The sequence below is a fragment of the Protopterus annectens genome, chromosome 6.part0, assembly GCF_019279795.1.
Source record: "Protopterus annectens isolate FY-2018-M chromosome 6.part0, PAN1.0, whole genome shotgun sequence".
In the NCBI taxonomy this organism is placed as follows: domain Eukaryota; kingdom Metazoa; phylum Chordata; order Ceratodontiformes; family Protopteridae; genus Protopterus; species Protopterus annectens.
In genome coordinates this window covers 1,690,869,748-1,690,941,836 of record NC_056737.1, presented here as the reverse complement: position 1 = coordinate 1,690,941,836, position 72,089 = coordinate 1,690,869,748, and positions in this window count along the sequence as shown.

Below are 72,089 nucleotides of genomic sequence, written 5' to 3'. Positions count from 1 at the left end.
ATATGCACTGCCCCTAATGACCATGTACATCACGCAAACATAAGTTATAACTGTGTGTTCAGCACTTTTCCTGATGTATTAAGTGCATCGAATGCCTGATTCTTTTGTTTATATATATATATATATATATATATATATATATATATATATATATATATACATATATGTTTTGCCATCAAAATTTCAAATGCTGTTATTAGAACTCTGTTTGCCGAAAGGCAGTTTTCAAAGTTATCATAACAGTGATTCGAAATATATCGAACTCGCAACAACGAATGCTAGTGTGCATTTGCTGTTGTGAGGTCGATATTCTGATTGGAGATCACACAACAGTGGGGAATGGGACCTTTTTCCTCTGGTTTTCCTCACTGTAGTACAGTCTCAGAGTTGTGATATATAATTAGCAGGGGGTATGAGGGGTGCAGGGGGGGGGGGTCAGCACATAACCAGAAATGTAGGTAATTTCGGTAAAGTCGACATTCTTGAGTTGTTGACTTTCCTTAAGTCCCACTTTCGGTTATGTGTCCATTCAGCCATTGAATTTTATGACATTTTGGGTTGTGTAAGTAATCAGTCAGGGAAACATTGTCGACACTTTGATAGTAAACATATAAATAGATAGTTATAGATAGCTAGATATAGATAGTTACAGATATAGAGATATAGATATGTACATACATAATTCCCACAACAAAAAGAGGATGGAAAGGTAGGTGGAGGTGTTTGCAACATAGAGTTGATGAAGTTCCAAAGATCAACACATTGCAGTTTCTTAATTGCAAGCAGGAAGCAACAGATTTGGATGTCACTGTTTGAAACAGAATAAGCTTAAAGGTTAATACCTACCAAGGAGTATTAACATGGTAATTACATTTTTACAGTAACAGCTTTTGAAAAGAAATAGCTTCCAGATGAGCCCCAATTTATGAAAAGATATTGCAAACATGTGCCCATGGAACTATGTTTTCAATTTCAAGGCTATGGCTGTAATCATGCTTTTTATTTCACAGGCAATTTCCTGCATGTAATTTGCAATTCCTTCATTAAGCTTAACAAGCAAGTGGGCAACCCTTGAGCTTGACAGCTGATGTTCACTGAAGCATTACAGAGACTGCCAGCCAGTTATGATTTTACTGAAAAAAGAAAGGTAATTAAATTTGAAAAACAAAAACAAATTAGAGGTATGCACTGAAAATATATGTAACAATGTCAAGGAACTGCTATGAAGATATAACAAGTTTGAGTTTTAAAATCACAGGCACTAACTAAAACTGATAAGACTGTCACTGTGTTGGTTATTACAACCACTGAAACCTTGCATTACCAGAAGTGTTAAAAAAATTATTTGCATGGAAGCTTCTGAAAATAAGCCCCATTTTTTTCTATAGAAATATACTGAAGCATTTTTTAGTCTGCTGAAGATTTTAAATATGCCCTTAGGTACTGCAGCTGAAAGTATTTACTCAGAACTGTGTGTTTTACCACAGACTTCACTTCATCTACTTCTTTCCTCACTACCTCTGATAATGTCACAAGTGTAGACTGCACGTCCTCTATGTGCTCATGTAAGTGTTCTCGGGTGCTCCAGTTTCCTCCCACATTCCAAAGTCATGCAAGAGGTGGACTGGACTCTCTAAGCTGGCCACAGATGGGAGTGTGTGTGTGAAGATGTGGTATGGCAGATCAACTGTGGCATGGCTAGGCACCTAACATTATGAACATTGGCTCTATATGTGTCATCTTTGCAGAGACACCCTGAACCAATGTGTAAAAATAGGAAAATGTGTAGTAGATGGGTGGACAAAACCTACCAAAGGCTGCAATATCTACCAATGAAGAAACTGCAAGAATCACTCAAGCCAAAGACTGTTTATCTGTGTGATGCTTAAGCGTAGGCATCATTTCTAAAAGGAAAACTCTTATTAACACACACAAAACAACCTGAATGTATTTTGAATGGTTACATTTTATATGTACACAGAGACCAACTCATTTCTCGTATCTAGCTTATCTCAGAAAATCTTACAGCCAAAGGATTTTAAATGTGCAATCTCTCCTTCTGTTAATGCTAGCATATGGAGTTCTAAAGCATCATTCCCAGAAGAAAAGCTCATACAGTTCATGATATCAGAACTTTTGCTAACATTTTTCATTGTTCCGTTTGTTTGGTTACATTTTTTCCTGCACTATCAGCAACAGCTGCATGTTTTTCATGAGTTCTATTTGGTAACATTTAATGGGCGCACTGATTAAAAAAAAGAGGATTGTAAATAACTGTGAATGCATGCCTCTGTTTCTCTACAGGGAAATTTCTGTCTTCAGCCTCGTGTGTTTTTTGCTTTCTTATTTTCGTCTTCAGTTGGAACTTACATTCTTGGAGTAATAGCAACATCTAGTTTTGAAGTTTAAATGTTTCATATCACAAGCCAGGATTCTTAAGGAATTCTGAAGCATTATAATAACTTCAAAACATGTAAGTCCATCATTCTTACCTGATTACCTGCTAAAAGATTTGTTACTATTCATTCATAAGGCACTGTACTTTTTATGCATTTCCCATGATGACATGAAAAGATGAGGAAGTAACACTGTTCAGGTTAGGCTCCATGGGATCTTAACCTAGTCTTTGACATGAACAGAACAAGCTGGACAGACAGATATATCTCCCAGAGATCGCCACTACACTGGAATAAACCTCCAATTCACAGGAAGCAGAGCTCCTCACTGACCCTATTCAAGTGCAACCTGAACAAATGGATGGGAGACAACACATTCTGCTTGGGGTTGGCACTCATGTCCTTCATGGACAGGGGTAGTCGTGTTTATCATAAACTCATTCTATGAATAACATCCATCTAACCAAGAACAACTGTGGCAACTCGTGATTAATATGACTATGCTCATAAGAGCTATAGGGCCGCTAGCCTAGTAACCTTCTATGAACCTGTGAGTGTGTGTGTGTGTGTGTGTGTGTGTGTGTGTGTGTGTGTGTGTGTGTGTGTGTGTGTGTGTGTGTGTGTGTGTGTGTGTGTGTGTGCATGCATTTGTGCAACTATCTGTGGCAAAACCTTCCTTTGCTGTGGAACGCAGATTCTTAGGTAGGTGGTGGTAAATAACTCCATTATCTAAAACAAAGTATCATTTAAATTGGTAAGGGATATATAGTCAGCCTAGTGCATTCAAAATAAGATGTGAAATATATTGACTTAGTTCACATATAAGAGAATTATAGCCAATAACACAAAACTCAACCCTGACGGCCTGGTAGAGGTTAACAAAAAAAAGAGAGAAATTAACTTACAAAGATTAAGTAATAGATTGCATAAGTCATTGTTTGCCTTGTCGTGGACTGATTTACTACCTGAACTCATTTCCATTTACATCATGAAATCCAGAGAATAAACCTTGTAAGCAGGTTTAAACCAAGGATCAACAAAACAAATCATATGTTATTGTATACATGTGGACAGCAAGCCAAGAGTATTTTGGCTAGAACATGGTTACTACTCTTGGTATGTGTTCTTATGTTTGGCTATTATAATGGACCCCATTGTAGAAGAAAACCATTATAAAAGTTAGGATCAAAACTTAGAGTTGTTCAGTATGTGGTAAACAAACAGTTTCCCTGTGGGTGTAAAACCTTTCATAAAATGTTGTCGCTTTGTTAACTGGGTAAGCCTACAGGGCATTTCCTCTTTTCAGGAATGATATGGGAGCACTAGGTGGTGAAGTAACTTATTCAGAGTGACAGAGTAGGCAAATGGAATACAATAGAACCATTAGCAGCTCAAAATCTTTAATCAACTGCACTACTTGTAAGACAAGTAGTTCCTCAGTGCTACAGCTGAATAATGCAAAAGCTCACTTCATATTCTAGGGGCGAAAGCTATAGCACCCATGTCTATACCATGTTGAAATCTTGAAGAACAAGAAAAGATGAGTGTTTCATATGACACTCCAGAATTACTCTGTATAAATCTATGGTTTGCATCCACTTTTGTTTTTTTTTTGTGGAATATTGTAAAATTGGTACAACTGCCTAAATTGTACAGTTCAAAAATCTCCATTATTTGATACTGTGGTTACAAAGAAAAGTTTCCGTCTCTCTTTTCAAGGGGAAACCCAAGGTGATTTTTATACTAATGTTGGAACATGCACTGAGGCCATCAGGGCAGTTTGCTGAAAAAAAAAGCAGGACAATTCACAGTCTGAGCAGCATGGAGAGTCCAACATTTCTTTGTTCACTTAAGGATCCAGTCTGAGAAGAACCCAGTAAGCAATACATTATGTTTACACATGAAAAAATTCAAGACCAATGAAAAATAGGAGGTTTTGGGGAAAAAATATAGTGTTTGTTGAAAGAAGCACACTTTTTGAAAAACTTCTGTGGTCAATACTTGCACAACAGAGATAATTTCTTCAAGGGAGTAATACTGCTCAGACAAGCTCCTCGTGGTCCTGCAGAGTGGTCTTAGCTACAGAGAACTCAGAAAAGCGACTACTTTCTGGATTTAAGTATCTTTGCTCTTTTTTCACTTGGAATAGCTTCTGTAGCTTACCCTGAACTAGCGTGAACTGTTTTTTAACTGTTTGCAGCATTATTTTTAAAATCTGCACTTAAAGTTACTTTTTAGTCGAATTTGATCGAAAGTTTGTTTGTTTGTTTGTTTGTTTAATTTAACTGTGGAGGCTGCCCACTAAAGTGTGCTAGCCTGTGTAACTGATTTATCACTTTTTCTGCATTTTCTGTGTGTTTCTATCAAAAAAACAAAAAAACAAAAAATAATCCTTGTTTTCCCGCCTCTCCTCGACTAGTTTAAACCAGCTTACAGACATTGCTGTATTCTGGGCTGTGGTGTAGTTCCTGTGTTGTCCATTACCTTACTTGGATAGAAGGAAGTTTGCTTGCTCACCAGTGGGAGTGAGAAGCCTTGAGCAGCCTACTTGTCCCTGTAGGAAGTGACCTCAGCACAAGAAGCTGTAGTAATTGGTTGTTTTGGACCATTTCTAGCTCTTTTGTAGCTCCCTGTTTAAAATCCGCCTCTGGGCATTTTTTTCTGGCTATACTGCTCAGACAAGCTCCTCGTGGTCCTGCAGAGTGGTCTTAGCTACAGAGAACTCAGAAAAGTGACTAATTTCTGGATTTAAGTATCTTTGCTCTTTTTTCACTTGGAATAGCTTCTGTAGCTTACCCTGAACTAGCTTGAACTGTTTTTTAACTGTTTGCTGCATTATTTTTAAAATCTGCACTTAAAGTTACTTTTTAGTCAAATTTGATCAAAAGTTTGTTTGTTTGTTTAATTTAACTGTGGAGGCAGACCACTAAAGTGTGCTAGCCTGTGTAACTGATTTGTCACTGTTTCTGCATTTTCTGTGTGTTTCTATCAAAAAAACAAAAAACAAAAAAATAATCCTTGTTTTCCCGCCTCTCCTCGACTAGTTTAAATGAGTTTACAGGCATTGCTGTATTCTGGGCTGTGGTGTAGTTCCTGTGTTGTCCATTACCTTACATGGATAGAAGGAAGTTTCTTTGCTCACCAGTGGGAGTGGAGAGCCTTGAGCAACCTACAAGTCCCTGTAGGAAGTGACCTCAGCACAAGAAGCTGTAGTAATTGGTTGTTTTGGACCATTTCTAGCTCTTTTGTAGTTCCCTGTTTAAAATCCGCCTCTGAGCATTTTTTTCTGGCTATACTGCTCAGACAAGCTCCTCGTGGTCCTGCAGAGTGGTCTTAGCTACAGAAAACTCAGAAAAGTGACTACTTTCTGGATTTAAGTATCTTTGCTCTTTTTTCACTTGGAATAGCTTCTGTAGCTTACCCTGAACTAGCTTGAACTGTTTTTTAACTGTTTGCTGCATTATTTTTAAAATCTGCACTTAAAGTTACTTTTTAGTCGAATTTGATCGAAAGTTTTTAGTTTGTTTGTTTAATTTAACTGTGGAGGCTGCCCACTAAAGTGTGCTAGCCTGTGTAACTGATTTATCACTGTTTCTGCATTTTCTGTGTGTTTCTATCAAAAAAAAAAACAAAAAAATAATCCTTGTTTTCCCGCCTCTCCTCGACTAGTTTAGACCAGTTTACAGTCATTACTGTATTCTGGGCTGTGGTGTAGTTCCTGTGTTGTCCATTACCTTACTTGGATAGAAGGAAGTTACTTTGCTCACCAGTGGGAGTGGGGAGCCTTGAGCAGCCTACCTGTCCCTGTAGGAAGTGACCTCAGCACAAGAAGCTGTAGTAATTGGTTGTTTTGGACCATTTCTAGCTTTTTTGTAGTTCCATGTTTAAAATCCGCCTCTGGGCATTTTTTTCTGGCTATACTGCTCAGACAAGCTCCTCGTGGTCCTGCAGAGTGGTCTTAGCAACAGAGAACTCAGAAAAGCAACTACTTTCTGGATTTAAGTATCTTTGCACTATTTTCACTTGGAATAGCTTCTGAAGCTTACCCTGAGCTAGCTTGAACTGTTTTTTAACTGTTTGCTGCATTATTTTTAAAATCTGCAATTAAAGTTACTTTTTAGTTGAATTTGATCGAAAGTTTGTTTGTTTGTTTAATTTAACTGTGGAGGCTGCCCACTAAAGTGTGCTAGCCTGTGTAACTGATTTATCACTGTTTCTGCATTTTCTGTGTGTTTCTATAAAAAAAAAAACAAAAAATAATCCTTGTTTTCCCGCCTCTCCTCGACTAGTTTAGACCAGTTTACAGGCATTGCTGTATTCTGGGCTGTGGTGTAGTTCCTGTGTTGTCCATTACCTTACTTGGATAGAAGGAAGTTTCTTTGCTCACCAGTGGGAGTGAGGAGCCTTGAGCAGCCTACCTGTCCCTGTAGGAAGTGACCTCAGCACAAGAAGCTGTAGTAATTGGTTGTTTTGGACCATTTCTAGCTCTTTTGTAGTTCCCTGTTTAAAATCTGCCTCTGGGCATTTTTTTCTGGCTATACTGCTCAGACAAGCTCCTCGTGGTCCTGCAGAGTGGTCTTAGCTACAGAGAACTCAGAAAAGCGACTACTTTCTGGATTTAAGTATCTTTGCTCTTTTTCCCTTGTAATAGCTTCTGTAGCTTACCCTGAACTAGCTTGAACTGTTTTTAACTGTTTGCTGCATTATTTTTAAAATCTGCACTTAAAGTTACTTTTTAGTCGAATTTGATCGAAAGTTTGTTTGTTTGTTTAATTTAACTGTGGAGGCTGCCCACTAAAGTGTGCTAGCCTGTGTAACTGATTTATCACTGTTTCTGCATTTTCTGTGTGTTTCTATCAAAAAAAAAAACAAAAAAATAATCCTTGTTTTCCCGCCTCTCCTCGACTAGTTTAGACCAGTTTACAGGCATTGCTGTATTCTGGGCTGTGGTGTAGTTCCTGTGTTGTCCATTACCTTACTTGGATAGAAGGAAGTTTCTTTGCTCACCAGTGGGAGTGAGGAGCCTTGAGCAGCCTACCTGTCCCTGTAGGAAGTGACCTCAGCACAAGAAGCTGTAGTAATTGGTTGTTTTGGACCATTTCTAGCTCTTTTGTAGTTCCATGTTTAAAATCCGCCTCTGGGCATTTTTTTTCTGGCTATACTGCTCAGACAAGCTCCTCGTGGTCCTGCAGAGTGGTCTTAGCTACAGAGAACTCAGAAAAGTGACTACTTTCTGGATTTAAGTATCTTTGCTCTTTTTTCACTTGGAATAGCTTCTGTAGCTTACCCTGAACTAGCTTGAACTGTTTTTAACTGTTTGCTGCATTATTTTTAAAATCTGCACTTAAAGTTACTTTTTAGTCGAATTTGATCGAAAGTTTGTTTGTTTGTTTGTTTAATTTAACTGTGGAGGCTGCCCACTAAAGTGTGCTAGCCTGTGTAACTGATTTATCACTGTTTCTGCATTTTCTGTGTGTTTCTATCAAAAAACAAAAAAACAAAAAATAATCCTTGTTTTCCCGCCTCTCCTCAACTAGTTTAGACCAGTTTACAGGCATTGCTGTATTCTGGGCTGTGGTGTAGTTCCTGTGTTGTCCATTACCTTACTTGGATAGAAGGAAGTTTCTTTGCTCACCAGTGGGAGTGAGGAGCCTTGAGCAGCCTACCTGTCCTTGTAGGAAGTGACCTCAGCACAAGAAGCTGTAGTAATTGGTTGTTTTGGACCATTTCTAGCTCTTTTGTAGTTCCCTGTTTAAAATCCGCCTCTGGGCATTTTTTTCTGGCTATACTGCTCAGATAAGCTCTTCGTGGTCCTGCAGAGTGGTCTTAGCTTAGAGAACTCAGAAAAGCGACTACTTTCTGGATTTAAGTATCTTTGCTCTTTTTCCCTTGTAAGAGCTTCTGTAGCTTACCCTGAACTAGCTTGATCATTTTTTTTAACTGTTTGCTGCATTATTTTTAAAATCTGCACTTAAAGTTACTTTTTAGTTGAATTTGATCGAAAGTTTGTTTGTTTGTTTCATTTAACTGTGGAGGCTGCCCACTAAAGTGTGCTAGCCTGTGTAACTGATTTATCACTGTTTCTGCATTTTCTGTGTGTTTCTATCAAAAAAAAAACAAAAAAAAAAGCCTTGTTTTCCCGCCTCTCCTCGACTAGTTTAGACCAGTTTACAGGCATTGCAGTATTCTGGGCTGTGGTGTAATTCCTGTGTTGTCCATTACCTTACTTGGATAGAAGGAAGTTTCTTTGCTCACCAGTGGGAGTGGGGAGCCTTGAGCAGCCTACCTGTCCCTGTAGGAAGTGACTTCAGCACAAGAAGCTGTAGTAATTGGTTGTTTTGGACCATTTCTAGCTCTTTTGTAGTTCCCTGTTTAAAATCCGCCTCTGGGCATTTTTTTCTGGCTATACTGCTCAGACAAGCTCCTCGTGGTCCTGCAGAGTGGTCTTAGCTACAGAGAACTCAGAAAAACGACTACTTTCTGGATGTAAGTATCTTTGCTCTTTTTTCACTTGGAATAGCTTCTGTAGCTTACCCTGAACTAGCTTGAACTGTTTTTAACTGTTTGCTGCATTATTTTTAAAATCTGCAATTAAAGTTACTTTTTAGTTGAATTTGATCGAAAGTTTGTTTGTTTGTTTAATTTAACTCTGGAGGCTGCCCACTAAAGTGTGCTAGCCTGTGTAACTGATTTATCACTGTTTCTGCAATTTTCTGTGTGTTTCTATCAAAAAAAACAAAAAACAAAAAAAAAAATCCTTGTTTTCCCGACTCTCCTCGACTAGATTAGACAAGTTTACAGGCATTACTGTATTCTGGGCTGTGGTGTAGTTCCTGTGTTGTCCATTACCTTACTTGGATAGAAGGAAGTTACTTTGCTCACAAGTGGGAGTGGGGAGCCTTGAGCAGCCTACCTGTCCCTGTAGGAAGTGACCTCAGCACAAGAAGCTATAGTAATTGGTTGTTTTGGACCATTTCTAGCTCTTTTGTAGTTCCCTGTTTAAAATCCGCCTCTGGGCATTTTTTTCTGGCTATACTGCTCAGACAAGCTCCTCGTGGTCCTGCAGAGTGGTCTTAGCTACAGAGAACTCAGAAAAGCGACTACTTTCTGGATTTAAGTATCTTTGCTCTTTTTTCCCTTCGAATAGCTTCTGTAGCTTACCCTGAACTAGCTTGAACTGTTTTTTAACTGTTTGCTGCATTATTTTTAAAATCAGCACTTAAAGTTACTTTTTACTCGAATTTGATCGAAAGTTTGTTTGTTTGTTTGTTGAATTTAACTGTGGAGGCTGCCCACTAAAGTGTGCTAGCATGTGTAACTGATTTATCACTGTTTCTGCATTTTCTGTGTGTTTCTATCAAAAAAACAAAAAACAAAAAAAATAATCCTTGTTTTCCCGCCTCTCCTCGACTAGTTTAGACCAGTTTACAGGCATTGCTGTATTCTGGGCTGTGGTGTAGTTCCTGTGTTGTCCATTACCTTACTTGGATAGAAAAAGTTTCTTTGCTCACCAGTGGGAGTGAGGAGCATTGAGCAGCCTACCTGTCCCTGTAGGAAGTGACCTCATCACAAGAAGCTGTAGTAATTGGTTGTTTTAGACAATTTCTAGATCTTTTGTAGTTCCCTGTTTAAAGTCCGCCTCTGGGTGTTTTTTTCTGGCTATACTGCTCAGACAAGCTCCTCGTGGTCCTGCAGAGTGGTCTTAGCTACAGAGAACTCAGAAAAGCAACTACTTTCTAGATTTAAGTATCTTTGCACTTTTTTCACTTGGAATAGCTTCTGTAGCTTACCCTGAACTAGCTTGAACTGTTTTTTAACTGTTTGCTGCATTATTTTTAAAATCTGCACTTAAAGTTACTTTTTAGTCGAATTTGATTGAAAGTGTGTTTGTTTGTTTGTTTAATTTAACTGTAGAGGCTGCCCACTAAAGTGTGCTATCCTGTGTAACTGATTTATCACTGTTTCTGCATTTTCTGTGTGTTTCTATCAAAAACACAAAAAAACAAAAAATAATCCTGGTTTTCCGGCCTCTCCTCGACTAGTTTAAACCAGTTTACAGGCATCGCTGTATTCTGGGCTGTGGTGTAGTTCCTGTGTTGTCCATTACCTTACTTGGATAGAATGAAGTTTCTTTGCTCACCAGTGGGAGTGAGGAGCCTTGAGCAGCCTACCTGTCCCTGTAGGAAGTGACCTCAGCACAAGAAGCTGTAGTAATTGGTTGTTTTGGACCATTTCTAGCTCCTTTGTAGTTCCCTGTTTAAAATCTGCCTCTGGGTGTTTTTTTCTGGCTATAATGCTCAGACAAGCTCCTCGTGGTCCTGCAGAGTGGTCTTAGCTACAGAGAACTCAGAAAAGCGATTACTTTCTGGATTTAAGTATCTTTGCTCTTGTTTCACTTGGAATAGCTTCTGTAGCTTACCCTGAACTAGCTTGAACTGTTTTTTAACTGTTTGCTGCATTATTTTTAAAATCTGCACTTAAAGTTACTTTTTAGTCGAATTTGATTGAAAGTTTGTTTGTTTGTTTGTTTAATTTAACTGTGGAGGCTGCCCACTAAAGTGAGCTAGCCTGTGTAACTGATTTATCACTGTTTCTGCATTTTCTGTGTGTTTCTATCAAAAAAACAAAAAACAAAAAAAAATCCTTGTTTTCCTGCCTCTCCTCGACTAGTCTAGACCAGTTTACAGGCATTACTGTATTCTGGGCTGTGGTGTAGTTCCTGTGTTATCCATTACCTTACTTGGATAGAAGGAAGTTTCTTTGCTCACCAGTGGGAGTGGGGAGCCTTGAGCAGCCTACCTGTCCCTGTAGGAAGTGACCTCAGCACAAGAAGCTGTAGTAATTGGTTGTTTTGGACCATTTCTAGCTTTTTTGTAGTTCCATGTTTAAAATCCGCCTCTGGGCATTTTTTTCTGGCTATACTGCTCAGACAAGCTCCTCGTGGTCCTGCAGAGTGGTCTTAGCAACAGAGAACTCAGAAAAGCAACTACTTTCTGGATTTAGGTATCTTTGCTCTTTTTTCACTTGGAATAGCTTCTGTAGCTTACCCTGAGCTAGCTTGAACTGTTTTTTAACTGTTTGCTGCATTATTTTTAAAATCTGCAATTAAAGTTACTTTTTAGTTGAATTTGATCGAAAGTTTGTTTGTTTGTTTAATTTAACTGTGGAGGCTGCCCACTAAAGTGTGCTAGCCTGTGTAACTGATTTATCAAAGTTTCTGCATTTTCTGTGTGTTTCTATAAAAAAAAAAAACAAAAAAATAATCCTTGTTTTCCCGCCTCCTCGACTAGTTTAGACCAGTTTACAGGCATTGCTGTATTCTGGGCTATGGTGTAGTTCCTGTGTTGTCCATTACCTTACTTGGATAGAAGGAAGTTTCTTTGCTCACCAGTGGGAGTGAGGAGCCTTGAGCAGCCTACCTGTCCCTGTAGGAAGTGACCTCAGCACAAGAAGCTGTAGTAATTGATTGTTTTGGACCATTTCTAGCTCTTTTGTAGTTCCCTGTTTAAAATCCACCTCTGGGCATTTTTTTCTGGCTATACTGCTCAGACAAGCTCCTCGTGGTCCTGCAGAGTGGTCTTAGCTACAGAGAACTCAGAAAAGCAACTACTTTCTGGATTCAAGTATCTTTGCTCTTTTTTCACTTAGAATAGCGTCTGAAGCTTACCCTGAACTAGCTTGAACTGTTTTTTAACTGTTTGCTGCATTATTTTTAAAATCTGCACTTAAAGTTGCTTTTTAGTCGTATTTGATCGAAAGTTTGTTTGTTTGTTTGTTTAATTTAACTTTGGAGGCTGCCTACTAAAGTGTGCTAGCCTGTGTAACTGATTTATCACTGTTTCTGCATTTTCTGTGTGTTTCTATAAAAAAAAAAACAAAAAATAATCATTGTTTTCCCGCCTCTCCTCAACTAGTTTAGACCAGTTTACAGGCATTGCTGTATTCTGGGCTGTGGTGTAGTTCCTGTGTTGTCCATTACCTTACTTGGATAGAAGGAAGTTTCTTTGCTCACCAGTGGGAGTGGGGAGCCTTGAGCAGCCTACCTGTCCCTGTAGGAAGTGACCTCAGCACAAGAAGCTGTAGTAATTGGTTGTTTTGGACCATTTCTAGCTCTTTTGTAGTTCCCTGTTTAAAATCCGCCTCTGGGCATTTTTTTCTGGCTATACTGCTCAGACAAACTCCTCGTGGTCCTGCAGAGTGGTCTTAGCTACAGAGAACTCAGAAAAGTGACTACTTTCTGGATTCAAGTATCTTTGCTCTTTTTTCACTTAGAATAGCTTCTGAAGCTTACCCTGAACTAGCTTGAACTGTTTTTTAACTGTTTGCTGCATTATTTTTAAAATCTGCACTTAAAGTTACTTTTTAGTCTAATTTGATCGAAAGTTTGTTTGTTTGTTTATTTAATTTAACTGTGGAGGCTGCCTACTAAAGTGTCCTAGCCTGTGTAACTTATTTATCACTGTTTCTGCACTTTCTGTGTGTTTTTTATAAAAAAAAAAAAATAAATAATCCTTGTTTTCCCTCCTCTCCTCGACTAGTTTAGACCAGTTTACAGGCATTGCTGTATTCTGGGTTGTGGTGTAGTTCCTGTGTTGTCCATTACCTTACTTGGATAGAAGGAAGTTTCTTTGCTCACCAGTGGGAGTGGGGAGCCTTGAGCAGCCTACCTGTCCCTGTAGGAAGTGACCTCAGCACAAGAAGCTGTAGTAATTGGTTGTTTTGGACCATTTCTAGCTCTTTTGTAGTTCCCTGTTTAAAATCCGCCTCTGGGCATTTTTTTCTGGCTATACTGCTCAGACAAGCTCCTCGTGGTCCTGCAGAGTGGTCTTAGCTACAGAGAACTCAGAAAAGTGACTACTTTCTGGATTTAAGTATCTTTGCTCTTTTTTCACTTGGAATAGCTTCTGTAGCTTACCCTGAACTAGCTTGAACAGTTTTTTAACTGTTTGCTGCATTATTTTTAAAATCTGCACTTAAAGTTACTTTTTAGTCGAATTTGATCGAAAGTTATTTTGTTTGTTTGTTTAATTTAACTGTGGAGGCTGCCCACTAAAGTGTGCTAGCCTGTGTAACTGATTTATCACTGTTTCTGCATTTTCTGTGTGTTTCTATCAAAAAAAAACAAAAAAATAATCCTTGTTTTCCCGCCTCTCCTCGACTAGTTTAGACCAGTTTACAGGCATTGCTGTAATCTGGGCTGTGGTGTAGTTCCTGTGTTATCCATTACCTTACTTGGATAGAAGGAAGTTTCTTTGCTCACCAGTGGGAGTGGGGAGCCTTGAGCAGCCTACCTGTCTCTGTAGGAAGTGACCTCAGCACAAGAAGCTGTAGTAATTGGTTGTTTTGGACCATTTCTAGCTTTTTTGTGGTTCCATGTTTAAAATCCGCCTCTGGGCATTTTTTTCTGGCTATACTGCTCAGACAAGCTCCTTGTGGTCCTGCAGAGTGGTCTTAGCAACAGAGAACTCAGAAAAGCAACTACTTTCTGGATTTAGGTATCTTTGCTCTTTTTCCCTTGTAATAGCTTCTGTAGCTTACCCTGAACTAGCTTGATCATTTTTTTTAACTGTTTGCTGCATTATTTTTAAAATCTGCACTTAAAGTTACTTTTTAGTCGAATTTGATTGAAAGTTTGTTTGTTTGTTTGTTTAATTTAACTGTGGAGGCTGCCCACTAAAGTGTGCTAGCCTGTGTAACTGATTTATCACTGTTTCTGCATTTTCTGTGTGTTTCTATCAAAAAAAAAAACAAAAAATAATCCTTGTTTTCCCGCCTCTCCTCGACTAGTTTAGACCAGTTTACAGGCATTGCTGTATTCTGGGCTGTGCTGTAGTTCCTGTGTTTTCCATTACCTTAATTGGATAGAAGGAAGTTTCTTTGCTCACCAGTGGGAGTGAGGAGCCTTGAGCAGCCTACCTGTCCCTGTAGGAAGTGACCTCAGCACAAGAAGCTGTAATAATTGGTTGTTTTGGACGATTTCTAGCTCTTTTGTAGTTCCCTGTTTAAAATCTGCCTCTGGGCATTTTTTTCTGGCTATACTGCTCAGACAAGCTCCTTGTGGTCCTGCAGAGTGGTCTTAGCTACAAAGAACTCAGAAAAGTGACTACTTTCTGGATTTAGGTATCTTTGCTCTTTTTCCCTTGGAATAGCTTCTGTAGCTTACCCTGAACTAGCTTGAACTGTTTTTTAACTGTTTGCTGCATTATTTTTAAAATCTGCACTTAAAGTTACGTTTTACTCAAATTTGATCGAAAGTTATTTTGTTTGTTTGTTTAATTTAACTGTGGAGGCTGCCCACTAAAGTGTGCTAGCCTTTGTAACTGATTTATCACCATTTCTGCATTTTCTGTGTGTTTATATCAAAAAGACAAACAAAAATAATCCTTCTTTTCCCGCCTCTCCTCGACTAGTTTAGACCAGTTTACAGGCATTGCTGTATTCTGGGCTGTGGTGTAGTTCCTGTGTTGTCCATTACCTTACTTGGATAGAAGGAAGTTTCTTTGCTCACCAGTGGGAGTGGGGAGCCTTGAGCAGCCTACCTGTCCCTGTAGGAAGTGACCTCAGCACAAGAAGCTGTAGTAATTGGTTGTTTTGGACCATTTCTAGCTCTTTTGTAGTTCCCTGTTTAAAATCTTCCTCTGGGCGTTTTTTCTGGCTATACTGCTCAGACAAGCTCCTCGTGGTCCTGCAGAGTGGTCGAAGCTACAGAGAACTCAGAAAAGTGACTACTTTATGGATTTAAGTATCTTTGCTCTTTTTTCACTTGGAATAGCTTCTGTAGCTTACCCTGAACTAGCTTGAACTGTTTTTTAACTGTTTGCTGCATTATTTTTAAAATCTGCACTTAAAGTTACTTGTTAGTCGAATTTGATCGAAAGTTTGTTTTTTTGTTTGTTTACTTTAACTGTGGAGGCTACACACTAAAGTGTGCTAGCCTGTGTAACTGATTTATCACTGTTTCTGCATTTTCTGTGTGTTTCCATCAAAAAAACAAAAAACAAAAAAATAATCCTTGTTTTCCCAACTCTCCTCGACTAGTTTAGACCAGTTTACAGGCATTGCTGTATTCTGGGCTGTGGTGTAGTTCCTGTGTTGTCCATTACCTTACTTGGATAGAAGGAAGTTTCTTTGCTCACCAGTGGGAGTGGGGAGCCTTGAGCAACCTACCTGTCCCTGTAGGAAGTGACCTCAGCACAAGAAGCTCTAGTAATTGGTTATTTTGGACGATTTCTAGCTCTTTTGTAGTTCCCTGTTTAAAATCTGCATCTGCATGGCTTTGTGCGGTTGCGAGCATAGTGCAGTGCCGGTTAAACAAGGTTAAACTTCTTCTGGCTCCGCCAAGTCTGCTCTTCAATTTTTCCCTTAAGGAAGCTCTACTCTTAGTAAAATCAGACTACTCACTATATTAGTTCTTAACTTCTGATTGATTTCCCTCTACTGACCAACCTGCTTTCTTTCTCTTGCTGCTTTTTTCATACTTCCGATATCCTCCTTCTTCATTTTTTATCACTACATTCTTGTCACCTTTTCCTCTCTTACTCACTTACTGGCTACTTCTATGCTAATCTATGTCCTTAATACTAATGCCAGGCACAACTTTACTTTTCCACTTTGTGCATACTTCTTTTCTGTTACTAACTCTCCTTATGTCACTTTTTTTTCACTCAAATCCTCCTCTTTCCATGACAATCTCTCTCTAGCTATTATTTTTTTTTAATATTGCCTCTCCACTGCTATCTCTTGCTATACTACCTCTGCATTTTTCTAAACTACATAAGAACCATTCCTTTATCTGCTTTCATATTTTATACTGTTTATTTAATTGTTGTTTGCTTTTTGTCCTTAAGTTTTTGATTCATTGATTGTTTTGAACTGTAAAGTTTATAGTATGATAGTGGAGCTTTTCTCCTCGGGCCTCTGCTGAAAATGGACATGTATCCAGCCAGACTAGCCCGGTTAACAAATGTAAAATAAAATAAAATAAAAATAAAATAAATAAAAAATTATAAGCCTAACACTTGTGCTCAATACTTCTCTACTAAGTAAGCACTCTCATACTAAGTAAAGCAGTACATCTACCTACCACCCCTGTGAATATCCACTTCCCTTAAAGGTACAGCACTCCCTTTTACTGTTCTAGCATGTCGAGTGGTAGATTACTGGCATCCTCTCCATTTCAGCTGGTCAATCTGGGTATCTTGAGACAATGCTACAATTGTCTCATGTACACAGACAACCCTCTCCTCCTCCCAACAAACACAAATACATGTGAGAGATGCAACTATATAGCCAAACTGGAGGCTGAACTCTCTCAACTCAGGGCTGGCATGACCAGACAGGAGGAGATGGTAACCACACACACAACAATCCTAGTCCCACATAGACCTACCACAAATGCAAACCAAACACATAAAAACACAGACATACTCAGAGGCTCTAATAAAAAACTTACCAAAACAACAGAGGCTCCCTAAGCAGACATCCAAAAATCCACCACCTCAAAACAAAGCACATGCAACACATACTTCAATAAATCAGTGTGTCAACCAATCACAGCCCTTAAGGCCAAACACCATGCCTGATACACTAGTAATAGGTGACTCTATAGTCAGACACACTGATGTCCCGCTGACCAGGCTGAACAAGGAGAGGGTGACTGTGAGCTGTCTTTCGGGAGCTGGGATCCACCACATAACACACGCACTCAAGTCACTCCAAAGCAAGTACAAATATGACTCCGTCATTGTCCATGCTGGCATGAATGACCTGAGACGTACCTCTCTGGACTACATGAAAAGAGACATAGAGGAGCTCTCCGATTATGTAGCCCAGGCTGGTATGACCCTGACCCTGAGCAGCATCTTGCCCTCACCAAGAATGATGCCACAATACAAAGACAAGATGATCATCTTTAATAATTGGCTCAAGTACTGGTGTCATTCTAAGGGGATCCAATGTCTGTCTGCCTGGGATAACATGTTGGACAAGCCACGCTGCTTCGCAAGGGATGGCTTACACCTCTCACCACTGGGCTTCCGGATATTGGCTAAGGCTCTTGCCACCCCCATAGTGCCTTTTTTAGGCAAGGCTCAAAAGACAAACCCACCTCCTTAGAAAACAAAAATGGAAAAAAACTAAGGGTTATGCTGCTCAATGCCAGAAGCCTAAATCTCAAGATGCCGGCACTCGATGCACTCCTCAGCATGGAGAACATCGATGTCTGTGCAGTAACTGAAACCTGGTTCAAGGCTCCTGAGAGCACCCCAACGCTACCAGGCTATACCTCATATCATGCTTTTTGGCTCCAAAACCCAGGCCAGACCACAAAGGGAGGGGGAGTGTCCATATTCATCAAGGACACCCACACCTCCAGGTTAGTAGCAATGCATGAAGCAACAGAGACCATACAGGTGCAACTAACCATAGGCAAAACTGCTATACAACTGGTAGCATGTTACAGACCACCCTCTCAATCTCAGGAGCCCCACTCAGCCTTCCTGAAGACATTGGAGGATATGAATGTATCACAAAATACCATCATACTGGGAGACTTCAACTACCCAAACGTAGACTGGGTACATTATTCTAGCCCTAATACCCTAGCCCAAAGGTTCCTGGAATTCATAAATTCAAATGCACTGGAACAACTAGTCACCTCTCCCATGAGGGGTGATAATATACTAGACCTGATCATCACAAACATGGGGACAAACTACTCCACACCGGAAGTATACTCTCACTAGTGAGATCTGACCACAAACTAATCACCCTGGATATACATATCCCACCTCCACCCCCAGCACAAAAGACCACAGTGAAAAACTTCTCAAAAGCAGACTTCACTAATCTTAAGACAGAGATGGTATCCTTTAAGCCCACTGTGCCAGTGGATACCACATCCCACAATGCCGAATCCTTCACAAATGCTTTCTATGGACATCTCCAAAAATGCATGGATCATGCAATCCCAAATAAATCCAAGTCACTCTCCACCAAAGGCAAGCGTCCTGTCTGGTGGACCTCAGCCATTAACAAATTGTATAACAAAAGAAGGAAGCTACTGCACATCAGAGCAAAATCCCATGAAGGGAAGACATCTCTGATCAACATTAGCAGAAAACTACGTTCTCTCATAAAACATCCAAGGCCAACTTTGAGAGAAAAATCGCTAAGGACACTAAAGATAACCACAAAGCCTTCTTCAGCTATGTTAGAATCCTGGAAACCCTCAGATATGCTCAGAGTTAGTTCACAACAACAAAAAATACACTGAACCCACAGATATTGCCAACATTCTGGCTGACAGGTTCAGTGCAAATTTCTCGCCTCCCTCACCCCCAAAAGAAGAAATACTTATCCCAGCTGAATGTAATCTCCCTGTCATCTCAGATGTCCAAGTGAGAACCGCCCTAAACAAAGCTAAAAACACAGCATCAATGGGACCTGACGGTATCCCGGGTTGCGTGTTACGTGAACTCCAAGAGAAGCTAAACCCACACATAAAAATGCTATTTAACCTTAGCCTTACTTAAGGATATGTACCTGAACAGTGGCGTACAGCAACAGTGGTCCAACTCCACAAAGGGGGTGCCTCTACAGACCCTGGAAACTACCGCACCATAAGCTTAACCAGCCTGGTCTGCAAAGCTATGGAAAGAATCATTATGGAACTCATAAACAGAGACATAGGGGACCTACAGACACTTGACCCCACCCAGTTCAGCTTTGTAAAGGGCAGATCCTGCCTTTTGAACCTGGTTGACTTTTTTGAAACAGTCACTAGAGCCATTGATGAGGGCAAAGCAGTCCATACAGCCTACCTGGACTTGGCTAAGGCCTTCGACACAATACCACACTCAGGCATCATAGATAAGCTCAACAGCTTAAACGTAAACTCTTATGTCACCAGATGGGTTGCAAACTGGCTAAAGGACAGAACCCATAAAGTTAAAATCGCTGGAGCAATGTCAGACTCAAAGCCAGTCACAAGTGGTGTCCCACAGGGATCTGTCCTGGGACCCCTCTTGTTCGGCATTTATTTCTCAGATGTTAAAGCAAACATGGGAGGGTTGTGGCTGACAAGGTTCGCAGATGACTGCAAACTAGGCACCATAGTCGATACACCAGTAGACACATACATCCTACAAAAAGGACTCACAGAAATGGACAACTGGTGCCGGAGTCACAGCTTTAAACTAAATGCCAGAAAATGTATAGTCATCCCCTTTGGGGAAAACAAAGTACCCACAAATTATCACATAGACAGCAACCCACTGAGTACGGAAAAAGTAATCAGAGACCTGGGGACCCAGGTCGACAGCGACCTCTCATTTGACACCCACGTTGCCAAAGTGGTTAGAAAAACATTCTACCTTGCACACCTCATCATGAAGAGATTCACATCCAGATCCTGGGATGTCATTGTACCCCTATACTCCTCCCTCATCACACCCATGATTGAGTACAATGCCCCATTTGGTATGTACCTCACCCGGCATTTGCAACAGCTGGAGAGACCACAAAAGTACCTCACCAAGAGGATCAAGGGTCTCCAACATATGTCTTTTGCTGCCAGACTAAAGAAACTTCAGCTCTATTCAGTAGCATACCGCCTGCTCAGAGGTGATCTCTGCCTGACGTACAAGGCCATGTCCAATCAGGATCTGATGGACATGCTCCACCTCAAAAGATCCAAATCCATCCATGAGAGCTAAAGACTTAAACCTTGGCACAAGTATGAATAGGACATGCTGGAGGGATAGATTCATAACCCAGAGGCTTCCCATGCTTTGGAACAGGATCCCAGTTCGTATTATACAGAGCCCCTCACTGACTCTCTTCAAGAGAAATCTTGATGAGTGGATGGGAGATCGTAAGTTTACCCCAGGGGTCACATCTGTGTCACTGCTAGACAGGGGCACAGTAAACTAATTCTAATATATAAGGGGACCTTCATTGTGTCACTACTAGACAGAGGCACAGTATTCTAATTTTATTCTGTACATTTTTGTACCACTTCATGGGGTGGCAAAAGCCACATCACTATGGCTAGGCTTACAAATGCCCTAGGGCAGATAGCCAAGTACTATACTATGAAACTATGAAGCTATGAATTTACCCCAAGTACTAATTATGAAAGTGTACAGAGTTACAGATATTGTGCTTTTCACAAACATAATCTGCAGAACATCAGTGATGCCCAGTACTAAAGGATAGTCCATACAAGATAAAGGTAAGTATACTACAGTATTAGTATTTTTTCCTGGTTTTGTTTCCAGTACGCTCTGTTTTCATATTGGAACTAGTCTCCCTACAGCAGCTTCTCTCGTAGCTTCATAGTTGAATAATTTCAATTAATCACTTGATGGTCAACGTTATATATACTGTGTTAATTGAATGTACTGATTGTCTGAAGAAGTTGAGAATCTGACGAAAACGCATACTGTCCGTTATCAGAGGATTAAGGCGTTTACATGTTTTTTCGTGGCTGGTGACAGCCTTGTCTGCTTGGTTTTGGAATAAAGAGCTTTGGCTGACTTCCTGGTGGCGATTGTTTCGTTTCGTGGTTGCCTTTTGACTCAGTTTCAGTTTGGTTGCATTTCCCACTTTTGGTTTTATACTACAGTATAACTGAAGATTACTGGCGCGTCTGGCAACTGACAGATCATAACAAGTGTTTACAATATTTATGAACTTCTCCAGATAATATGCATCTTCTCTGGGTAATTAGTTTCCATGTTGTTGAAAATCACAGACAACTTGTTTAGAGATACATAGAAAAAAATTAATTTCAAATATTTCTCTAAGAAGGAAAGGTTTTTTGCATTTTGACTATTTCTAATTATCAAAAGGTGAGTGACTGCAACTTCTAGACACTTGTAGTTCCAAGCATTATTAATTAGCACATATTGAACTATCGGGTATATATTACCAGAGCCAAACTCATTTTGAGCGAATACCAAAACACCGACATGAATTGCGTGAACTGTGAGAATACCGAATGTACTAAACTGCAAAATTTTAAATCTCGAACTGTCATAGTCAGCCAACCCCACCACCCGCTACATACTACCTACCCAAACAAAACAAATAAACCACATGCATACACTAACCAAACCCTACTTCTAACCCTAAAGTAAAGCACCAAAACCCTACTTCTAACCCTGCACTAAACCCCACATACACAACTATCTATGCACTATCCTTAACCCCTCCCTAACCCTAAGGTCCTTAACTACCACACACTTCCCCTATGAAAATATAAACAAACAAAATAAATAATCCACAAACATACATTTACAAAAACCCTACTCCTAACCCTACACTAAATCTTACTTACATTAACTATCTATGCACTTATCTTAACCTGCACCCTAACCCTAAGATCCGTAACTATCTCACACTTACCTTATGGAGCTATACCACAGACGGGCCAACCATGGTAATTCGACATTTCCAAATTTGCGGTTTTGGACGTTCGCTGTAATGCCGGTTCGCTCAATACATGTCCACGTTTACGGATTCACATAATCGGACTTTCGCTCTTGAAATAGGGAACTGGAATATCATGCATTATATAAGTAAGAAATGTGGGCATTTTCATAGGAAAGTAAGTTGCCTTTATTATCTACTGATAGATATTTTCTGTTTTACTAATTAATAACAAATGTTACTAGCTGATTCATTGACTTCAGTTACATATGCTTATATCTATCTACACACATATACATACATATACACACACACACATATATATATATATATATATGTATATATATATATATATATGTATATACATATATATATATGTGTGTGTGTGTGTGTGTGTGTATATGTGTGTGTGTGAATGTGTGTGTGTATAATTGAATATTGTTGTTTTTAGCCTTATTGTATGTATGTCATCTTGTCTGCTCTCCTGTATATTACAAAGACTAAACATAAAGTTTATGTCAGTACCTCTCACTCTCTTAGCACAAGAAACCTGCACAAAGTAAAAAAATAATGGGGGACAAAGGCCGAAAAATAAGGACACATTTCAAATATTGTCCTTATAAACTTAGAAAGTTGACAGAATAAAAGGTTTTGTGTTAGCATGCATTTTTCTGACAGATATAAAGCCTGAAACTCAAATGTCTATTTTTAGTTAGTGATTTCAGTCCTCAATGATTTGCCAGAACATCACGCATTTTATGAGGAATAGTTCAAAATTATGAGTCAAAAATCTGGACAGTCTACAAAAATCTGGACAATTGAGAGCTTGAACCATGATAAGTAATTTCATCTTTTGTTACAGAATGGTGAAATACAATTTCCAGGATTTCCCCCTCTTATTCTCTCTCAACAGTAAACTGCAGATCCAGAAAACCAATGTATTCCACACTGTGAATAGTATACCCAGGAGCCTATAAAGGTACAGTGTGCTGCTTTTCCAGTGCCACAAGGACAATTCCTTGAAAGTTTTCAATATAACTGGTTTCAGAAGGGAGAGAAAGAGAACACTGCTGTGATGAGACAAAAATTCCAGAGTTACTGCATGCAAAAGGAAAATGATCACATAATTACCATATGCTTCTCATAGGGGAACATAATTCAAAGGAAAAGGTTAATGTTTTAATCAAATTAATAAAAATCAGGCTACAGACTGTGACTTTGGTGAGTTGCATGATTCACTGGTACACTATAGCATCATGTGTGATATAATTATCAGACAACATGTTGATTACTAAGTAAAGTAGAGTTAATTTTAAATAAAATGACTGATGTCTATAGAGTGAATAAAATGACTTGGTCTCACTGAAGGAAACTCACAGAAAAATTAGAATTGTATGAAGTGTGTGTAAAACAGAAAACATGAAAATACATAAAACAGAAAACATAAATCATGAGAGTCTTGGTTGAAAGTGGAACCTTGAGAAATGTGGTTGTTATTCAAGAGCTGTCGTAATAATCCGTGATAAAGAAAATGCATTGTGCTGAATCTGCTGTGAAAAGATAAATCAATTTGTTAAAATATGTTAACTGGGACAAATTAATTTGCAACTAAATGTGATGTATGTGGTGTAACAAAGCTATGGAAATGATTTTTTGGAATAATGTAAATCAGGAGGACAACACAAAAATTTGTGCAGGAATGTCAAAATTAATAATAAAGGTGTGCTGTTTAAACAAGACAAATGTATGGTATGTATTATAATATAATGTCTGTTCAAATATATGAAGCAGGGAATCTGAAAGTAAATGGTAGCCTTATCTACCTAAGTTGCTTACTCCATTCAGCTCATTATGTGAAGTTTAATGAAGATAGAATCAAACTGCATAACCTTAATTCATCTATGATAAATACAGATTCTTTAACTTTAATGTGGCATCTTGTCGGCATCTGAAGTGTTTATGAGAGCTGCTGCATAGATTACTGAAGTGAATGAATGCGTAATTTATATTATTATCAATATACTAGAGTGTGAATTACCTCTGAGGGCATGGGAAAACATGATTCAGTTATTAAATCAACTCAGAAAGAACAACTTCAAGCTTAATTAGAGTGACTGTAAAATCAGAGTATGCATTGGCCATATTTGGCCTTCAGAGGACTTGAAATCAAATGAAGAAGAGTTGTGGTTCAAATACCTCCACCAGAAAGCACAAATTTATAAGATTTCTAAGTATGTAATGTATCTTTCAAAGTTGATTCGCAATCTGTCAAAAATAAATACACTGTTAAGAATATTACTACAAAAAAGATGTTGCAAGATATGAACCATTTGCCTATAAATAAAGAACCTTTATTAATAATCAGAAAATATGTCTCAGGTAGAAAAGGAGTGTCTATCCATTTATGAAGAAAATACTAGTGGAAAGTGAAAATGAGCGATTGCACAGTATATTGAAGATTTTTAATACAAGATCTTGTGGCATAATAATAGTGTACCTGATTCGAGATAAGAAGCATGTGTTTGTTTGAAAGGCATCATGGTCAACTTATTGTCTGAAATGTAATACAGAGTATTTAAGTTATAAGCTATTAATAAGCCACTTCCTGTAATCAAGGGCTTGATTCTTAGAGCCTCTACTTGGTTACAACTTTGAGAAAATCACTCAGCCAGACAGTGGTCTAGGTGAAATTAAGATAGTCTCCTTGGTTGTAATCTATACCACATAGTTAATTACTATCTACGAAAGTATGCCACTTAAGCACTCTTCATGTTGTGAATAATGCTGTTGCATGTTGTTACAGCAATATAACTTAAAATTGAGTTATAAAGGAAGACAGGAGATTCATATAGCAGATATGCTGAGTCATTCATGCTTACCATAGTAACAAAAGATGAGCTTAGAGTTGAACTAGCAGTCCCATGGTTGTCTGTGATTGAAGGAAGCTACAAAGATTTGAGAAATATATTGCAAACAATTAAATGATGTAAATACTTACAGATGTTGCTATAAAATGAAGACCAGAACAGAATGCTAACATGAGAAAATGAATATAGGTTTAATTTAATTTAGGGAATAATTAGAAGCATGCAAGGTTTAATACTCAAAGCAGAAAAACTGACAGTTGAAAAATCATTTTGGAAAATAAATCTTGCAGATATTGAGTATCACTTGAGCAGTGACATATTAGGAAAGGGCTCATATATGTTATTTAGGTGAGGAATGAATACGCTAATCAAAAATAAAGTTCGGATTTGTGCCTTGTGAAATACTCATCAAAATAATAATCCAACAATTAGCTATGTTTCTTACTCAGATTCAAAAAACAAGGCTGGAAAGACTTGAATTAATATCAAGAACATATGTATTTGATCTGTGCTACCGATAGTCTGAAGTTTCTGATGGTTGTGTGGTTTACAGATACTTAGAAAAGACGTGATCAATGCAGTGAAAGCTATTAACTTGAAGCATGGCACTCTAGATCAGGGGTTCCCAAAGTGCCGTGGTGCCCTGGGGAGCCACGGCTTCCTCACAGGGGCGCCGCAAACATTTACAATTTTCTTCTCTTGTTTTTTAATTTTCACCCTGTTTGAGCTGATGTCATCGCACTCCATCAGAGCTACCAGCCTGTCGGAATTGAGCAAGGAGCTCATGCATTTCTGGCTGGGCATGGCTGCCATAGACCCTTTTGTTGGAAGTCTAGCAGCATTTTAAAAGGTAAACAGAAATATAAGTATACCAAATTCAATATAAAATAGGGTGATGCTGGACAACCTAAAGCAAAGAAAAATGTTTTACCTTGAGACTCTGCTCATATAACATACAAAATACCACATAATTTATAAGAACAGCCTCTGCTAAGACTTGCAACATACTTTTATTCTGAATAAGGTGCAGAAAAAGATGGGTGGAAATAAAAACACCTATTTACCAGAAGGACCAATAATGTATTTGCTAATAAAACCACAAACTGTATTATTTATGTGCATCTTGTATACTAGCTATGAATAACTACATTTTATTAACCACTTTTTACCAAAAACATACATGACTGTCCTCATGTTGTTACTTGTAGTCCTTATTTTAATTTCAGCGTTTCATTTAGATTGTCTATCTGTGCGAGCAGGAACGGCAACTTTATATTGGACTCAAATGCATATAGTCACATATAATATTAAAACTAACTTTTCATTCAGTCTGTGTAACTCTTTGAACGTGTAATTATTTGCTCTGTGTGTGAATATGCCCACAGTTCCACAATACGCAATCCATATGGACTCTCTGGAAGGAAGGTTTCAACTGATTTATGTACGTTTTATCCAGTAATTTGTCAACTTTATACACCCTACAATGAAAAGAAAGTGCTGCCTTTGTGAATAGCCAGATCATTATCTTTTTGAGGAATTTGTGTCTGAAGGTTGACTGAAAGAGCCTCACCTATACATAATTGTTTGTTGTAACACTAGAAAGCAAGATGTAGGCCTTTTTTAAAATTTTGGTTGGGTTGGGATGCTACAGATAAGTGTCAAAATGCTTTGTAATTTTATTATTGAAAGTATGCAAATAAGATGTTGTAACCATTCCTGATTGTTATGTAAATTAAATCTTAGTTGGTGCAGTTGCAGAATAAGACATGTTGGTGTTGATTTTTACATTGCTGCCATTTTAAAACAGCAGGATTTTTCCTGAAATAGGAACACCCTCCTTAGTTGAGCATTTTTTTTGTGTTTCAGAATTTCAGGGGACTTTCAAATATGGTGATCTCAGTTACTTGAGAGAAGTGTGTGTGTGTGTGTGTGTGTGTGTGTGTGTGTGTGTGTGTGTGTGTGTGTGTGTGTGTGTTTGTGGTTCTCATTGAATTCAATGGGCTACAGTAACAGGCATTCTTTTTCATTACTTGCAAATGGAGAAAAAAAGACTCATCAGCCAGACTGTAATGCTGTGTGTGCTCTTTTACAATTACCGTGTTTTATTTTCTGCACCAAGACAGAAAGAGGAGTTATAGCTTTTCACTGCTGTATATTGGAAAGTAAGCACTTATCAAGAATGTTATAATGCGTCTTTATGACTGTCTCTTACTTTATATAGTAAAATAATCTTGTTTTAAAACATAAGATCACCTATAGGACATGAAGTGAATAAAATGGATTTTTACTGCAGCCTCTCAGTTGGTGTGTATCTTTTCTCCCCTCCAATTACCTGGTACCACCACCACCACTGACCACTAGTTTACCATTATTTGAATGAAGGTTATCTGAAGAGGAGCCATTATAGAGACAGCCATGGGGGTGTTTCTGTTTTCAGTCCTGCCTCTGGTAGCTGATGTGGGCACCCACATCACAGTGGGAACACTCCATGTTTTCCCACACACATATGTCCCATGATGGCTACTGTCACCAGCTTGGGATTGCCAATCCCAAGTTCCCCAGATGTACAGCCACTGGTTGTGCACAGCTCACTCTATCTGGATCGCTAACATCCTACCCTCTAGGATAAATCAGCTCCCACCACTTTGTGCCTGTATCTTCCAGACCCCAAGCCACTATTTAATCTCACTTCCCCTGGAGTGTAGTCAGAAGCTTCATCCCTGTTTTAAAGTTAATAAGGTTGCCATTAGGTTTGCTTACCTCTCAACCACAGTAGATCAGTGTTATGTTGTTCAGCAGAATGTACACTTTTTTTTTGGTAATTGTCTTTTTATTGTACTTTTGAGCTTTTCTCCCCAGGTCTCCTAGTCCAGTCAGGCAGCCTTGTTAAACAAATGTTACATAAATAAATAAATGAAATATGTACTTTATCCATGCTGCAGTGGATGCCTTGGGAAAACCTGGATTCAACAAGGGAGCCGAGAATCAAAAAAGTTTGGGAACCACTACTCTAGATGTATCTGTATCAAATAATGATTTGCAGTATGCAAGCATAGAATTCAAGATATTTTAATAATGATGACAATTTTAGTATGTTGTATTCAGTCCTAACTGTGCACAGTGTTATAATTTAGTAGTGAGAACAATGGACACATTTGAAGCATTCCTCTGTCTACTTTTTTGGTGACTAATGAATATTAAGATTGAGTTCAATATAGACTAAAACAAAGTCAGTTGATACAAAGTCTACCTTTTCTTTGTTGATCCATGAATACCAAAACTGGGTTAAAAAAAGATTAAAGTAAAGTTAGTCATTATAAGTATTTTAATCTGATGAACATGACAGATCTTTCTAATATGGGAATTTATTAGGGTTCCAGTTAGAAATAACCAGAGGCTGTTGTCCTGAAGATGTTGTGGCACAGCTAGCCACTAGATACTGAAAAATATGTCTATGTGTGATTTGGTCATGTTGACTAATGTCACCAAATGGGTATGGGCATTTGCCAGTGATAAGTGGATTGAGGACCTGACCTACTGTTACCTAGTCCAGGGATCCATGCTAATGGTGGGAGGTTTGTATGTGCCCATACTGGCTAGTGTGTACCTGCCATAAAGCCTAGTGGCCCTGTTCAATAAGCTACTGGCCATTATCCAATTGTCCAGTTGTCCTTCTTGGATTACCTGAGATAGCTCTTTTGAGAAAGCTGGATGTACACCAGTCAATTTGCCAACATGAACTAAGAATTGTAGGCTCACTGACAGGATGGAGCTCAGAAGTGGATGACTTGATGGTAAGGAAGCTGGACATCCTATGTGTCCAGAAGACAAGATGGAAGGGCAGTGCAACAAAGCCACTTTGCTTGGCATCCAGAGTCTACTACTCAGGAAGATGATAGGCTGGAAACAGTGTGGGAATTGCAGTGAGGTAGAGGCTTCAGAAGACAGTCAGGGATGTCATCAGAGAAGGTGACAGACTCATGGCAATCAGACTCCAGTGGAATGATAGGGCAATGTTCATAATCTCAGCTTATACCCCACAGTAGGGTTGTAATCGTGAGGAAAAGATTGCATTCACTCCTCACCCTCACTCACATCCTTCATATGCGGCTGAGACAGATATGGAAATAAGGTACATAAGAAAAACTGATGGAGAAATGCAGAATCCAGGAAGTCATCAAAAGAAGGAAGGAGTGCAAGAAAAAGTGGGAGACTGAAAAGATGGGCCAAGCCAACACGCAGGCTAACAGAGAAGCTGCAGTAGCAAAGAATAAGCCATCAGTGGCATTCTGCCAGTTTCTGGAAAGTGATTCAGTAGATGGTACAAAAAATATATCAGGTTGCATGGCAAAGACCGAAAGATAAAGAAGATATTCAGGCAACCTTCATAAGGGATGCCAGCAACAACCTGCTCACCGGTTATACCTCTCAACCTCTTAGAGCAAGGAGTCTGGACAAAGCCATAAATAATAGGTGGGCAGCAAAGGTCCATAAATAAGGAGAAGTTTTAAGTTCCGCTGTGGCGACCCCAACCTGGATAAGCTGAAAGACACAACAACAACTCTTACAAGTTTAAAAAGTTGATAGGATAACATAATTTGCATTTGCACACATTTTCTGAATGGTATGATGTCAGAAACTCAAATGTTTGTTATTATTAATCTGACCTCAATCCTCAATGATTTGCCAATGATTTGCTAGAAAACAATAATTTTATGAAAAAAATAGACCAAAAATATGAGGCAAAATTGTGGACAGTCTGCAAAAATCTGGATAGCTGAGGGTTATGTCATCAGTCCACAGGACATCAAAGGCAGATGGAACAAGTATTTCCATTAGCTTCTGAATAAAGAGAACACCCAGAGAAGCTGTACTGCCCCAGACACAGCATACAATGAAAGAAGATGAAGATCCTACCATACAAGAAATAAGAACAGCACTTAGGAAAATAAAGTCAGAGAAAGCACAAGTCTCAGACGAGGCCACAGCAGATATGATAAATATATTGGGTGAGCTCAGAAAGAAATGGCGCCTGAGGGTATTCAAAACTATATGAAGAGACAGGTTCATCTCAGATGACTGGAGAATAAGCATATATGTGTCAGTGTTCAGGAACAAAGAGGACATTCACAACTGTGGGAAGTACAGAGTTAACAACCTCCTATCACACTGCATGAATGATCTGGAAAGGGTAATTGAGCACTTTTGACTCAGATCAGGATGCATCACAACAGACCTGATTTTTGCAGTGAGATAGATAGTTGAGAAGATGCTAGAGATGAGGAAAAACTCCAGCTGGGCATTCCTAGACTTCAAGAATGCATATGTCTAGGTGTAAAGAAAGCTGATTTGGGCAGTCACTAGAGATCATTATCTAGGACCATGACCTGTAGATGCACAACATTGCTTCCACATGAGGTTATGATGAGGTGTGCACACAATGGCCAACAAAGGTAAAGCAAGCCAAAGTCAGGAAATAGAAAGATATCCCCTACCAGGGCAGTGCTTAAGCCTAGCCCCTTTCAGTAGTAAAATAACACCTGAAGACAGGCATATAGTGGCTATCGCTATATCATGCAGGACATAACTGCTGACCCCATTTATTCTTCCAGCAATACCACTACCAGCATCCTGACCAGGTGACGTGCCCTACAGCAATGTCCTGTTGCCAGTCTTTTGATGTTGTGTACACTGGTCTCCTCTGCATTTGCTACTCTGTGTCCTACAAAATGTCTCCATTTCTGTCACCCATCTTTGTGTTGAAAGTCTTGTTTTCCTGTCTCCCTAGTATCCTGTGCAACTAATGAGGACTGTCACTCACACCACTCTCCATTCCGTGTGGTGTTATAATAATATCTAATGCACAGTAAAAGCTGACCATGTACTCACTGGCAAAGCCTGCATGAAACATATTTACTGTTTTTGCCATTCTTTATTTATTTATTCTTTGTTGAATGGATTAGCCCCAATAGGTGTGAGTCATCTTTTAAGGGGAGACCCAAAGTGGTACTTTTACTATTAAGGGAAATTTGGCCAGGACATTCTAGAACTTCCCACACTCACAATCAGCATTTGCAGTGCTGATGTATGTAAGTATGTGCACGTCCCATTCCTATTACTGAAGAGGATGGGAAGATGGTGCACAAGATAGAACTTTAACAGAAGGAAGCAGAAGTGAATGCTAGCTCAGAAAAAGTAAGCAGTTGTGCAGTAGAAGGCTTGGAGCAAGCTTTTCAAAGAAATCTGTTTGATCAGACTGAGGATATAGTTGGAGAGGAGTGTATAGTTACAACCCTCTAATCAGGAGAGTTGAGGGATGATATATTTCAAGAAATGAGCAACCAAAGTGAGCCAGAGGATGAGGTTTCATGGGGGGACATTATGGAAAAAATAGATGAAGGAGATATAGAATCAACTCTAGAAGGAATCAGTAGAAAGCATAGATGCTGTACCTAGACACAGTAGCAGCTACATAAAGAGTGAGAGAAAAAAAAAGAGGACAGTGTGAAAAGAAAGAACAGGAACTGAACAACTATGAGGTATGAGACAATTTTACCTTTGTGTGTAAAATTACAAGAGCTAAGATCATTTATTTTGATTAACACAGTACGGAAAGATTTTTTGTGTGACTATGAACAAAGACAAAATGGCAATCCTTGGAAGGAATATATAATAAAAGCATCCTTTAGAGAGACTACGATGTCCATATACAGTTTTGAAATGAAGTGGAAAGCGAGACTTTAAAAGAACATTTAAAAATATATGTTAAGAATAATAGACATGTCAAAAGTTTATGACAATGAGGGGGTTATGAGGTGGTGCATGGTATTGTAATGTCATTCTGAAAAGGGAAAAGGAAAAATTGTACATATTTCAAGTGTTATAAATGCTGATGGTAACAGGGGTGGTGTTAAATATTGGGGACCGCCAAGGACATGTTATTTTTGTAGAAAAGAAGAACATTTAGTTAATAGTTGTATCAAAAAGAAATGTTATATATGTGGTAAAACAGGACATGAAGCAAAAAATGAAAACTTGAATATTATAAATGCAAAAGAAAGGGACATTTATGGGTGGATTATAAAGGAAAAGAGAATGAACTAAGTATTATAAATATAGTAAAGTGAAATCTCAAGAAAGGAATGAATAAGAGATAGAAAAAGAGAGATACTAAAAAAGTAATGAAGAAAATAAATTAGGGGTAAAATCAGAAGTTATTAATGAAGAAAATATAAACTGGAACACGGTAAAATGGAAGAAAAATCCCATTGGCAGAAGAGTTAAAGATAGAAACAGAAAATGTAAAGCCATTAATATAAAAGCTAAGAAGAAAGGAAATGGATAAGGCTTTACTTATAAGAAATTAGTACAGGATGGTATCTCCTAAACTAAGATACAGGGAAAGGAATAATATAAGAATTCTTTCGGTGACTGTTAATAGTATGAAAAATATTTCTTGATGGATAGCAATATTAAAACAGTGTTCAGGAATAGCAGTTCTACGTAGAAGATTAGTGAAAATCCTAAACATTATATTAGTCAAAATGGGAAGATTACGAAAACAGAGTTGTGGCACAGTTTAGGCAGAGTTAGTATAATTCAAATTTACCAATGCACGTGCTAAACAGTACGTTAAGACTCCAAAACAATGCTGCAAGTAATTCCAAGTTATAGCAGACTTCTCCACAGAACAATAGCTTGTGTAAAACTCAAAATAACTGTTCAAGCGTTCAGCGAAGTAAAGCAAATAATTTTAATAGTAAAATCCGGCTAGCGCTTTCAACTAGGTCTTCATCAGGCCGTAACAGTTTGTCAATGGCAAACACTCACATTTATAGAAGACACCATTCAAAAATGAATATGTCATATCCTGTTAAAAACTTAACATCAACATAAAAACGAAGTATCACTTCATTTCTCATTCAAGGTTTAATATACTATGGTATTTCACTTACATAATTATTCTAAATACTTATGATACCATATCACATCTATATCAATATGTCAGTATATATAAATTATTAAAATCATTTTAAAAATATTTTAAAAAATATTTTAAAATTATATATATGAGCAAATTTATACAGGATAACTTCATATATTCAAGTTTTATGCATTTTATATACAGTATTTATTTGTTCTTTTTTAGTATTATAGGTATCTAAGTATAGGCTATGAACTGTATGCTTAGTATTTGTTTGCATTTTTATATTAATTCTAGTTTTATTCTATGGATGAATTATTCCTTGTCAATATTTGTAAGGACAAGGTTTATTCTCAGATATATGATCTGTTTTCTATATATGGTCTCTAAATGAGTGATGTCAATCAAATGCATAAAACTTGAATATATGAAGTTATCCTATATAAATTTGCTCATATATATAATTTTAAAATATTTTTTTAAATATTTTTAAAACGATTTTAATAATTTATATATACTCACATATTGATATAGATGTGATATGGTATCATAAGTATTTAGAATAATTATGTAAGTGAAATACCATAGTATTTTAAACCTTGAATGAGAAATGAAGTGATACTTCGTTTTTATGTTGATGTTAAGTTTTTAACAGGATATGACATATTCATTTTTGAATGGTGTCTTCTATAAATGTGAGTGTTTGCCATTGACAAACTGTTACGGCCTGATGAAGACCTAGTTGAAAGCGCTAGCCGGATTTTACTATTAAACTTATTTGCTTTACTTCGCTGAACGCTTGAACAGTTATTTTGAGTTTTACACAAGCTATTGTTCTGTGGAGAAGTCTGCTATAACTTGGAATTACTTGCAGCATTGTTTTGGAGTCTTAACGTACTGTTTAGCACATGCATTGGTAAATTTGAATTATACTAACTCTGCCTAAACTGTGCCACAACTCTATTTTCGTTATCTCACTTTATTTATTGTGTGGGCACAGGAGTGAACAGCGAGCGTTACGTTGTTTTTTGTATTTTCATTGATTATTGTCATCGTTTGCACACTCATGGCTGAGAGGTACGTGGAGAACACGCCCATAGAACTTCCCTACAATCCGGAAGTACGACTGAATGATAAAACTGACCCTTCTGAAAACCTGATAAGGTTTAAAAATGCTGTTTCCTCCGAGGTGAATCCCTTACTTAATTACAGCTTTGCGATAGGACCAGACGAGAATGAAGGGGCATGCAAGCATTACGAAGGACTGGATGTGTTAATTCAAGAAATGGAGAGTGACTTTTTGAGACTGAAGCGTTTACAGCTTCAGAGACAGCACTTTGAAGTGTGCTTAACACGGAAGATTGTTCCAAGGGGCTTGAGAGTCCTAAAGATGCCCACTACAGGTACTCTATATAAAGACTTATTATACGCATGGCAACAGATAAATTTAGAGACTAGTGCCAAATATATGGAATTGTTGAATGGGTATTTTTTACCTATAGAGACTTCCTTAAGAGAGAAAATTGAACAACAACAGTCAAGTTTATGTGATATGTACCCTAGACATGCTGTAGATATACGTTTAGATAAAATGTTAGATACTGTCTTTTTGTTTGAAAAGAAGTTACTACAGCAGAAGAGGGACAAAATCAAAAGGGACACTAACGATTTTGTAAGGGGGAATGTCTTCACCTGGCCCAAGGTGGAGACATCGACTAAAGGGTGGAGAAATACCCAAGGCACTAATCAATTACATAATAATCAATTACAAAATAAACAAACAATGAGAAGAAGTACTGAATTAGTGCAAATGGGTAAAGAGCAATGTTCTAATGCCTTAACCCAAGATAGGAATAATCATGGGGCTAAGGACAAAGATAGCAAAATTATAAGTAAGAATAAAACTCTATTAACGACAGCAATAGTGCATCATGATGATACAAATGATATATGTGCATCCCCTATTAACAATATTCACAATATATCAATATTTGAAGAAGCCAATACACAAATAGATATTTGTGAACATGTAGAAACCATTGTTGATAATGTTAGAGAAGGGAATATTAAGAGCCCTGGTATTACTAGTGTTGTTACTAAAGATGCTCCAAATGAAGCTGGCAATAGACCTACCCCTTTCCCCATTGCCAATCAATGGAGAGGGGGAGGAGGGACAAGAGGACGCTCTATAAGCAGGGGGAGACAGAGGAAGAGGCCAGCAGAGTTAACACAAGCTGGACCTACTTTAAAGAAGATCTGGCAAGGGAACAAGAATCCCTAGTCTGGAACATATCTACGAAGATACTATCTGAAGATGAACGGAAAGTATTAGAAAAGGGCTTAACATTTATCCCCTCTACTAGAAGTGACATTACTGATAACATAATTGACCTTAAACTCTTTGTACGTGATCTACAGATTAAGATTGATTTCCATAATACAATAGATATACCCCACCCATTTAGGAAACCAAGCACATATGTTCCTAACAATCACCCATTGATTGAAGCCTTTTCAAAACTTGTTGAACAAGAACTGTACGAGAATGAGAATGCAAATACAAATAAGAGATGGTTTGGTAACTTAAAACCAGCTCAGCGGAAAGCCCTTAGAAATTTAAAAAAAGATAGAACTATTATGATAAGACCAGCAGATAAGGGAGGACCTGTTGTTGTAATGAACATGGATTTTTATAAATATCAAATGCCCATGATGCTTAGTGATTCTAATTTCTATCAGAGAATTAATACCAATGAAGTAAATAAAATAATAGATGGTGTGGCTAGAAAGTTGAGCAGTATGTTGGATGAGGGTAAAATCAACCAAGAATTATTTAGATACCTCTCAATTGATCATCCTACAATACCTATCATACAAGGAATCCCCAAAATACATAAAAATGGGGTAACTCCACCTATGAGGCCCATTGTTGCGGGGAGAGGGTGGATAACAGAGCCCATATCTCTGTATTTGGAATCCTATTAAGACCCATAGTAGATAAGCATGAACACATACTGAAGGACACCAAACAGTTTTTGGTCAAATTATACGAACAAATATCTGATGGACAGGAAGGACAGGATAGAATATTGGTTACATTCGATGTACAATCCCTCTTCACAGTAATACCGAATCAGGACGGGTTATTGAGGTTGAAAAGGAGGTTGGTAAAAGATGGTGTTCTGTCTACTGGCAGAATTGAGGTTGTATGTGAACTTATGGAGATTGTACTTACAAACAACATCTTTACTTTTGATGGCTTAATCTACATACAAAAGGACAGCATAGCTATGGGCACCTCCTGTACCAATAGCTACGCCAACTTAATTATGGCTGATTTGGAGGATGTTTCGCTATTTCAGATGGTGGAATTCCATAAATATGTAATATGTTATACCCGCTTTGTAGATGATCTTTTCCTAATTTGGAATGGAAATGAGGAGAAGTTAAATGAACTATGTTTGAAAATGAATAAGGAGACTGATTACTTGAAATTCTCTATGGTTCAGTCAAAAGAAGTGATACCATACTTAGATGTGTATATAGAGAAATTACCTGATGGTAGTATGAATACAGGGGTGTACAGGAAAAATTGCTACAGAAATAGCTTGCTTCATCGTAGCAGTATGCACCCAAATCACATTTTTAATAATATTCTCAAGAGCCAAGTAATGCGGGCATCTAGACTGAACTCTAGTAATGTATGATTTCTGAGAGAGATAGAAGGGTTAAAGGCCAAGTTCTTGAACAGATCATATACAGAGGAAGAAATTGAGACTAGCTTCAATGAAATAGGTATATTAAGAGAGGGTAGAGCCTTTCCATATTTTGCTGAACAGCGTGATAATTTAGATAGTTCCGAATCATTCAGTGTTAATACAAATAGTAGTATGAGGATTCCAATACATTATACACAGGATGTCGGTAGTATCAAATATATATATAGGAAATATTGGGACATCCTTCTAACAGATCCAGATATATCTAGGATATTAGGTGAAGTCCCAACGTTCACATATAGAAACAAACTCAACCTTCATAGGATGTTGTGTGGTCCGAATAAAGTGGATGGTACTAAGATGGAGGATGTGAAAAATATTACTAGGAGATGTCATAAATGTAACCAATGTAAATATATTAAAGAATCTAACACGTTTTTACACCCAGTTACAAAACAGGAGTTTGAATTTACAGTGTCAGCCACATGTGACACTGAACATGTGGTGTATTTAGCAACATGCCGGTCCTGTCCTGCATTCTATGTTGGAAAGATGGATCGGAAACTAAAAGAGAGAATCAGAGAACATGTTTACAAGATTAGGGTTTCATGCTTATCTAATGTACTTGCAAAACATGTACATAATACATCTGCAGAACATAATTTTGTGTTTCAAGTTATTTTTGTTAACAGGCCTGGAATTAGGAGAGGAGATATATTTAATCAAACTGAACAAACTGAGGTAAAATGGATTATTAGACTCAGGGCTGATTGCAGCCCTGGTATAAATGACAGGGTATCTATAAAACCAGTACTTAAGGCCAGGAAGCTTAAGTAAGTGTATAGATGGAAGTACAGTTACTGTTTTGGGAAGACCTATTAACCCATCACTCCTATGTACAATGTCTTTTTTATATACAGTATTTATTTGTTCTTTTTTAGTATTATAGGTGTCTAAGTATAGGCTATGAACTGTATGCTTAGTATTTGTTTGCATTTTTATATTAATTCTAGTTTTATTCTATGGATGAATTATTCCTTGTCAATATTTGTAAGGACAAGGTTTATTCTGAGATATATGATCTGTTTTCTATATATGGTCTCTAAATGAGTGATGTCAATCAAATGCATAAAACTTGAATATATGAAGTTATCCTATATAAATTTGCTCATATATATAATTTTAAAATATTTTTTAAAATATTTTTAAAACGATTTTAATAATTTATATATACTCACATATTGATATAGATGTGATATGGTATCATAAGTATTTAGAATAATTATGTAAGTGAAATACCATAGTATTTTAAACCTTGAATGAGAAATGAAGTGATACTTCGTTTTTATGTTGATGTTAAGTTTTTAACAGGATATGACATATACCTTTTTGAATGGTGTCTTCTATAAATGTGAGTGTTTGCCATTGACAAACTGTTACGGCCTGATGAAGACCTAGTTGAAAGCGCTAGCCGGATTTTACTATTAAAATTATTTGCTTTACTTCGCTGAACGCTTGAACAGTTATTTTGAGTTTTACACAAGCTATTGTTCTGCGGAGAAGTCTGCTATAACTTGGAATTACTTGCAGCATTGTTTTGGAGTCTTAACTTACTGTTTAGCACATGCATTGGTAAATTTGAATTATACTAACTCTGCCTAAACTGTGCCACAACTCTATTTTCGTTATTTCACTTTATTTATTGTGTGGGCACAGGAGTGAACAGCGAGCGTTATGTTGTTTTTTGTAAAATGGGAAGATTGACAATTATATATGTAAGAAGGCAAGAAAAAGTGTATAGAATTATTGTTGTATATGCATATTTGATTAGTAAAGAAAGTGAGATTCTATTTCAGAAAATATTAGATTATGTATTTGTAAACACTGATATAATTACAGGAGATTTCAGTTGAGACTTAAGGGGAAATACAAAGAAAAAAAGGAAAAGACGTACCCTGGGATTCAGTAAACTCCATGTAGGCTTTGCGCAAAGCTTACATGGATGTTACATGTCTGTGAGGTAATGGGTGGTGATCAGCAACGCTCATTGCATATTCATACCATGCACCATATTTAAACATAAATAAGCATGGTTTCATGGCTGGCAACAGTGCTGCTGGCTAGGAAGTCATGTAAGCCAACACAGATAGCAATCCTGTTTAAGTCAGAGCACAGAAGTTCTGCAGTTTTGCGTGGAATGTCACAATGATCTCCAGGGCTTAACAAATAATATTTCTCATAACTCTCACCCTTAGTGCAAGTCAGTATAGGCTAGTTGACTGGTGTGCATGGCATGTATATATATATCTGTCTATATATATATATATATATATATAGAGAGAGAGAGAGAGAGAGAGCACAATCCACACTGTCATGAATGTTACCCTTGCCATTAATGTTGTCAAACAACTATGTAAGTACTGTGTGCATCACCAGAACAAGAAGCAGACATGCATCTGCTCTAACAACCTGATGCAGGTTCTGCACCATCAGACAGTAATGCTTATGCCATAAAAATAATACCTAGGCATGGCCAATATGATATGTGACAGTTCACTGTGACAAAGGTGATACACTTCAGTTACACATCACTGGAATATGTGTAGGGAGGTACATGAAGAAGGGTGCATTGTACTCAGTTATTGGTATGATGAAGGCTGTGAACTATGGAGGTATTATGGCATTTGATGTGGATGTCCTTCATATACTCAGTAGTTTTGTTACATACAAGGGAGTAGTCAGTACTGTGATCACATGCTGGTGGATGTTCCAGTCACCATTTACCCCTGGACACAGGTCATATACCTATTGGTCTGATTATAGGGTGTGATGTCTGCATTATACTTGGGTTGTGTGTTTGTGTTCCTGACTTAACAACCCCCCACATGTTTTTGTGTCATTGCAGGTGTTGTCATGGCTGTGGCAGCAATCTTTGGTGTGTGTTTTTACTGTCTGTATTATACTAATGTCACAGTTGGATTCAATGATTGCCAATAATCTGTAGCCCTTCAGACAGGTGTTTGGACACAGGGTGTGCATGCCATATGTGATGTCTGCACTTAAATAATGGACAGGAAAGGGCCTAACAGACTGCCCTGATGTACTGACCTGATCACTGGACATGTGTTATATGTCACTTTATACATTTCAACATATTTAGATGTAGAATATGTGATACAGTTGTCTACCCACTAGGTGATATAGATGTATATGGCCACATCTTACAGTGTTGAGTGAATACCTCAGTGTGGATTTGTATCAAATGCCTTGGGCTTGTCATGTTCAAAAGGTTGATAGTATTGTTGTCATGCATGCCATTGATGACCTGTTTCAGTGTATCTGACAGATGTAACATACATGATGTAGCATTAACAACTCACACAGGTATGTTGCACACAGCTGGGATATCACTAGTGTCCATTTAGAAAAGGTTCATGTTTGTGTACCTCACAGATAAGGAGTCAGGATGTGGCTATACATGCATGCATCAGCTGCTGTCCTCCCAACTCAGATGGATACATGGCATGTTGATGTACAACTTTCTGCAGGAACATAGTCTGTGTGGAGAGTATGTTGAATTGTGTATTCAACCATGTCAGGAAGGTGCACGTGATAAGTCACATGATAGGTGATCTGTGATGTTGTCACAGCCCATTGATTTTGTGTGGGAGGTCTGGATGATGGTAAGACAGTGCATACTTGCTATCCTCAACTGGTCTAGGGTTTGAACACAATCCCCTATGCAGGTATCATTGAAAACCTCTCCCAGTTGGGAATTAAACCTTATGTCACAAGATGGGTAACCAATTGGCTCACTGACACAACACATATCATGAAACTTGGTGAATCAACCTGTACCAGTACAGCTGTTACCATTGGTGTACCCCAGGAATGTGCGCTTGACTCATTACTGTTTAGAATCTATTTCTTGACAGTTTGGGCTAAAATATATGGCCTTTAGCTTATTGAATTTGCTGATTGTTGAAAACTGGGTGCAATCATTGAGTCCAACTATGATGATAAACTGCAGGAGGGAATAACACAGACAGATGACTGGTGACAAAGTCACACATTCTACAAATAAGTGCAAAAATGTGGCTTTATTTTGCCCTTCAGCAAAGTGGAATTCCCTGCTAATTGCTGCATTGACAACAATCCCACTGTGCTGAAACCCAGTGATGCAAGCAGTGGAAACACACATGCACAGCAATCTGAACATAGACTACTAAGTATCTACACTGGTATTGAAAGCATATGCTGTGCACATCATAAGTCATGCCATTATATTCCAATCTCATGATTATATTACAGCACTGTACTTGAACTTCATCAGAACACTAATAATACAGTATAATTCTCTGTTTTGCCTGTATCTCACCATATACGTGTAGCAGCTGGAAAGACCACATGGCTTAGACACCAAGAAAACACATTGCATATAAGCCATGCCATGATCTGTGTAGATAGACTAAAATCCATGTCACTGTAATGTGTATCATATAAGATGAAGTGACTTCTGCCTGGCCTCCAGAACAGTCTCTGACCCTGCCCTAGTGGGTATAGAGCACATCCACACATCAAATATAGCTGACAACATCAGCAGTGTCTGGTGAGGAGAATATGACAATAAAGTGTCCCACATGCTGGTGTAAAAGGCTCTCTGTAATGTCAAGCAAGTGTACACAAGCACATACATCAGTTGACTGTAGTGAGAATAGAACCTCTACCTAAGTACACAGACAACAGAACTCTGTATTTAAGGCAAGTGCCACATCTGTAGTGTGACTTGGAGTGTCTCAGACAACACCTTATAGCTAATAACATCAGCAGTGTTTGGTGAGGAGAATATGGCAATAACAGTACCTACATGCTGGTGTAAAAAGCTCTCTGTAATGTCAAAAAAGTGTGCACACACACACTCACACACACACACTGCAGTTGACTGCAGTGAGAATAAAACTCATACCTATATAAGTACACAGACTATAGAACCTCATACCTTACTCAAGCACCACTGCACAAGTCTGGTTTTATAAGGCTGCAGGCAGCTTATAGTGTATGACATCCGCAGGGTATGTTGGAAAGAAGATGTTGGGAGGTCTGAATGAAACGGTTGTGTAGGCATGTGCAAGTATCACATTTTTACAAGGCTGTAGGATAACTTATAGTGCATGACATCAGAACTAGACGTAGGAGAGAAAATGATGAGATGTCTGCATAGGTTCATAGTTTCATAGGTTCCTAGGAGGTTACTAGGCTAATGGCCCTAGGGCCTTTGCAAGCCTAGTCATGTAAAAACTCAAGTACCCTTATTGAGCATAGTTAGATGTTCATTGTTAGCAGAGTGATTTTGTGATCAGCACTGAGTGGACTTGTCCATGAGTGACATAAGTCCTACCCCTGTGGTGAATTTATAATCACCCATCCAGTCATCAAATTTGCACTTGAATATGGTCATTGAGGATCACTGCTTCTCAGGTAGCCTAATACAGAGGAACATCAAACCCTGGAAGATATATCTGTCTCTCCAGCATGTTCTGTTTATGTACCATCAAAAACTGTAGTAGCCCAGACAAAAAAACTGCACTTAAAACCAAAGCTGAAATGCCCAGGCAGTCACACAAAAGACCAAAATGTCATTTATTTTACTAGTTTATTAAACTTTAAAAAGTATATTTAGCACTTGCATCTCTCCATTGGAGACTTCATCAGAGTAAACTCACACTCAACTGACAAGATTAAAATACTCCAAAAAACAAACATGATTGGGTGAACAATAAAATAATGAAACAGTTCAATCACACAATAAAATATTTAAAGAAACACTGCAGTGAAAAAATTCCACCATAAAAACAGTATGTGAATGTGCTCAGTAAGAACAGTAAGAATATTACATTCTATGAACAGCATTGTATTAAATGTTCTAAAAGTCAGATCAATCTTAAAATGCAGGCCAGGATGAAACTACAAAAAATGTATATGAAAATACACAAATAAAAATATGATAAAAACTTTTGTTGCCTTTTTGTAAACTTATTTTTGACCTACTTTATAAAACCACATCAGGCAGCATGTAAAGAAACATTTGGGTAAGGAAATAATATTTCAGTGCTCTTAATTTAAGGGCAGGGATTAAGCATAGATGGTCATTTAATCCAGAGGTTATGCAGGCATTTAAGCGCAACTGTCAAATAAGTTTGCGGTATTCCACTGTACTCACCCATTCACCTTGTCTTTCATGAGGTGTAACCTGTTAAAAAACCCAGCATTTATTTATTTTATTTAAGCAAAAGTTTACTTCCTTACAATTAATGGTATGTCTGTACAGAGCATTACTGTCTATATTCCTATTGATCTCATATAAAGGTTCGTACACCCTTTGTTTCAGTGCTTGCTCTGTCTTGCCGATCTAGAAAGAGTAGTTCTCCACAGGAGAGCAAAAGCGCTAAATCTACTTTTTAAAGTTTAATAAACTATTGAAAGAAATGGCATTTTGGTCTTTTGTGTGGCTACCTGCCTGGGCATTTTGGTTTTATGTTCTGTTTATGTCACAGCTTAGGTTAAGATCCCTGGAACAAGTTATTCTTGTCACATTTGATGTGTGGATGTCCAGCATTTACATTAGGGCAGGGTCTCAGACTGCTCTTTAGGCCAGGCACAGATCACCTCTCAGCAGCCTGTATGATGCTGAGTACAATTACATGGCTTTCAGTTTTTCCATATATGTCATGTTATGGAGGGTCTGAATTCTCTTGGTCAGAAAGCTGTGACTGGCACCAACACTTTGTCTGTGTCTGGCCTATCTATAATATGTTAACATTGTTGTGGGACTCTAAATGATTGTGTCCAGTTGACAATCATCTGCAAACTTGGCAAGCCACAGGCCATCTACTTTTGTATAGACTACAGATAAATAGTTTCCAAACAGTAGAGGGCCATGCACAGATCCTTGTGGTACTCCTTTAGTAACTGGTCTACTGGTGAAGGTGGACTCCCTAGCTTCGACAGTGTGAGTTCTGTCAGTGAGCCAGTTGGCTTCCCATCTAGTATTGTATTGGTTAATACCCAAATGGGAGAGTTTCGCTATAATAACTGAATGGGGGATTGTAAAGTGTAACAGGCAAAAGACCAGAAATAATCCAATGAACTCTTCCAAATGAAACAGAACCTTCTTTATTACGAACAACGGGATATGTCAAGCATGTGGGAGTTTCTATGTGGGCAAAACAGAAAGGACACTACGAAGAAGAGTTTATGAGCACTTATACGACATACAAAAAGGAAAAGAAACTAATGCTTTTTGTAGACATTCAACAACATGTATCAGGATGTCCTTAAAGTTTATAGTGCTGGAACAAGTACCTTTAAACCCAAGAGGTGGGGACTGGGAGTCCACATTAGAATACAAAGAATTAATGTGGCAATTAAGGCTAGATGCCTCTAGACCACCCGGTTTGAATGAAGCCATCAGCATTAACAGTATTTTAAAATTAAGAAGAGCTAGATTGTAAATATAAACAGTAGATTATTTGTAATGTACGCATAGACCATGTTATTCAATACACTCAAAATTAGTAGATATATGTACATTTACTTACAGTAACTTAACAATATAAATACTACACTTAGGTATTTAAATAATACATTAATACTACTATTTTTAGTTTTTGACACATAATTATTTGTAGGTGGGTTACTTAATATATATTTTAATGATAAGAATTATTTCAAGATGGCCAAAAGCCATATGAATTCATGATGAGGTGCACAGCACTATAGACATTTTTTTATACAGATGGTGGGATTTGAAGTAGTAAACATAAACACTACTTGACAATAAATTGTAGGTGTTTTTATGTATCATGAAATAATGAATTAGATTATAAGAACACAAATTATTTGGAATTAATGAACAACAAGTGGTGTCTTAGTTTATTTTAATATAAGCATTTAAATATGCTTATCATATGTTCATATTTAAAATTGTGCATTGTTAAGAGCCAGTAAAAATTACAGTTTAGCATATTTATAAATAATACATATAAAAAGTATATTTTTGCACAATTTTCACTTTACAAAGTAAAACACAAAGTATATACATTAAAATATTATTAGGTACATATTTTATAGCATTTAAAATATAGCGACACTAATAAAACGAACAAAAAGTTATTGTCTTACTGATGCACTCTTGCGTATTAACAACAACTCTTAGATACACAGTTTTTCAACTGAGCAAGCTGCTTCCCAATGAATTTAATAGTTTTAACCATATTTATAACTATATAATTAATTACATATTTATATATTTATAACAGGTTTTTAACACATTATGTTTTGTAATGGAATGAAATGATGGATTTTTAACTCAGTAGAAAACTTTTTATTTATAAGGAAGTTATATATATTTTATAAATAACACTGACTAATGTTTAAATAATATAATTTGCTTGACACTTTGTACTAGAATGTACGTAAAAGGTTGTTGGAAGAATAATATGAACAATCAATTAATTCATCAACCAATTAGGTAAATGATCCAAATACAATTGAGTATAATTAATTTATGTGATGACTTGACTATATAAACATTCAAAATAATGCTTGTGATTATCTTGAAAAAGCCTGACACGGTCTCAGGCGAAAGCGCTTGGTGGATATCACGTTTTATTTATCTGTGTTCGTAATAAAGAAAGTTCTGTTTCATTTGGAAGAGTTCATTGGATTATTTCTGGTCTTCTGCCTGTTACACTTTACGTTTTTTTGGGACCAAGTTCGTTTTGCTGTTTCATGAATGGGGGATTGTGTTAAAGGGCTTGGCTAAATCAAGATAGGTGATATGTCCTGTTTTCCCTCATCCAGGACTTTGGGGACATAATCAAAGAAGTATACTAGGTTTAATAAGCATGATCTGCACTTAAAAAAACAATATGGATCAGGTAAAGAGTGTTGAAGGTCACCTATGTCCCTGTGGATAACTTCCATGATGATTCTTTCCATAGCCTTGCAGATAAAGCTGGTTAGGCTCATGTATCAATAGTTCCCAGGGTCAGCTGATGGAAGAGAAGGCATATTTAACTGTGAAGATAGTTCTAGTTTTGCATGTTACCAGATTGACGTACATTGCATAACACACAACATTTCATATTAATGTATGTAGTGTAAATTATATATTTGTGAAAAAGTACTGGGGACTCCAGAGTTGCCTTGCATGGGGGGAGGCAAGTCACACATGGCTACTTTGTAAATATGTGACATATTGTTCAGGTTTATAAGTTTCCAGATGTAGCTTCATTGAACAGAGTAAAATGGACAGTACATAACACTAATACATGCCAAATTTACATTGGCATAGTACAGTGACAAGCAGTGGGTTTGCACAATGATTGGCAAAGTGTTTGCATATGCGAGATACATATTTCCGTTAGTTTTTCCCTGTTTGCTTATAATTAGGCAGTGTGTAAACATGAGTCACATTGCTAAAATTCTGATAGTTATTACTGAGTGTATGAAACACAACTGCTGCTTAGCTGGCTCTGTGGCACCAGGTATAAATGCAATGACACATTTCTTTTTGAGCCCAGATGATACTGAGTTCAAATCCAGGTGTATCTAATACTTTTAAATAAACAGTGATAATGCAATGTCCTTATTGTTTATAGCACATTCATCATGTATTACTGTGTGTTGGCAAAGCACAATAAGTTAAGAGACATTGCATTGCAGAGCTGCTCATGGTTGCTTGGCATTGGTGCATGATGCCAGACTCTACGCAAATAGAGATGCCAAAAAGTGAAGGTATCCTTTGCTTTTTCTGCTACTTATGTGTATTGTGTGTGATTTTATTTTTGACCAGATTATAGGTGTTGAAATGGGGTAGATAGGAAAGTGGTGAAATGGGGAGCAAGCAAAGGGAAGAACAAAGAGAAAGCAATACAGGAATGGGCAGGAGTTAGGTAGGTAAGAAACACAGCTATCCATTTCTCCAATGGTAAAAACTGATACTATGTGCAGAATATTAGCTGAATTTGGACTGTCACCTCCAGACAGAGGGGTGACAACAATGTAATCATGTTGTATAGCTAACTGGGCCAAATCAAGTGTGTCAAGAAGACATGTGTGCAAAATGAAGAGCTATGTAAGAGACAATATTGTTTGCGAGACAGATTCCCATTTTTCTTTTTTTAATTCAGTAAGAGAGGAATGCTGGGTAATTGGCATATGTATTTCTAGATCAGATAGGTTGGGTAGGTCAGGAAGTAAATCTGACCAAACAAGACAAAAGACAGGGATGGTGAGGAACACAAAAGGTTGGGGGACACCATGACTGGGGTGAGGGAGGGTACACCACAGGCTCAAGCCTGTCAAACATGGAGATGGTGAGAATCAAGTCCTCACTAACTGGATTGTCATCACCGTCCTGTTACTCTGCTGGTGACTGGAATGTCTGATGTTTTCTCCTCCTATGGACCAATAGGGAGAGCAATTTCTCCATCCAGCATAGGTGTACACCAATGGTGATCTGCAAGACCATACGCACCAACCCTGGCATCTCCCAATGGGTGATGAAATCACCACCTCTGCCACTCCTTCCAGAGAGTACCACTGCACCAACTGCCAGGGCAGCAGTACCTGAGGGTGCTGGTAACACAGTGGCAGCAGAGGCAGTGCTGCCAGGTGGGATCACAGATGTGCTGGGCATTGATGCTGGAGCTGGTGGAGCAGGTGCAAGCTGATTCATGGGGCCTGGCCTATCTCACTGTGCTGTGTAGCATTTACTTATTTGGTACAGATAAAATGTAACTCCACTGAAAAACGCTTAATGCATCCAACACATGAAACTGCCACAGCGTGTAAAATCAGCAAGTAGATTTAATCCACGATAAAACATACAAAAACAAGTAGTAACGTACACTGATGTTAAGCGCTTTCACTCATCACAATATGAGCTTCATCAGAACAATTTGCATACAAATGCCTTCAGTTTAAATAACAAATCTGGTGCCAAAACTTCTTAATGTTTCTTAAAGCAACATACTTTCATGTCAAGCACATCCAAATGTATATATGTATACCTACTCTCTTAATACATATAACAAAAACTAAACTACAATAAAAACATAATGCATATAAAAATTAATTTTTTTGTATAAAAATGCTTTACATATGATAACAATATAAATGTAAATATATTAGCTACAAAATCAAGTACGTCTATCTAACAGAGGTTTAATTGATATATTTTCATTTAATCCAGGGAATGTGGTGGCATCTGTATACAACTGCCACCACAATTCTCTGCAAGCCAATACATTCTTAACATCACACTCTCTAGGGTCAGAAATTACACTTTCTAATATACCAAAGGTAAATTTATGCTCTATACCACATTTCTCTATATGCCTATATAATGCATTCTTATTGTCCTTTGACTTTATACTATATAAAAGGGCATATATTCTTTTTTTAAAAAAATCGCTCTGTTTTGCCTATATAATATGCAAAACATTCTGCGCACTTGGCCAGGTATATCACAAATTTAGTAGAACAATTCCCTTTCACAAACCGTATCCTGGTGCTATTGATGTTATTTAATGTCAACCCTTCACTTTCATTGATGGTGAAACACTGATTACAGGCTCCACATCTAGTTGTGTGTTTGCCTTTATTTTCTGTTCCCTTGTGTCATGTAGCCCGCTCTAAAAATCCTTTAATATTGCTTCCCATTTTGTACACAAAAGTAGGATGTGTACCTATAACATCCTTAATTTCCTGATCTGCCATTATTACTTTCCATGCACTGGATATAATTGTTTTAATGTATTCTGTGTATGGACCATACTCTATCACACATGCTCTATTATAACTTTTCTCAATAATTTCTTTTCCCAAATTTGACTCTACTCCCTTTTTCTTAGTTCCTAACAATGGAATATATTTTTCCCCTTTCACTTAGTACATAGTTACACACATCATTCATCATCATACTGTTATAGTTTCGATCTTTGAATAAATTTGTAATAAATCCCAACTCTGCAATCACATCCTCTGTATCTGAAGTCATCCTTATGGCCCTTATACATTGCCCCTTAAAAATGTTATATTTCATTTTACTTGGATGGTTGCTAGAGTATTCTATATATGAGTTGGTGAATGTGCTTTTTCTATAAATTTTAGATTTAAATTTGCCATTTCCATTATATACAAATGTATCCAAGTAAGCTACGCCATTCATACTATGGGTGAGTGTAAACTTAATATATATTCCATAAACTGATTGTCACTGTCTTCATCTCCATCCCAGAGAATGTAAATATTATCCAAAAACCTTGAATAGTATACGGTTTGTGAAAGGGAATTGTTCTACTAAATTTGTGATATACATGGCCAAGTGCACAGAATGTTTTGCATATTATATAGGCAAAATGGAGCGATTTTTTAAAAAAAGAATATATGCCCATTTATATAGTATAAAGTCAAAGGACAATAAGAATGCATTATATAGGCATATAGAGAAATGTGGTATAGAGCATAAATTTACCTTTGGTATATTAGAAAGTGTAATTTCTGACCCTAGAGGGTGTGATGTTAAGAATGTATTGGCTTTCAGAGAATTGTGGTGGCAGTTGTATACAGATGCCCACCATCCCCTGGATTAAATGAAAATATATCAATTAAACCTCTGTTAGATAGACATTCTTGATTTTGTAGCTAATATATTTACATTAAACATTAAGTTTTTTTTACCAGATTTGTTATTTAAACTGAAGGCATTTGTATGCAAATTGTTCTGATGAAGCTCATATTGTGATGAGTGCTTAACATCAGTATGCGTACATTACTTGTTTTTGTTTTTTTTTATCGTGATTATATCTACTCTTTGATTTTACACGCTGTGGCAGTTTCATGTGTTGGATGCATTAAGCGTTTTTCAGTGGAGTTACATTTTATCTTGTGGACTAAACGCTTATTGTTATTTGGTACAGATGGATGACATGGAGACATTCTGATGACACATAATATAAAATAAAAAAAGAGATAAGGAGTAGGGTGAGAGAAAAAAGAGATAACATTAGTATCATCATATGTGACTTACAATACATTAACAGTAGTATACAACTGTTTTATCCGAAGTATTTAATTTAATTATACATCCTAACAAATACACATTATAACTACAGATTGTTGTTAAGTAATATTTGAAATTTGCATATATTGCATATATGCCACATATGTGTGTTCCAATTACACAGATTACAGTTAACAACAGGGCATTTATGCCACTTGTATAAAGTTTAATTTAATGTAAATAATTATTAAAGAAATCCAGTACTGTATATTCATTACTTGTGGTACTTGAATCCAGAACCTCTGACTACAGTCTTATATTTGACTCCTAAAGTTGATTTCTGCTACAGACTAATGCATGCATACTTGCTGTTACAGTTAGGAAATGCATACTCAATTTGCTACAACTGTATAAAAAAACAAAAATCTATCTTTAACTTTTAAAGCTACAATAATACTTCTCTTTTACTGCATACATACCACCTACTTCCATCATTCTCTCCAACTGAGCAGCATGGGCCCATCTGCTGAACTCCATGTTGGAGTTAACTGGGGAAAGAACCAAAAAGAACAGAAGAGCATTATGCATATTAGTCTTGCCTATATTTAGCTTTCTAATTATTACAAATTTTCTCTTATTATCATGCTTACACAGCTGTTGGATGTCTGCAGTCTCACATTCATTTAACCAATGGTTGAGCGCATCCCTTTTGCACCTATGTAGGTCATTAAAATGATGTCTACACTGTTCTCCACTGTGGAGGATGACAATAGCACTTGATGCAACCTGAGCTACACTACTGCACACCTCAGCCTTGTACTTGGAGCCAGAATAGTCCCCCTGTAGAAGCGTTTGGCTGTGGTGCTTTTCCAGGAGTCAGTAAATATCCTGTACTCCTGGACATCCCACCTCTGTGCCCTAAACTTGGAAGATTCCCCACGTACTCCAACCATGTCGAACATCTGACCTAGAGCAATGGAAAATTATGCTTTCCTGCCAATTACAGTTATCACATTTACTGGTAGTGCACAAACCTGAGCAATGAGGCCAATTGCCTTTGTACTGTGTTAAATGGAGAGCAGCAGTGCCAAACAGAGATGGCATAAATACTTGAAATAGGAAGAATAATCTGACACTTGACCTTAGTATGAGGTTTGTCTGTTGCTCTAGCTTGGAAATGCATGTTGTAAATTGGGAGGTAACTGTTAGGTCAGATAAGTTTGCAGACATGCACTGGGAGCATAAATGTCATGACCTGACATATTTGTTTTTGGCTTTATGCACTGACAACATTGATTTTTAAGATGAGGGCCTCAAACCTAGGCATTGGGGACAAAGAATTTTCTTCCACAGCATTGATTTTCCATTTTTGCCACAGAAGAAGTGCTGCTCAGACACAGTCAAGTATCATTCATAAATACAGCTGACAGTTTGAGGTGTTACACATGTATGTTTGTGACTTGACAAGATTTTTGTATATACATCTCATTGTGTATGTGTCATATGTAATTGTGAAGGCCATTCAAGTCTAGATAGCAGAAGTATACTTACATAACTATAGTAGACAGTATACCTTTAGTCATATATCTGAAAATACAATAAATGTGTATTATCCCTCTTACAGATAAGTCATATCAGCTCCACTATCTAAAGTGTTATAAGTGAGGGTGAATATAATGGGAAATAGAACAACAGTAAAAATATCTGGAATATTCTGTATTAGAATCCAGGACCATGTGTATGGCAGTCCTACACTTACACCTGTTGCCACAAGAATGTTGAGATAGCACCTCGCCTTTTTTCGCTTCATTGCAATTAACTACACTGTCAAAACAGTAAAAAATAGATTGTACAGCTTGTTCTAGAACCCAGGATCATCTGTACTTCAGCCATGCACTTACACCTGCTGCCACAGGACTAGTTATATGACATCTCCATAATGTCTTACTCATTCTTAAGCTCCCAGTGTTAACTGCGGTGCAATGGTGTTTAGCATGTTTGCTCAGTGTCCAGATGGATTAATTGAATGCATCTGTTTTCAATTATTGGCTGTCTGCAGGTGTTCTATGACTGCAGGTGTTGGGAAACCTTGCAAACCACTGGACAATGCTGCTTAGCAGTGTCGCATGATGTAAAGCAAAAATTGCAAAAATGTATTGTTTTTGACCTTTGCACTTCTACAGAAGACACCCTGTCTGCAGGTGTTCTGCAGGTGTTCTGTCTGCTTCTTGTCCAGTTGGGAAAAGTAGCTGAAATTAAAAAAGCGGTCTATGAAATAAACACTACAAAATGTTTGTTAGTACACATGATATGTTTCTACATAGCTCCGGATTTGAACTCTTACTCCAATGAACCTTCAGAATACAGTAAGGCTGCCTTATCCTTCTTTGAAATATAAACAGTTTTGCAGCAGAGAACTGAAACTTAAAAGGGAAAAGTTGTTCAAATGAAGAACTGCAATATATGAATTAAACACTACAAAATGTCCATTAGTACACATGAAATATTTCTATACAGGTCTGGATTTGAACTCTCACTTCAATGAACCTTCAGAACACAGTAAGGGTGCCTCATGTCTCTCTCTCTCTCTCTCTCTCTCTCTCTCTCTCTGTGTCACACAAACAGCTTTGCAGCAGGGAACTGAAATTATTCTGCATACAACTAACTGCAACACCATCCGCAGTACTAACAAACCATATAACAGTTATTTGTACATGCATTAATTTTGGATGTAGTGCACTGAGTGATCACACAACCATTTATTACTATTGCTTGCAAAAATACAGCTCTGTCTTTCCTGTTTGTGTTTGTTACACATTCTTGTCTTATCTTACCAGTAATCTGAGACATGCAGTCTGTAAGGCATTCTATATCCTTGTCCTTAAAATGTGTGAGAATATTAAATGGCAATAATATACAGTTGTCAACAAATGAAGTGGGGGTTGGATGTTAATGAACAGAACCTGGGGATTGTGTGTTACTTACTTACATTTCCAACCTTAACAGAATGACATCTATACACTTTGTAAGTCTAACCTGACATACCCACTGGGCAGTCTGCATAGCTGTTGTGTTTTAATTCTCCCTACCATTAATTATTCACAATTGCAATCCATTAGCAACAAACACTAAGGGAGTGCCTGCACTATGTTTACATCTCATACACAGAGTCAAGCATTTGGGATTCAGCAATTCTAATGAGTTCACACCTTATTTGCATCTTCACCATGCTGACAGCCCTGAATATACACTATAATAAGGCAACCATGTAGCTAGGGATCCTGAAAGTGAGAAGACTTATTTATGTGGAGAACACAGAAAGAGGCTACTACTTTGGGAAATATCTCTATAGAAGATTACTGAACTTGAGAAGGTATGTGTGCATTTTTCAGCTATATACTGCATATGCTGAAATCTCATTCAGAAAAATCTGTTTAATATTTGTATATGTATTTTGATTAGCAATTGCTACACTTTTATCTGTATGCATTAGAAGTGTACTGATGGCATGAGCATGTCTGTCAGGGCATTTCACAGGTATACATGATTGACAATACCTTAAAATGAAATATTCTGTGTAAAATCTGAAGACATGTTTCACAGATGTTTCATTTGATAGCACTTTTAGCATTTCAATGATGCTATGTTAGCAAAATGTGTCATTTGCCTGTTCTTTTGGGGTGGGGGGAGCAAAGCTGCATTTCTGTTATGGCACAAACAAGGATATGTTGCTATTGTTAATCTTTCTTTTTTGCCATCCAGACTGTTGTTCATATTTTAGATTTCTAGACTGCTTTATGCTTCTCCAGTTGGCAATACTGAAATGCTACCTTTTCTTCTTTATCTGGAAACAGTTATTTTGTAGTTACGTGATACTTATGTGCATTATCCTTCTGTTGTGTTTTAGGACACCTAGGACCATGTGTCTCAGTCTCCAAAAAACATCATTCAATGACCCTGAAAAGCAGATTATTGTGGAAGCTTTTAGGTGACATGGTGCCTTTCTGCTTGAGAGGGGCATGGAGATATGTCAGGCATAATCCAAATTTAGCAGCAGATAGTTCCAGATGTGAATTCAGTAGGCAGACACAACAGAACATATGATCAGGTGTGTCATAGGGCCACTGACATGATCTCATCTGCATGGAGGGCAGCAGCTGCAGTGACCTATGATTGGATGGGTACCGGGGGAGCTGTTACAGAGCCACCACTAAAAGCAAATAAAGATTTTCTGTCTACTGTCAGGGATTCAGACAGCTCCCAGGAAAGTGCAGAACAGTGTATCCTCAACATTGGCACAACTGTTTCAGGGATGGCAAGTATGTCCCAGGAGGAGCTTTCAGGTTGGCTTTTGTTAAATACTGTTGTATAGTAAAATATTTGCATCAATATGTTAGTTCATTTTAACAAGAAATTGATTGGGAGGGTTGAAGATTGCTACAGTTTCCAATGCATTCTGACTGATTACACATAGGGCTTATCATCCAAGCTCTTGTTGAAAGTATAGTAAATGGACATATATAGGTCAAAATGTTTTACCCCTGTGTTACTGTTAATTGTGATAATGTTGTCCTTAACATTTGCTTAACTTCTTCCAGGACCATCCAGCATAGGGAGCATACCACCATTTGCACATGGTAAACTAAACATTTTTATGTTAGTACTGATGAGCAGTTCAAATAATTATTTTGGTGTGTGATGTTGATGTCAGGACTGTTGTGTGTATTACTGTACTATCTAATAATGGCACCAATGTTATTTTGTTAGAATATATTGGGCTATAGTGGTGTAGATATTATTTTTTTCCTGTATTTGTTACTTATTATCACAGGTGATCATGACTGTAAGTGTGGGAATTCTACCACCTGATGTCAGAGTATCAGCAGATGCTGATGATGATAGTGGCTAAACAGAGGCACAGTTGGCGGGTACAGAGGTTGAATCTGACACTGAGGTTGACATGCAGCCATCCTCTGAAACTCCATCAGACACAGCCAATAGGCCTATGTCTATCCTTTCCAATGAGCCCCCAGATATTGGACAAGTGGAGGGCAAGACAATTGTCAAGGGAAATGTGGTTACTGCAGCTTCAGTACCTGTCGATTCTGGCTGTTGCCAAAGTGTGAGTGAGGTACCACACAGGAGGGTTGTTAGGGGTGTTCGGAGGAGACCTGCTGGCCAGCCCTCACCTGATCCAGGTGTCTCTTCCTTTGCAGCTCAACATACATTTAGGGCTGTCATGGAGGCACAGAAATGTTTCCACAGGTCCTCCAGAGAAATACTTAGGGTTGTAGATGTGGCACATGCTGATGTGTGTCACTGCCTCCACCATGTTGTCAATCCAAAGGATTGGTTGAATGACACATTGGAATGGGTGATATATGTGATGGAAAATCTGCTGGGAGGGGGGAACAGTATCCTCATGGGTGTAGGTCAGCCACATCATCAGATTTTAGCCAATGTGGCCATGTTCGATCATGCTTCAGTTGTGACAGTACTTCCACTGCTCCTTCAGTGGTTGGGCTGTCCACACCCAGATGTGACAGGTCATGGGGTCATCGTCCTGGGCATTGTCATGAGGGAAGCTCATCCAGCAGACATCAGTCACATTCAGGTAGCAGCAGGGCATCTGACCATGGATGTAGACATCCCATTGTAACTTCTGGCAGAGCCAGTTCTTGTGTTTAGGTACAACAACAATAAACTGCCACCTCTACCATGCATGGCTCAAACCTGTCTGACATGCCAAAATGTAGAGCTAGCACAGAGCTTGGCTGTGTTCATTCAGGCACTCGCACACAAATTTCACCTCAAGGATACATGCAGATACACACACAACAGTTACATGCTTCAACCATGAAGCTTAAAACTCATTTTGTCTCACTGGCTATTTGTTACTTTATTCAAATGTCCTCCTGCATCCTTTTCTTACTCACACATACTCACCAACCTTTTGTGTCAGCCTAGGTTTCCTGTCCCCCCCACACAACACCCTGTGCAAGTGATGATAACTGTGCCATATCCCTGTTTTCTATCTTTTGAATTGAGGAATACATAATCTTTGTGTCTGATGCTCAGGGTGCATAGCTGACTTAGTGCTTAGTATATCTGCATTTGTTATGTTGAATTGGTAATTGTACCTTTGACTTATATTGGTCTTATAAAGTTAGACAGTTGATACCATCAAAAATTTTCCATCTTTATTGTTAAGATCTTGTGAGGGTTGTTAAGTCTGAAACTAAAATGTATGTCATTACTTTCTAACTTCTTTCTTTAATGATTTTCCAGTACAAACGTATGGTGCTAAACTGAGGGCATGCAGTGATGATTGGTTCTTTTGGGAGGCATGACTGTGTGAATGTTTGATGCCTGAGGCCTACTACTTAATAATGGACACATACAAGTCTGATAAGTCTTAGATGTCACATGTTAAAGTAATTTATCTACAAATATTCCACCTTTTACTTGTTTACACTACCAAGTAACAGCATGAAAGGATTTTCCAATCATTCATATTATTACACAATAAACTCCAGGTTCACCACTTAACTTGTAAATCCAGCAGTTAAAACAGTTTTTGTTCAGGGCTGACTCTGTCTGATACAAACAGTACACAGCCAATACATGGGTAAAGGTTGTCAGTATTGCCTGGCATCAATGTTACTACATGTATGTGTGTTGGAGGAAAACTTTAGGCCCTTAGGTGGTGTGTGAGTGTGCTATGTGTTGTCCCTTAGCAAATGTGAAGGCATATTGAGCACGCCTATGTCTGTCTACACCCACAGCAGCTGTTGCTTCCCACTCTGACTCCTCACCTGCATGTGGCTGTGGAGATCTTCCTATAGGTGGTGGAATGTTTTCCCCTTTCTCTTGTTGATCCTGCTGAAGCTGTTTTCTCAGTATGATTTTGTGTAGCATGACACATACTGTGAATATTTCAGTACATGTACATAGATTTTACTGCAGGGCTCCCCCAGATGTACTGTAGCTAGACACTGGAACAGTGACTTCAGCAGACCAAATACATGCTTTATGATATTTCAGTTTGAGCGTGTGCCTCATTACGGTATTCTTCAGCAGGTGCATGTGCATTTCTGATAGGTGTCATCAGCCACTGTTGAATAGTATTAGATACACCTATATTTGAACCCAGTATCATCTGGGCTCAAAAATAAATACATTTACACCTGCTGCCACAGATTCAGCTAAGCAGATGTTGTGTTACATAGACTCAATACTATCTCTCAGGTTTAGCAATGCGGCTCGCATTTGCACACTGCTTAACTACTGCTTAACTATGCACAAACAGGGAAAGTAATGGGAATCTATATCTTGTATGTGCAAATGCTTTGCCAACCATCGTGAAACCCAGCAAAGGCAATATTAGCATATGTCAGTGCTGCTTACTGTATATTTACTCTTTATGCCATGAAACTATATGAGAAAATATAACAAACTGAAGGCCCTATCTAACAATATGTCAATTATTTACAATGCAGCCATGTGTTGCCTCCCCCCATGCACTGCAACCTTGCTGTCTCAGTACTTTTTCACACATATATCAACTGCATCACATAAATTAATATCAAATGTTGTGTGATATGCAATGCACATCAACCTGGTAATATGCAGAACTAGAACTATCTTCACAGTTGAATATTCCTACACATCCACCAACTGACCCTGGGAACTATTGACAAATAAGCCTAACCAGCCTTAACTGCAAGGCTATGGAAATAATCATCATGCACTTTATTCACAGGGACATAGGTGACCTTCATCTCTGTTGAACCAGCCCATTTTGGTTTCGTCAAGGGTAGATCTTGCTTATTAAACCTAGTGTACTTCTTTGATAATGTCCCCAAAGCCCTGGATGAGTGAAAAGAGGACATACTGCCTATGTTTATTTAGCCAGTGTATTTGATACAATCCCCCATTCAGGTATCATAGAGAAATCTCCTATCCTGGGATTAACCCATACATTACTAGATGGGTAGCCAACTGGCTTAGTGACAGAACGCACATTGTAAATGTTGGGAAGTCCACCTCCACCAGTAGATGAGTTACCACTTGAGCACCACAAGTTTATGTGCTGGGCCCTCTACTGTTTGGAAATGATTTCCTTCTAGTCCAGGTGAAGGTAGATAGCCTGTCACTTACCAAGTTTGCAGATGACTGTCAACTGGGTACAATCATATTTTATTTATTTTATTTTATTTTTATTTTACATTTGTTGACCGGGATAGTCCAACTGGACACATGTCCATTTTCAGCGGACGCCCGGGGAGAAAAGCTCCAGTAGGACAGTAGGTTACAACAATATAAGACAGATTACATAAGATTACAGTTGTACAAATTAATACACAGAAGAGAAAAAAGCTACACTAGTATGTACAATAACAGTTGGGAACACCTTCTTAATGCTAGATTCAGGTAAAAGAGTACGGCTTAATGCCTCGTTGGAATGTAATTACTAAAGAAATGGAGGGGAAAATGAGGATTAGTCTGGATTTGAGCATTGGCAAAGCCAAAGGGAATTAAAGTGGTGAAAGAGGCCTTTTTTGAATGTATTTAAGGAGGTGGCCTTGGTGAGTCTAGGAGGAAGAGAATTTCATATTTTACCGACAGTGTTGGAAAACAGAGAGTCGCCTCCTGAGTTATAGGATTTGACCGTTTGTGCAAATAACCTATGTGATGATCTTAGACTATTTAGATTTGTGTAAGGGGTAATTAATCCACTCAGACCAGGAATGTTGTCAGGTTGAGTGAGTATTTTATATGCAGCTATAAGTTGCTTCTGTAGGAGTAGGTTAGGTAGTTCTATCCAACCTAGGTTCTGAAGGTTAGTACAGTGATGGGTTTTGTAGGACATGCCCATAGCAAATCTAGCAATATGATTATAACAACATGAGAGTTTAGATAGGTCTGATTTATTGGGGTTAGTAAGTATGGGGTGGGCATATAAGAGGGTAGATAGAAGGTGGGAGTGAGCAATGGCCACTTTTGCCATGGGAGTCAGAAAGGATTTTATTCTATATAGGGACCCCAGTTTCTTATTAACAGTTTTGATAGTTTGGTTGATGTGTACATCAAATCTGAGTTTATTATAGATGGTAACTCCTAGTAGCTTGGTATGGGAGTCAGGGGAGATGGTGGTTCCATTATTGGATTGTACAGAAAAGGGAATGGTAGATGTTTTATGGGTAGGATGGAAGAGGAGCATTTTAGTTTTTTTGGGGTTAAGGATCAGTTGGCGTCCCGATAACCAGTTCTCAACTGCAGTGAAACAGTCTTGAGTTTTGGATAGTAGGTTAATTGGCGATTTATCTGAGCAAATTAATGTCAAGTCATCAGCGTATTGAATACAGGTGGACTCTGGAATGACTTTGTAGATATCATTAATAAAGATGGAAAAGAGAAGAGGTCCCAGTATGGAACCTTGGGGGACCCCTATGGAATTGGGTAGGAGGTTGGAGAGCTTATTATGCCAGAGCACAGCTTGTTGCCTATCAGAAAGATAGGCATGAAACCAGTCTAGTGTTTTGTTATCTAGGTAGAGAGTATTAAGGGTTTCTTGCAGGAGTTTGTGGTTGACCATGTCAAAGGCTTTTGATAGGTCCAAGAAGAGTGCTGAAGATATTTTTTTTTTGTCATTCCGGTTAAGATTGATAGTGTTTGTGAAAGAGAGGAGGGCAGTAGTGGTACTATGTTTGGGCCTGCAGCCGTGTTGTGAGTTAGTTAGAAGATTGTTCTGAGTTAGGTAGTGGATGAGTTGTTTGTGTATACATTTTTCCATGATTTTGGCCAGTGGTGACAATATGGCTATTGGCCTGTAATTTGACAGGTCAGTGGATGGGCCACCTTTGTGGAGAGGGATTACATGGGAGATTTTCCATATGGAGGGGATTGTGGATTCGGTTATGGTGCGATTAATTAAGATTGAGATGGGGTAGGCTATGATATCTGCAGCTTTTTGTAGAAAGTCAGCTGGAAGATGGACTGCGGCGAGGGTGGTTGGCTTTAATTTCTTCAGTAAGGATCGAATGTATGCAGTAGGTACAGGTTGTAGGTTGAAGAATGGCATGGTCTTTAGGATGGGACCTGTGGTTGGGGAGCAGGGGGCTGATTGTTGGTTGGCTAAGGATTTGATAACATCGATGAAGAAGGTGTTAAAGGTTGTGACCACTTCATCTGGGTTTTTCATAATTAGATCTACTGGTGTAGGAGTGGAGGACTTGCCTGGATGGAGAAGTTTATTTATACCTGCCCAAAACTTTTGGGGGTTGTTTTGGTGTTTATGTTGTAGTTGGTGGTAGTAGTTCTTTTTGTCAATTGAGATAGATTTATTTGTTTCATTTCTTAGTTGTTGGAAGTTGATGCGGTCTAGGGGTGACTTGGTAGCACACCATTTATTCTATGCTTTATTTCTGGATTTAATTTTGGATGTGGAGTCTTTTGATAGCCATGGTGCTATTAGAGCTTTTGTTTTGATTGAACGTTTGGGGGCATGTGAGTCAAGTATGTTTAGAAACGTGGAGTTAAAATTTGTTACTGCCTCTTCTAGGGGGAGGTGTTTAAGGATTGACCAGTTACAGGACTGCAGCTCGTTTTGGAATCTAGTGAGGTCAAAATGTTTAGTGCTCCTAACAGTCCTGAGCACAGGGAGTTTGCAGCTTCCTGTTTTGCTTTTTACTATATAAGTAATGAGGTGATCACTAAGTTCATTTGTAAGGGTCCCAGACTTATACATTTGGGGTTGATAGTTTGTGAGTATCCAGTCTAGGATACTTTCTTTTTGTTTGTTGTTACCAATTCTGGTGGAGGTGGTTATAATTTGTGAAAAGCCGTGGAGATTAATGTTGGTTGGGTCTGACTCTGAGGAACATAGATTCCAGTCAATGTTGACATCTCCCAGGATTATGGTTTCTTGTGGGAAGTTATTAGTCAGCCAGCTTAGAATGTTCTCAAGTGTGTCAGAGTTATTCCCAGGGGGGATATAGATCACAATTAGGTTAATACTTTTTTCTTTATTTAGTTGTAGTTTTAGGGCAGTTAACTCTACATTGGATATTTGGGGTGGTTGAGTGGGGTTTAAAGTAACATTGCGTGGGCTTTTAAAGGGCACAGCAGTGCCACCACCTTTTTTTTGAGGTGGTCAGTCCTGTATATATTATAGCCAGGTGGCAGGATCTCATTATCTTTGGTCTCTGGTTTGAGCCAGGTTTCTGTCAGGCACATAATGTCAGGGAGGTAGGTTGCTAAAAGAGCATGTAGGTTATGAATTTTATTGTTTAGGCTTCTAATATTTAGGTGGCAGATAAGAAGGGAGCCAGGAGATCTAGGAAAAAAAGATGAGTTATTGGAATATTCACTTGATGGAGGTCCTGGATTTGGGTGTATGTCCCCATCTTTATTAATATTTTTTCTAAGATACTCTATTAGTTTCATGAGTTTAAGTAACAGTTTTTCTACATTTTTGGATTTGGGGTAGATTGTTTTTGGTCTATAGGAGTGGTGGTAGTTAGTAAACGGTGTTTTGTTGATTAGGTAATGAGTAGGGTGATTTGTATTGATCGGAATTGTGGGAGTATTAGTTTGGTACTTAGGATAATGAAAACCTGAGTATGACTGATTCTCATATATAGTTAGCAGGTATAACGTGATAAAAAATGGTAGGGTGAGAGCTACAGTTTTTAGGGCTGGCTTTGTGATCAAGGGTGTGAAGGACTTCATAATGTTAAGTAAGTGGCTGTAAGATAAGCTAGTGTGAATAGGTAAGTATCGGTTGAGGGAGAGGGGGGATGGGGAGAAAGGCAGTATGGTTTATAAACCTGGAGATAGTGGAGGGGGTGTCGAATGAGTGGAAAGGCAGAGTGGTTTGTATGGCTAGAGATAATGGAGGGGTGTGGTTATATAAGTATAAAAGTAGGAGTACTGGGGCGGGTGGGATAAGGGGGCAGGGAGCGGGGTTAATTCTACTCCACATAGAGCAAGTTCAGGTAATACAGTAGTTAATGTTATTACCTTGATACAGGGCTTTGCAAGTGAAGAGAAAAAAATAACTGCACTTTCTTTTGTTGTTTGGAATTAGCTCCAATATAACTAGTTTACTCAAAGTTTACGTTAATTTTCTGAGTAAGTTAATAAGAGTAGTTGCTGTTGCTTGCGTGTCTTACTGCTGTGTATGGAATCCAGTTCGCAAGCTAGTTTAGGGGATACTTTTCAAAGAAAAACTAGGAGAGTTCACTATGTTAAGATATTAACCTTGTTATTAAATGTTTTTAGGTAGACAGTTCTGTTCTGGGCGTACTGTTTGGTAAAGCCTTCTTTCTGAGCGCGATTTAGAGACAGTGGCCAGGGGAGATTAAAGGGCAGTACCTGAGCAAATACAAAAACAATATAGCTTGCTTTTAGAATTAGTCAATGCAAATAACTATCAAGCAGAGTTAGAGTACAGATTGCCATACATTTATCTATAGCAAAGAATACAGCAAGGAGTCTGAACTCCCTTTATATCTTAACTGCAAACAAATGTCTATATAATGTCCAGTAAGTATACTGAGCCAACTGTGAGAAGCTCATTTGATTTGTTAGGTAAAAAGACACACTCGCTGTGCGAGATAGATCTACTCAGTTATTCCAAAATAATGCAGCACATTAAAACCTTCCCCAACAATGTTAGCAAATTACAGAAAGGGCTGACAGAGACAAATGATTGGTGCCAAACTCACGGAATGAAACTTAACACAAAAAAAAAAGCCTCATTCTCCCCTTTGGCAAAGAAGTAGCCCTGCTAATTATGATATACATAGAGCCCCACTAAGCTCAAACTCAGTGGTGCGAGACTTGGGAACATAGTTGACAGCAATTTAAACTTTAATTGCTATGTGTCCATAGTGGTAAGACAAGCATTCTACATTGCACAACTGATAAATAAGTGCATCACATCCAAGACCAGGGAGGTCATAGCTCTGCTGTACTCCTTCCTTATCAGACCTCTAATTAAGTACAATGCTCCCTTCTGTATATACCTCACCAGATATCTGCAGTGACGGGAGAAAGCATACAGGTTTCTGACCCAGAAAATCCATGTCCTGCAAAACATGACATACATGGAAAGACTGAGCCCTCTCACTTTACTCAGTATCATACTGCTGAGAGGCAACATGTGATGGCCTACAGAGCAGTCTCAAACCCTGCCTAACTAGAAATGCTAGACATCTGCAAATCAAATGGGGCAAGACAAACTTGCTGTAGGGATCTCAAACTACTGGGTGGCATACACAAAAAATGCTGGAGAGACAAATATATCTCCCAGCTATTGCTGGTTCTCTGGCATAGGCTCCCATAAGATGTGAAGCAGTGCTCTTCAGTGACCCCATTCAAGTGCAACCTTGACAACTGGATGGGTGATTGTAAATTAACTCCAGGGGTAGCACCTATGTCCCTCATGGACAGTGGCTGAGTGCTGATCACAAAATTGCTCTGTTAACAACAAACATCTAACTATGCTTAATAAGGGTACTTGGGGTTTTACACAGCTAGGCTTCTAAAAGCCCTAGGGCCATTAGCCTAGTAAACTCTTATGAACCTATGAAGCTATCAACCTATGCAGGTCTCCCACATTCTTCTCTTCTACATGCACTGCTGATGTCATGCACTATAAGTAATCCTACAGCCTTGTAAAAGTCAGATGTGTGTCATGGTGCTTGTGTAACGTACTGAGCTCTGTAGTCTGTGTAGTTAGACAGGAGTTCTGTTCTCACTGCAGTCAACTGACTGTGTGTGTGTGTCTAGCCAGAAGAGCATAAGTGTGTATCTTACAGTTACCACTCCAATCCAATGAATTGACAGTATTTTGATGCTTGCACATGTCTACATATCCACTTCATGCAGACCTCCAAACATCTTTTCTCTTACATGCACTTCTGATGTCATCTGCTATATGTTGTCCTGCAGCCTTGTGGTGTTTGCATAAAATTCTGAGCTCTGTAGTCAGTGTACATAGGAAGAGGTTCTCTTCTCACTGCAGTCAATTGGTGTGTGTATTTGTACACTTTCTTGACATTACAGATATCCTTTTACACCAGCATGTGGGACACTGTTTTTACCATACTCCCCTCACCAGAAATTGCTGATGTCATCAGCTATAAAATATTGTCTAAGTTAGTCTAAGCCAGACTTGAGCTGTGGCACTGGCCTTAAATACAGAGTTCTGTGGACAGTGTACTTAGATAAGTAGAGGTTCTGATCTCACTACAGTTAGCGGAAGTGTGTGTGTTTGTGCACTTCTTCACATTACAGATAGCATTTTACATCAGCAAGTGGGACACTGTCATTACCATATTCTCCTCATCAGAAACTGCTGATGTCAGCTATAAAGTGTTGTCTGAGACAATCCAAGTCAGACTTGAGGTGTGGCACTTACCTTAAATATAGAGTTCTGTAGTCAATGTAATTAGGTAGTAGGGGTTCTATTCTCACTGCAGTCAACTGTGTTTGTGCACCTGCTTGACATTGCAGACAGCCTTTTACACCAACACGTGGTACACTGTTATTACCATATTCTCCTCACCAGAAACTGCTGATGTCATCAGCTATATCTGATTTGTGGATGCGCACTATTCCCACAAGGCAGGGTCAGAGGCAGACGTCGACTCATCCTATATAATCCAGGTTACAGTGACATGGCTTTCAGACTATCCACATACGTCATGGCATGGTTTGTAGGCCCTGTGTTTTCTTGGTGAGAAATCCTTGAGGTCTCTCCAGCTGCTGCATGCTCCAGTGAGGTACATGCAAAAGACAGATTTATGCTTTATTAGTGTTTTGATGGAGTTCCAGTACAGTGCTGCAATATAATCTTTAGATCTGAATATGTTGGTGGCACAACATAGGCTTTCAGTACCAGTATGGACACTTGGTGGTCGAAGTTCAGATTGCTATCTATGTGTGTCCCCAGTGTTTGTATCACTGGGTTAGTGGGACTTTTGTCAATGCTGTAATTAGTATGGAATTCCACTTTGCAAAAGGACAAAATAAGACACGCGTTTTGCATTTATTTGTAGACTGTATTGCTTTGTCACCAATCATTTGTCTGTGTTAGCTCCTCCTGTAGTATATACAACCACAAAAGAATGAACATGCAATGCTTCACCATAAAATGGAATCCAATTCAGTGAGGAACAAGAATTTATTCGAAAATGAACTCGAATAGCAAAAAATCGTAGTATAAATCCACATAAAGTACACAGCAGGTAAATTCTCTAGCGCCTCAGCAAACTTGCCTTTAACAGAGTAAAAGCTTTTCATACATTTTTACATCTCTTATATACTTACTACAAACACACCCTTCTAATACATCAATTAACAAAATAAAGAAACAGTGTTATAATACTTACAATAATACACATGACTAATATACTTATAACATACTTTTCCACGAACAATCATAATTTAACCCATTAGGAATTAAGGTATTAAATTTTAAAATCAAACACAACTCTTTCTTTCTTAATATATATTTAACTTGTTGTTCATTCAAAAACATTTTACCTCTTACATTATCTAAAACCGTCACAGCTAGACCATTTGGACTACCATTGTGAAACTTATTAAAATGCAATGCTATGGGACTAGTTTGTTTATAATTTGTTATGTCTCTGACATGTTCTTTGATTCTACATGCAAGACACCTCTTAGTTTCTCCCACATAAAATTTGTTACATGCACATCTCATACCATATATAACTCTCTCTGTATAACAATTAAATGTTCCATTTGTTTCAAAAGTGGTGAACCATCCTCCTGTAGTATGTTATCATCATAGGTGGACTCAATCATTGCACTCAGTATGCCAGAATCAGCAAACACGGTATGCCAAAGGCTGCATACTTTAGCCTGAACTGTGTGGGGATTTTGTCAAAACCCAAGGCTAGATCATGATAGCCTATATGTACTGTCTTACTTACATCCAGGCCTATCAGACAGAAGCAATCGGCTGTGACAACATCACAGATCGCTTATTGCATAACTCAGCTCATACACCTTCCTGACACCATTGAATACAGACTTCAACACACCCTAGAAACAGGCTATGTTCCTGTACAAGGATGCATATCAACATGCATCCAAGTGAGTTGGGGGGACAGCACCCGATACATGCATGTATACACACAGCCTGGATCTCCTCTCTGTGAGGTAGACCAACATATCATTAAGGACTTTTTTACTAAATTGACACTAGTAATATCCCAACTGTGTGCAAAATACCTGTACGAGTTGTTAATGCTACATTATGTCTGTTACATCTGTTAGATGTCCTCAAAGAGGTCATTAAGGGCATGCATGATGACAGCACGATCATACTTTAGAACTTGACAAGCCCAAGGCATTTGACACAAATCCACTCTGAGGTATTCGGTCAGCACTGTCAGATGTAGCTATAAACACCTATACCATCAAGAGGGTAGACCACTGTGTCCCAGACATAGCATTGAAATATGTTTAAATGTGCAACATGAACTATATCTCAGGTCCAGTGATCAAGTCCGTACATCAGGGCTGTCTTCTAGACCCTTTTCTGTCCATTATTTAAGTCACAGACATCACAAATGACATGCACACCCTGCATTCAAACAGCCATCTGAAGGACTACAGATTGTGAGCAATCATTCACCCCAGCTGCAATATTAGTACAAATACAGACAGTGTCAACACACACCACAGATTGCTGCCACAGCCATGACAACAGCTGCAATGAAACAAAAAACATAGGAGAATTTGTCAGGAAAACAAACACACAACCAAAGCATGATGCAGACATCACACCCTATAATCAGACCAATAGGTTTGTGACCTGTGTCCTGGGGTAGATGGGTATGTGAAACGTACATCAGCATGTGGCCACAGTGCTGACTACTCCCTTGTATGTAACACAACTACTGAGCTTGTGAAGGACATCCACATTACAGGTCATGATACCTCCATAGCTCATAGTCTTCATCACACCAATAACTGAGTACAATGTACCTTTTTCATGTACCTTACTACACATATTCCAGTGATGCATAACTGAAGTGTACCTCCTTTGCCACAGTGAGCTGTCACACATTTTATTGGCCATACCTAAGTATTCATTTTCTGGGATAAATATTGCTGTCTGATGGTGTCAAATCCTCATCAAGTTGTTTTACCAGACGAATGTGTGATACTTGTTCCGGTGATGCATGCAGTACGTACATCACTGTTTGACACCATTAATGGCATGTGTATCATTTCTGACAGTCCACACTATCACAAATGATACCCATGCCATTAATGTTGTCAAACAGTTATGTACGTACTGCATGCATCACCGGAACAAGTATCACACATTCATCTGGTAAAACAACTAGGCGACCACAGTGGTGCAGCGGTTAGCATTGCCACCTCACAGCAAGAGGTTCTCTGGTTCGATTCTCGGCTAGGGTGCCTTCTGTGTGGAGTCTGCATGTCCTCCTTGTGGTTGCGTGGGTTTCCTCCGGGTGCTCCAGTTTCCTCCCAGATCCCAAAGACATGCTGTAGGTGGATTGGACACTCTAAATTGGCCCTAGGTGTGAGTGTGTGCATGTGTGTGCCTTCTGTGGAAGGTTGAGCGCCGGGCTGGCAACTCAACACCATAAAACTCCACTGCCAATCATGAGTGGACAGGTGATCTGCTGTGGCGACCCCTAACCGGGAAAAAGCTGAAAGAAGAAGAAGAAGATATATGTATGTGTGTGTATATATATATATATATATATATATATATATATATATATATATATATATATATATATGCCATGCACGCTAGTCAACTAGACTGTATTGATCATAATGTCACATACAGGTATAGCACTGTCCCTCCTAACACCTCCAGTAGATATTGCAGTGTCATGGTGGTGTGTGATTAGATATGTCATAATAGCTGTACAAATGTGTTTGTTCAGAACCCTCTCTGATCACTCTAAATTAAATATGTTATGTCAGAGACATTGGATTACTGGTGGCATTATTCTGATATTGTCCATGACTGTGAGTGCTTCTTTTAATGCTGTCTATGTGCCTTTACTTATGTTCCTACTTGCTGGAGACCTCTGCTGAGACTACGCTCATATTCAAGCAGCTCAGTTTGCACAGCTTTACAATATGCACCCTACCCCAGTTGTATATAACATCCCTGATAGATGACATCTGCATTGTTCATATAGGAATGTTTATCTCACACAGGCATCTTCTCCATTGTTATGTTACCTTGTGTGACAGTCACCTAATACACAGTTTCCCTGTGCAGACCCTACCATACAATACTGATATGTGATTGGTGCTGCTGCTACTGTCTACGACTGACATGCTCTCATGTGTTGTACATTAGGTTGTTTCACCTGTCCTCTTTCCCTGTGTTCATTCCTACAATTCATCTGTGTGTCCCCATTGAATGCACACACACATGTAAATAAATAAATAAAGAAATAAAATAATGGTTAAGGTGTTTAACTTACAGACACAACGTGCAGGGTTTGATTCTCATGCAGGGCAACTGACTAGGCTTAAAATGACCACAAGGGCAGTTAGCCTAGTACTAATCTATAAACCTATGAACCTATGAATACTTCCCGAGTGTTTATTTTACATGGCAGTCCATGCAACCTTATAGATCATTTACACAGCATTGGGACAGAAAACAAAAAATGGGATTCCACAATACTCTGCACTGTACACACTATCCTGTATTGTATTTTGACCATATGCATATCATACCTCTCAAATGTCCAGATTTTTGCAGTATATCCAGACTTTCTCTTATAACTTTTGGTCTGTTCCTTATAAAATTTGTGGTTTTCTCCATATCACTGGGATGATCTCAGGACTGCTTTCACTACATAATTACATACATTTGAGATTCATACTTCAAATCCTTCATAAAATGTATCTTAACAAAAAAACACTTGTTATTCTAGTACATTTCTAATGTGCAAGTATTTAGAATCTGTCCTGGTCTTTGTCCAGAATTTTTGCATTAAGAGATTATAAGATATGGAAACTTATATGTTAAGCCTTGGTGATCATTGTGGTATTCCATGCAAACAAGATAACTGACTGTGCTCTGCTGTTGCTATCCATGTTGCTTTACACAGTTTTCTACCCAGCAATATTATTGTTAGCCATGAAACCATGCTTATTTATGTTTAAATGCAGTGAGCGGCATGAATATGTAATTAGCATTGCTGCTTGCCGCTCATCACTGCACACACATGTAAATTCTGTGCAGGCTTCACACGAAACCTACATGGTGTTTACTGAATCTTGGTGATTTTTATAGTATGGAAAATGGACAGATAGCATATAAAAGTGTGTTTAATTAATTCAGTGATAATAGGAAAGATAGCATATTTATCCGGTGTTGTCATGATTCCTAGAGGATATGAAAAGGTTTTACTGGAAATATTGAGATTAAATCCTGTTAAAAAGTGTGTATTATATATGAATAAGGAAGAATGAGCATTAGGGTTGATAAAGCCAATAGTTTATGCTGCTTCATTAAATTTATATAAGGTATTGGAATGGTTAAATGAAAAATGAGAAGCTGGTAACTCATCACATGTACTGAAGTATAAGGAGTTTTGGGAAAATATAAGAAATAAAATAACAAAAAATGTTTTAATGAAGAAATAGAAAATTATCAATAAAAGATAAGAATTTGGAAAATAAAGATGGATAAAGTAGAAGATAGAAAAATGTGATATAATAATATTTTGAGAAAATATTATATTAATCCATGGGAAAATGCTCCACAAGTAAAGATTAAAGCAATTAAAGAAAAAACAACTTGTGCATATATAATGTTGAATGCCAATATTTTTTTGTGGAGATTGGGAATAAAGAAATCACCCATTATGGCAAAAATACCTTATAAAAAGAAATGTGAAAGAATATGTTTGTATTGTGGAGAAGAAGAAACAACAGAACATGTTATCTTAAAATGTGAAAGAGTTAAATAGCTGTGGAATAAATTATGTATAGAATTTTTTTTTCAATATATCAAAAATTATAAGGATGTAAATATGGACATGATTGAATATGGATACTATGAAATCATAAACAAAAATTTGAAAACAGATTTAGATACGAAAGTATTTTATGTAGTTTGGGTATTATAGAATGAAAAAAATAATGAAATCATGTTCATAGAAGGTTACTTGGGTAACGGCCCTAAAGCTCTTACAAGCCTAGCCATATTTATCTCGAGTTGCCCTAATTGTCAGTGGTTAGGTGAGTGAAGTTAGCAGAGCTAAGGGTCTATGATAGTTAAAAGTGACTTCCTCTGTACAGGAGGGCCATGGGAGTTACCCCAGGAGTGAATTTGTGGTCACCCATCCATTGATCTAGTTTGTGTTTGAAGAAAGTCATGGAGTTGCTCTGTTTCATGTGAACTGGAAGCTTGTTCCAGAGAAATCATAGTCTCTGGAAGTTGTATCTATCTCTCCAGTATGATATGTTTTATATCAGAGGCTAGGTTAAGATCCCTGGTGCAAGTGACCCTCGTGCATTTTGATTTACAAATGTGCAGTATTTCCATCAGGTCTGGGTCAGAGGCTGCTCTGTATGCCAGGCACAGATCACCCCTTAGCAACCTGAAGGAGACAGAATACAGTGATATGACTTTCAGTCTATCTGCATAAGACTTGTTTTGTGTATCCTGTAATTTCTTGGTGAAAAACCTCTATGATCTCTCCAGTTGTCACAGGTGTCTGGTGAAGTACATGCAAAAGGGAGCATTGTACTCAATTATTGGTCAGATGAGGGCTGAGTATAATGGAATTATAACCTCTTTATATTTAGATGTGATGCCTTTACTTATAACAACTGTGGATACATGGTGGTCAAAGTTCAGGTTGCTATCAACCTGAGTAATCAGATCACATACCACTGGGTCTACACTTAGGGGAGTGCTGTCTATAATGTAATTAGCAGGGACGCCAGCTTTCCCAAAGTGAATAATAATGCATTTTTTTTGCATTTAGCTTTAATCCATAGCTTTGGCACCAATCATTTGTCTGTGTTAACCCTATCTGCAGTATATTAGCATCACTGGGGAACTCAATGATTGCTCCCCTTTGCAAACATCAGCAAACTTGGTCAACCACAGGCCATCCAAATTTGCCTGGACTTCTGAGAAATAAATTCTGAACAGTAAGGGGCCCAGTACAGAACCCTGTGGTACATCACTGGTGACCGACCTTTTGCTAGAGGTGATGTCGCCTACTTTGACAATATGTGTCTTGTCTTTGAGCCAGTTGGCTATCTATCTGGTAATGTAGGGGATAATTCCCAGTTGAGAGAGTTTCTCTATAATACTTGAGTGGGGGATTATGTCAAATGCTTTGGCTAGGTCAAGATAGATGGTATGCACTGTCTTTCCCTTGCTCAGGGCCTTAGGGACCTTCACAAAGAAGTCAACCATGTTTAACAGGCATGATCTACCTTTAATGAATCAGTACTGGGTTGGGTTCAGAGTCTGGAGATTATCTATGTCCTTGTTAATAAGGTCTATAATGATTCTTTCCTTGGCCTTACAGATGAGGCTAGACAACCTCATGGGCCTATAATTCCCTGGGTCGGTTGATGGTCCCCCTTTGTGCAGAGGGATTACTGTTGCTGTTCTCCATTCCGCTAGAACATGGCCAGTTCGCAGGCTGTGGTTAAACAGAAGTGGGTCTGCCAGGTCTTGTTTTAAGTGATTTAAAATGCAACCTGGGATATTATTTGGTCCTATTAATGACATGTTTTGGCCTTAAGAGCACCAAGATAACCTGCTGTCTTGATATAATAGGCTGAGGAATGGTGGCAGTTATACTTTGTGGGATGACTGGAGGGGCCTGAGGATGAAGTTTGCACCAAATCTGTCAGCAAGCAGGTTGGCTATTACCTCTGGTTAAGCATGGGTAGTGCCATTCACAAACAGTTTAGTGCATAGCTGGGTATTCCCTTTTAGATTTCAGAAGTAGCTGAAGAATGCCTTGTGATTATTCTTAGCTAGGAGACTAGTTTTGCTTCATAATTAGCTTTGGAGGTCTTGACAAGATCTCTAATTTGTTTGTTTAAGCTAGTAGAGATTTATTTCTCTGCTGAGCCAGTTCCCTCTTGTTCTTGGACATCAGTTTCTTTCTTTTGCTGTATAGTTTGTTTATACTAGGGATCCACCGGGGGGGAGGGGCTTGTTTTTTTGGCATGAACTTGGTTTTAATCTAGTCATGTACAGTTGATGCTATATAGCTGCTTATGTGGTTATACAGGGCATTGGTGTACACCTCTGCATAGGAGTCCATGTTTTCTGTGGGAGGGGGCTTTGAAACTTCTTATACCATCACTTAGCAGGCGGTAGCTTGTCTTGAAAAATTCTTAAGTGTTTTTGAGCTTGATGGGGTTCTAGTTTTATAATTATATCGAATCAGACTGATTTATAGTCCAATCTTACCAGGGAGGACATCGCACAGGGGAGGTGTAATGCTCTCCCACGTTAGTGAGTACTATGTCCAGGACATTTGAGCCTCTTGTGGTTCTGTTGACTAGATGTTCCAGAGCATTTGCATTAAGCCTCTGATCCAGCATGGTTGTGGTCATGTACGTTTACCAGTCAACAGTAGAAAAATTAAAATCACC